The sequence below is a fragment of the Puma concolor genome, chromosome B4, assembly GCF_028749965.1.
Source record: "Puma concolor isolate L17-30 chromosome B4, mPumCon1.1.hap2, whole genome shotgun sequence".
NCBI lineage: Eukaryota > Metazoa > Chordata > Mammalia > Carnivora > Felidae > Puma > Puma concolor.
Window position 1 is genome coordinate 16,901,010 of NC_141673.1, and position 69,707 is coordinate 16,970,716.

A 69,707-nucleotide genomic window follows, 5' to 3' on the forward strand; every position below is an offset into this window, starting at 1 on the left:
ACAGATATATTCAGAACATTTCATCTTAAAGCAGCAGAATATACATTCTTCTCCAGTGCACATGGAACGTTCTCCAGAATAGACCATATACTGGGACACAAATCAGCCCTCAACAAGCACAAAAGGATCGAGATCATATCGTGCATATTTTCAGACCACAATGCTATGAAACTCGAAATCAACCACAAGAAAAAAATTTGGAAAGGTAACAAATACTTGGAGACTGAAGAACATCCTACTAAGGAATGAATGGGCTAACCAAGCAGTTAAAGAGGCAATTCAAAAGTATGTGGAAGTCAATGAAAATGATAACACCACAACCCAAAGCCTCTGGGACGCAGCAAAGGCAGTCATAAGAGGAAAGTATATAGCAATCCAGGCCTTCCCAAAGAAGGAAGAAAGATCTCAGATACACAATCTAACCTTACGCCTTAAGGATCTGGAAAAAGAACAGCAAATAAAACCCAAAACCAGAAGAAGACAAGGACTAATAAAGATTAGAGCACAAATTAATGCTATCAAAACAAACAAACAAGCCAACAAAAACAGTAGAACAGATCAATGAAACCAGAAGCTGGTTTGATCAAAAAGAAAAAGGAAAGGACCCAAATGAATAAAATCAGGAATGAAAGAGGAGAGATCACAACCAACACAGCAGAAGTAAAAACAATAATAAGAGAATATTATGAGCAATTATATGCCAATAAAACGGGAAATCTGGAAGAAATGGAAAAATTCCTAGAAACATATACACCACCAAAACTGAAACAGGAAGAAATAGAAAACTTGAACAGACCCATAACCGGTAAGGAAATCAAATTAGTAATCAAAAATCTCCCAAAAAACAAGAGTCCAGGGCCAGATGGCTTTCCACGGGAATTCTACCAAACATTTAAGGAAGAGTTAACACCTGTTCTCTTGAAGGTGTTCCAAAAAACAGAAATGGAAGGGAAACTTCCAAGCTCTTTCTATGAAGGCAGCATTACTTTGATTTCAAAACCAGACAGAGACCCCACTAAAAAGCAGAACTGTAGACCGATTCTCCTGATGAACACGGATGCAAAAATCCTCAACAACATATTAGCCAACCAGATCCAACAATACATTAAAAAAATATATTCACCAAGACCAAGTGGGATTTATACCTGAGATGCAGGGCTGGTTCAATATCTGCAAAACAATTGACATGACTCATCACATCAATAAAAGAAAGGACAAGAACCATATGATCCTCTCAATAGATGCACAGAGAGCATTTGACAAAATACAGCATCCTTTCTTCATAAAAATGCTTCTTCTATGCTTCTTCATAGAAGGAGCATACCTCGAGATCATAAAAGCCATATATGAGCGACCCAATGCTAATATCATCCTCAATGGGGAAAAACTGAGAGCTTTCCCCCTAAGGTCAGGAACAAGACAGGGATGTCCACTCTCACCACTGTTAATCAACATAGTATTGGAAGTCTTAGCGTCAGCCATCGGAAAACACAAAGAAATAAAAGGCATCCAAATCAGCCAAGAGGAGGTCAAACTTTCACTCTCCACAGATGACATGATACTCTATATGGAAAACCCAAAAGATTCCACCAAAAAACTGCTAGAATTGATTCATGAATTCAGTAAAGTTGCAGTATATAAAATCAATGCACAGAAATCGGTTGCATTCCTATACTCTAACAATGAAGCGACAGAAAGAGAAATCAAGGAATCAATCCCATTTACAGTTGTACAAAAAAACCATAAAATACCTAGGAATAAATACCTAGGAGGTAAAAAAAATCTATACACTGAAAACCTTAGAAAGCTTATGAAAGAAATTGAAGACACAAAAAAATGGAAAAAGATTCCATGCTCATGGATTAGAAGAACAAATATAGTTAAAATGTCAATACTACCCAAAGCAATCTACATATTCAATGCAATCCCTATCAAAATAACACCAGCATTCTTCACAGAGCTAGAACAAATAATCCTAAAATTTGTAAGGAACCAGAAAAGACCCCGAATAGCCAAAGCGATCTTGAAAAAGAAAACCAAAGCAGGAAGCATCACAATCCCAGACTTCAAGCTATACTACAAAGCTGTAATCATCAAGACAGTATGGTACTGGCACAAAAACAGACACTCAGATCAATGGAACAGAATAGAGAACCCAGAAATGGACCCACAAACGTATGGCCAACTAAGCTTTGACAAAGCAGGAAAGAATACCCAATGGAATAAAGACAGTCTCCTCCGCAAGTGCTGCTGGGAAAACTGGACAGCAACATGCAGAAAAATGAACCTGGACCACTTTCTTACATCATACACAAAAATAAACTCAAAATGGATGAAAGACCTCAATGTAAGGCAGGAAACCATCAGAATCCTCGACGAGAAAACAGGCAAAAACTTCTTTGATCTTGGCCGCAGCAACTTCTTACTCAACACGTCTCCAGAGGCAAGGAAAACAAAAGTAAAAATGAACTACTGGGACCTCATCAAAATAAAAACTTCTGCATGGTGAAGGAAACAATCAGCAAAACTAAAAGGCAACCTACAGAATGAGGGAAGATATTTGCAAACGACACATCAGATAAAGGGTTAGTATCCAAAATCTATAAAGAACTTATCAAACTCAACACCCAAAAAACAAATAATCCAGTGAAGAAATGGGCAAAAGACACGAACAGACACTTCTCCAAAGAACACATCCAGATGGCCAACCGACACATAAAAAAATGTTCAACATCACTCATCATCAGGGAAATACAAATCAAAACCACATTGAGATACCACCTTACACCTGTCAGAATGGCTAACGTTAACAACACAGGCAACAAGAGAGATTGGCGAGGATGCAGAGAAAGAGGATCTCTTTTGCATTGTTGGTGGGAATGCAAGCTGGTGCAGCCACTCTGGAAAACAGTATGGAGGTTCCTCAAAAAACTAAGAATAGAACTACCCTACGACCCAGCAATTGCACTACTAGGCATTTATCCAAGGAATATAGGTGTTCTGTTTTGAAGGGACACATGCACCCCCATGTTATAGCAGCACTATCAACAAGAGTCAAAGTATGGAAAGAGCCCAAATGTCCATCAATGGATGAATGGATAAAGAAGAAGTGGTATATATATATACAATGGAGTATTACTCGGCAATCAAAAGAATGAAATCTTGCCATTTGCAACTATGTGGATGGAACTAGAGGGTATTATGCTAAGCCAAATTAGTCAGAGAAAGACAAAAATCATATGACTTCACTCATATGAGGACTTTAAGAGACAAAACAGATGAACATAAGGGAAGGGAAAAGTAATATAAAAACAGGAAGAGGGACAAAACAGAAGAGACTCATAAATATGGACAACAAACTGAGGGTTACTGGAGGGGTTGTGGGGGAGGGATGGGCTAAATGGGTAAGGGGCACTAAGGAATCTACTCCCGAAATCATTGTTGCACTATATGCTAATTTGGATGTAAATTTAAAAAAATATAAATTAAAATTTAAAAAAAAGAGCAACACCCCAGAACAAGACTGGAAATACATTCCACAATACTGCCTTTTGGTAAATTCTGTAAGGAAATAGGCTAGAAACCTGTGCCAAGCTGAGTCATATTGAAGCCCAAGGCAAAAGGAAAAATCAGTCATACTTACCTTGACTTTATCAAATTAAATTAAAATTGTATTTTGTTCATCATATACTTTTATACCTTCATTTTTATTTCTTTTTAAAAGTTGCATTAAAATTTTTTTTTTATCTTGATTACTGAGCTTCTTGGCAGCAATTTAAATTTTGTACATCCTAGCCCCGGCCCTGGCGATAACTAGAAACAGCTCGTCGTTGACTCTAGTTCATCAAAAACCCAAATTCTATCTTCCCCATGAACATAAAGGACAGCTCTGATAATGACAGTTCCTTAATAATAACATCAGCCTGTCCACTGATGTAAGGTCTATATGGTACTTCCATATCATTTCATATCCTCATAGTAAGCTTGGCGAAAACATCAGTAAGACCTCATTTTTTGTAGGGAGAGCATGAGACTTTGTCTTGGTGGGAAACTAACCTTTCCAAGATTATTTTGGACAGGGATGGCGTATAACTAATCTTTCTAGAACTCCCAGTGTCTAGCACAACTTCTTATAATTCAAGAGTCAGACTCCGTGCCTCCAAATCCTGGATCCACCATTTCCTGGATGGCTGTGTGACCTTGAGCAAATTACCGAATTTTCCTAAGCTTCATTTTGTCATCTGCAAAATACAGATAAGAATAATCGATTTGTTGTGAGGATGAAATAAATTTATCTGTGTAATGTTCTTGGCAATGTGTTTGGCCCAGAGTAGGTGCTTAATAAATGTTAACTATTACTGCATGTAGTACAGACTTGAAATCATCACATCACAGAAAGGACCAACTGTCATGATAAACTTTCAGTGGGGGACATCTTTCAGCTGCCATCAAATCACCCTGAGAAGGGAGCTTTCATCAGAATCTATTATCAGAAAAGTTATCTGAATCCTGGAAATAGACAAAAGAGATTTCTGAGTTTTCTTTTGATGCCATTCTGGTCTTGACTTTCTGTTTCCTGAGCTATTTTATAACTCTGTAAGGGCACAGGTTGGCTTGTAGAATTTTGACTGATAGAGATACAAGTAATTTTAATCCAGGGAAGCAGATACTCCATAGATTGCAATGCATGGCCCTGCTGAACTTGAACCCAGCAATGTGTGTGTGTGTGTGTGTGTGTGTGTGTGTGTGTGCGTGTGTGTGTGTTTGTGTATGTGTGTGTATATATATATATATATATATATATATATATGATTGCATGTATGTATATATCCCCAGCTTCTCAAATTATAATCATAATTATATATAATATATATTCATATATAGTAGATACAGTATAATTAAATATAATTGTATATAATGTGTGTATGTATACATATATATTTATTATATGTTTATATATTTATTATATTTATTATTTACATATTTATATAAATTATATATTTATATATTTATTATATGTTATATAATATATATATTTATATGTTTATATATATATATTTATTTATACATTTATTATATTTATTATATATTTATTTATATATATTTATATATGTTTATTATATATATTTATTATATTTATTTATTATATGTTTATTATATTTATTTATGTTTATTATTTATATATTTTTATATATTTATTTATATATTTATTTATATATTTATTATATGTTACATAACATAATTATATGCAGCATATTATATATTATATAATAATTGTAATTATATAACACATTATAACATATAATTATGTTATAGTTATATCATAAAATTATATGTAATATATACATATGTACATCTATAACTATATATGTATATTATACACATATATATTTTATACATACACACGTATGTATATATCCCTGGCTTTTCAGATGCTCTTTGGACAGGTTTCAACATAGTACTGGTTCTTTAATTAATGAGTTGAATAAAATCTTTGACATGTATGCCTTTTGTATTTGCATGAGTCTTTTTTGTTGTTTTTAGAGTCATGCTTTTTTAACCTTTTGAAAATTATATTTTAACACCATGCACAGAGACAAGGCTTTCTCTGGGGACCCAAATGAGGCCCTTAAGGAAGCCACGTGATTCCTGGCTGAACAGAAACATCCCAGCAACACCTTTCAAATTTGAGTTGGCCACTGAGCAGCGCTGGACCTGGCCCCCTGCCTCAGGCACAGACAGTGTGGGAGTGTTAGGACTTCATGCCCCAGCTCCACTGAGTAGCTTTCCTCCCCTGCTTCAAAATGAGGTTCCAGGTCAGAGCAGAGGCTGTACCAGCCCCCTAGAGCTCACCAACTATTTGGCAAAGTGCAGAGATAACATTCTGTGCAAATTTCCTCACATTGTTCTGCCTGCCTCTAAATGCTCCCAGATGGTTTACTCTAGAGATAAGTATCGGGAGAAGGGTGGAGAACTTGGGTCTCCCCCTCCACATGTCCCAGTCATTCCCACTTTTACCTCCCAGTCACTCAAGATGAATGTGACCTTGTCTCACCTTCTCATTCTGCTACTTTCTGGCAAATCTGGAATTAGTCTTTTACCTCCTTCAGAGTCCAAATGAAAATGCCTCCTACCGGGGTCAGAATAAAACTTTAGTGTTGCCCAGTGGGGCTTGTGGTAATGGTCAGCTGTCTCTGAGTACTGCCTTTGTGGGGTCCAGTGGGGGGTGTTATAGGGGGAGCCACATTCCAGTATCCTCTTCCCTCAGCCCAGCCCTCAATCTGCTTCCAACCAGGACCTCTTAGTTTCCTTCCTTTGTTCCCACCCTCTCCCCAAGCCCCTTCCAAATTGCAAGAGAAAACTTTGGATCAAGCCAAGGAGAGAAAAGGAGCCATCTTACCTTAGCTTTAATTTAAAAAAATCATTCCTTCAACAGATATAAATTGATTTTTTCATATTTGTCAGATACTATGCTAGGGGACGGGGTCACAATAGACTCCAGCAATTTTAGGAGTTTACATCCAAGTGGGAAGGGAGGGAGACAGTAAGTCACTAAATAAATGAGTGCATATATAATATCATTATGGATTATCATGAGTGCTATGAACTAAATACAGGGCGGTAGAGTATCTCCTCCAGATATGGTTGTTAGGGAAGAGTCCTCCAAGAAAGAGATACTTAAGCTCAGATATAGAGGATGAGGGAAAAGCCAGGCTGGGGAAAGTGTGTAGGGAGGAGACTAGAGTGGCCAGCAACCACAATGTCATGGTGTGTGAAAGACAGCCCCCAAGATGGCCCCAAGTGAGTCTCACCTCCTGATACTCACACCCTTATGTATCTCCCTCTCGCGCTGAATAGGACTGGTCTATGTAACCAATAAAATGTTGCAAAAGTTAAGGAATGGGACTTTCAAGCCTATGTCACAAAGGACATTGCAGATTCTGTTGTGCTGTCTTGGATCACTCAAGCAGCACTACGGAGTGATCCACATGGCAAGGAACTGAGGCCTCCTGCAAAAAGCAAAGTGAATGAGCCACCTTGTAAGCAGGTCCTCCAGTTAAGCCTCCAGATCAATACAGCCTCACGAGAGACACCTTGAACCGGAACCACCCAGCTAAGTCATTTCTCAGCTCCTGACCCACTGACACTGTGTGAGGCATTAAATGTTGATGGCTATCATTTATGTGAGCCCTGGGTAATTTGGTAGGAGAAGGTCAATGTCCCACTCAAGTACCCAGGCACAGCACAGACTCAACCTTCCTATACTTTTGGTAATATTCGGGCCCTCGGTGGATGGGATGGTGCCCACCCACATTGGGGAGAGCCAGCTACTTCACTCAAGTCAACACCAATTCAAATGCTGATCACTTTTGGAAACACCCTCATAGAAACATCCAGAAATCATGTCTACCAGATGACTTTGTATACTGCAGCCCAGTCAAGTTGACACATAAACTTCACTATCAGAAAGACAACACCTAGGTTTTCAGTTAAAGTAACTGGGTGGAAGGCGGTGCCATTCACTGAGATGGAGAAAACACAGAGAAATAGGTTTGGAGGTAACAGAATCAAAAGAGAAAGAGTAGCTCATCTCCCAGTTTTTATTACATTTGGGAGCCTTTGGTACAACATGGGTATAATCATACAGACACGACATTAGATTCACCTTATCAACCCAGTTTTATTCAGTAGCCCTCTTTCAGCTCCTTGGATCTTGGCACTGTGCAAGATCCACCTGTCCTTTGCTCACCTTGCATGCAGCTGGGTGCCACAGTCCAAAGTTACCACGGGGCCATTTTTGCAATTGTACGGTTAGCACCCATTTCACCAAATTCTCCTCTCAGAATCCTGGTGGTCTGCTCATTAATAAAGGACACAATCTTATGCCTTTAAGCCCAGTGATATCAACCTCTCCAGAGAGCATAGCACTTGCTTCGGCAGCACATAGGAGAAAATTGGAATGAATCAGAGAAGATTCTCATGGCTATCTGCACAAGGATGACACACAACCTCTCCAGAAAGTGTAGTATGATTCTTGGTTTCAATGGGTTTCTCTCATCCCTACTGCCCTGAGTTTCTTTCTTTGTTTGTGCTAAAGGCTGAATTGTTTAAAATTTGCTATCATAGCTGTAAGCCAAAAGCCAAGTCTTAATTGTGCTCTGTGTAATGGATTAATGAGAGCAAGTAAACAGCCATATTATATAGAGTAATTGATGAAGGGCAATGCTTTGTAAGGCTACATTAACACATGAAGAAATTTCATACATTTTAATGGGATTTGGTGGTTGTTCTTATTTGTTTGTTTCTGTCATGTTTTTTAGCAGAATGGAGGTCAATCTGAGGGCTTGCAATGAAAAAATTTCTTTCTCACTAAAAGTTATAGTGCGTTTCAACTTCAGATGATGTGCCCTGTTCTGAGGGATTTTCGGAGTAGAATTGCTCTTATCAAGTGGAGAACTATGTTGGCTGTAAAACAGTCTCAGGAAGGGTGGCCCCCAGGGTCAAGTCCTAGGGTCTGTCCCACCCCTCCTGGCAATTCTCAAACCACCTGCTCCCCCCACATCATATTGAAGATGTCAGGCTAGATCTCAAAACATCAAGCCTCATGACAGCTGTGCCTTGTTAGCCATGACTCTAACTCTGTCCCCAGACTATAAGTTCCCAGGAGCTTAGTGGCAGCAAGTGGGGCTTATTACAATGGATTTTACCAAGCACTCTGCCCAGTGTCAGTAAATGCTGGCTGCTATCACTCAAAAGAAAGACAGGAAAAGTTACATATTATCAAGGCAAATGTAGATATGGATGCCACACCTATTTATGAATGGAAAAAAGACCAAAGGAGGTACAACAAAACATTGGCAAAGGTTACCACTGTGAAATAGGATGGCACTTCATTTTTTTATTTTTTGCCTTTCAATATTTTCTACAATAAATGTTTCTTCATTCAACAAATACTTTTTGCATGATTACTACATATTAGGCATTGTGCTAGGCACTGGGGGATATAAAGATGGAACAGACACAGTCCCAGCTGCAGAGTCAATATCCAGCGTGGGGGACAGATAAGGACAAAGGTGAGAGACAATGCACAGCTTCAAGGCCATCATCATCATATACATCCCAGACCTGAATATTTAGCTGAGTTTTCCTGCAGATGAACATACAGAGTTTTGAAAAAAGGATGTCTTTATGGGGCACCTGGGTGGCTCAGTCAGTTAAGTGCCAGACTCTGGTTCAGGTCATGATCTCAGTTCATGAGTTCAAGCCCCGCATCGTGCTCTGTGCTGACAGCTCAAAGCCTGGAGCCTGCTTCAGATTCTGTGTCTCCCTCTCTCTCTGCCCCTCCCTTGCTCTCCGCCCCTCCCTTGCTCTCCACCCCTCCCCCATTCACACTGTGTTGTTCTCTCAAAAATAAATAAACATTAAAAAATTTTTTAAAAAAAGAAAAAAGGATGTCTTTTTAAAATTCACATAAAACCATCAAATAGGGGCTGCAGGGTGGTGCACGTGGCTGGCTCAGTCGGTAGAGCATGCAACTCTTGATCTCAGAGTTGTGAGTTTGAGCCTCACATTGGGTGTAGAGATTACTTAAAAAATCTTTTTTAAAAAAACCATCAAATGGGGGAGGAGTATCCACGAACAATTGTAATGCAATATACAAGTAGTGACAGAAACACGAAAGATATCATGTAAGCAGGTCTGAAGGTGAGGTCTTTGGGAATGGGAGAAGCTTTCCATAGGAGGTAACATTTCCATCAAACCTGAAAGACAAGAATTGCTGTTATATTTATAGCCAGGATTTAAAAAAGTGCTTAAAAATTAGTATTGGCTGTTATTGGATGAATGGCTATTGAACATTGAATGTGAATGAATGAGTGAATGAATGAATGAAAAAATAAATGTAAGATTTTTAAAAATCAGAAAGATCAAATGACTGGCCCACTTACCACCAATGTGAGGAAAAATCACAAGTGGAAAAACAATTGCCCGACTTTCAGCCCAGAGTTGTTCCTTCAAGCCCTTGCTACTCAAAGTGTGGTCCACAGGCTAGTGACATCAGCATCACCCAGAACTTGTTAGAAATTCAGAACCTCAGGCCCCATCCCAAGCCCACCAAATCAGAATAAGCATTTTAACCAGAACACAGATGATTTGTGTGCACACTGAAGCTTATGAAGGCTAGGCTTGTGATTCACAGTCTCAGCTACACGTTAGAATCACCTGGGAGCTTATACAAATCTAATTGCCCAGGATGGCTTGGTGGTTACAAGCACAAGTCCTAGGCCTCATTTCTGGGTTCTCTGGTTGATTAACTGTGTTACCTTAGGGCAGACCCATTATTTTGGTGCCTTGGTTTCTTCATCTATGTGGTAGGCAGCTACTGACGTGGTTCCCAAAGGTTCCTGTCTCCTGGTATTCTGTAATCCCCTCCCCTGGAGTGTGGGCTAGGGCTTCATGACTTGTTTCTATGGACAGAATACAGCAAGAGCAATAGGACATCATCACCAAGTTTAGGTAACAAAAGCCTATGACTCCCATCTTTCTCAGTCTCTGACTCTTCTCATGCACTCACTTTGGTGAAGCAAGTTGCCATATTGTGAGCTTTCCTATGAAGAGCCCCACATGGCAAAGAACTGGGTTTCTCCATAGGAAAGTTCACAATATGGCAACTTGCTTCATGGCAAGGAACTCTGGTCAACAGCCAACAAGGAACTGGGGCCCTGAGTCTACTCTGCCAACAGCCACATGACGTAGCTTGGAAGTAAGTTCTTCTCTAGTCAAGCCTCAAGGTCACTGCAGCCTGGCCAACACCTTGATCACAGACTTACAAGAGACACTGAGCCCAAAGACCAGCTAAGCCACACCTGGCTGCTTGATCCACAAAAACTGTGAGAAAATAAATGTTTGTTGTATTAAGCCACTAAATTTTGGCTGCACAATTAATTAGATGACTAAGATAACCCGTAAAGTGGTAATGACATTAGCATTCATTGATAGAGTTATTGCAAGGTTAAATAATTCGCATGAAGTGCTTAGAACAGGGCCTGGCATATAATAAATATCATATATGTTTTGCTATCAGATATTATTAGAAACCAGTGATGCCCTTGGTACCCTTGGTACCTACTGAAGAATGAAAATCCTTTGGGCATCCTTTTTGATCCCCAAAGGCCCTCATTGTTCCAGTTTCTCAAGTGTGCTGTAGACTGGAAGGCTACTCGATGTAGGAGACACCCCCACATGTCTACCGTGAGATGAGAACATTCTACATCAACTGTGTTACTCATTGTGTCTGTGATTTTAGTCATGCCTAAGCTCACTTCCTCTTAGCCCTGCCCAGGGTTTGTTGATTTCAGCCAAACAATATCATTTGTTTCAGCCAAACTATACCATATTAATTCTTCAGTTTAACTAAATTTAGTTTCTGTCATTTGCTGTCAAGAGTCCTAACTTATGCACAGGGATTAAGGGAGATGTGCTAGAAAAGATCCAACTGAGATCTGGAGAGTAAGGCAGATGTAAATGTGCGTAGGAGAGAGAGGGTTGGAAGACGGTGTAAGGCCAAAGGAACAACTTGCACAATAGCTCGGATTTCTCGAGATGAGAGAAAGTAAGACACGTCTGAGGGCCAGAAACAAAACAATGTGGCTGGAGTGCAGTGCAGGGAGCAGAAAGTACATGACACATGAGAGGGACCAAAGTATGCCCCTTGCACACCAGGTAGGAGTTGGGATTCAATTTGAGGGCACAGGCGCAACGCTGACGGGTTTTAAGTTAGAGGCTGACAAACCACAGCTCTGAGTCAAATCTGCCTTCTGCCCATTTTGGTAAACACGTCTTTATTGGAACATAGCCAGAGCCACTCACGTACACAGAGGGCTCCTTTTACGATGCAAATGCAGAGCTGAGCAGTTGTAACAGAGACAGCATAGCCTGTGAAGACTAAGACATTGACCATCTGACTCTTTACAGAAGAAGTTGCCAGTCTCTGTTTTAAGTGAATGGGTTCTATGCTCACACCTGCTCTACACAGATTCTGGATGCAGATTGAGAATGTGCTGACACAGGGGCAGAGAGGCGGCCACCTTTCCCTTCCTTATACTCCATCTGGGGCCAACACTCAGCTGTCCTTACGTAAGAGATATTACGAGGAGAGGGAGGAGCGGGGCTGATGGTTTGGGTGGTCCATGGACAAGTAAATCAGATTCTACGGGAGTTGGCTACATTTTCAATAAATATTTTGGAGAATAAGAGAGACAAAATAGAAATACGTTATTTTCCTTCTGTTGTTAATACATCAGACAATATGGTGTCAAGTTAAATACAAAAAAAAACCCTGGAGTTAGGGGCATGTGGGTGGCTCAGTCAGTTAAGCATCTGACTCTTGATCTTGGCTCAGATCATGATCTCACAGTTGGTGGGTTCCAGCCCCACCTTGGGCTCTGCACTGACAGTGCAGAGCCTGCTTGGGATTCTCTCTCTCCCACTCTCTGTCCCTCCCCGACTCAAGCTTATTCTCTCTCACAAAATAAACAAACTTAAAATCTAGAGTCGGTTAGTAGTTTAAAACAAAACAAAAACCAAAATGCCATCCCCCAGGCCTGACGTCTACTTGTGCAATGACCCTCTCCTCACCGACAGTCTCTGCAGCAGTACAAATCTGGGGGCGGTGTTCTTCTGCCATCAAAGGAAAGAAAGTCACAAAGAGGTGAAAAAGACTCTGCTGGTCCCAAAAGCACCAATGCTCGGGTCCTTCTTGGGTTTACTTAGGAGTAGTGCTTGCTAAGAAAACAATTGTTATTCTCTAACTTTGGTTAGGAGTGGGGAGGGCGAGATAGAAAATGTGAAGCCAAGGGGAGTTGTTTCTTCAGGACAGCTGGCAGAGACCCAAAGTACAAAGTTGTCTACAAACTCTCGAATCAGTGTGAGACTTGCAAGAGAACTATGTGCTGGCAACGTGGGCTGGCCCGCCTTGCCAGAGCAGAATTGAAACCATACCTCTACCTCTTGCAGACATCACCCAGTGGAAGGATGTTCTTATAAATCCCAGCCTGGAGGCCATCTCATCTACAGCCCCCTCCCTGTTCCCCTTCTCTTTCACTCCTCAAACCAGAAGAACTTAATAAAAACAGAAGGAACACATCTCTCCAGAGCTTCTCTGAACTGAAAGAGGTAGGGAAATAAAAATAACACAGAGGATGAATATGACCCCTCTGGTCACTTCTGATTGACTTCCAGGGGCCTCCACCATCGTGGCCCATGTGATCTGAGCCACACCGTGTGATGTGAAGCCCATGGGTGTGAGGGTTGGGGGGTCACAGTGCCTGCAGCATCACGAGACCTCAGAACCAGCTGCCTTTACCTGAACCACTCTCCTCTGTTCCTAGCATAGGAATCCCATGTTGATCTATGAAAATCTGACCTCAGTCTGGAGAAACTCTCAACTTAGCCCAGAGAGAATACAAATAATTACACCCTGGATTACTACACTTGCACTGAAAACCCACAATGCATCACAACTATAGAAGTGGAGAAAGGATTCTTCTGCTCTGGGACAGACCCCACTGTTTCCACTGGGAGGTCCTGAACTTGGCTTGGCATCCAAGGTTCTCCATAATTTGACATGATTCTCTCAACTTCTTCCCTGTCACTCCCTACACAAACACTGCCAAACAGATTTTGTCCTTCATGCATGCCTATGGAGACCCCAGCTCCCATCTTTGCTCCTTAACCCTCATCGGGTCCCTCCACATCCAGGAGGAAGCTTCAGTAAAAAGCAGGAAGCACCAATATACCTGTAAAGAGATAGTGTTCCCCCACAAAGCTAGACCCAGTTTTCCATCCACCCAGTAACCAGGAATTTCATTTGGTAAATACAGTGGGGTATTTTTTGCCAAAGCATTTTTGCTTCATGCACTATCTCAAAAGAAACATGATGTTAAGTCTTATTAAGAGCTCAATGATATTGCTAGAAATTGGTGGAGAGAGAGAGAACAGAGACAGAGAGAGAGGGAGAAAGAGAATCCCAAACAGACTCCATGCCCAGAGTGGAAACTGACACACAGCTTGATCTCATAACCCTGAGATCATGACCTGAGCTGAAATCAAGAGTTGGACACTCAATTGACTGAGCCACCCAGGCACTCCCCTATATATTTTGAAACGCATCTTCTTCCTGGTAAAATCATTCTACAACAAAGGCACTAAAAGAAGGTGACAAAAATGTCACTGCAAGCAAGATTCAGGGCTATACTGTAGTGCACTCCAAAGTTGAAGGATAAAGTTGACTTACTACATAAAAATTAAATCTTAGTCAGGAAGATTCAGGTGATGAGCTATTTGGAACGTCTCTACCAAAAAGAAAAACAAAGAGTACAGAAAATTTCTGTATGAACGTATATGTGTTTGTCTGACTAAACTTGTTATAAAGTTAACATTCTATTTAGTGTTCTGGTTAAAGTTCAAGCAAACAAAAATAACCTAGAACAAATGTATAACATTAGCTCTTAAAAGATTAGCAACATCAAAGGCCAATGATGAATATTACGTTAAGCCCAGTACCTAGCACTTCTTTGGTGACCATTTGTAGGCATTGTTCCCTCCCTCCTTCTTGAAATGCACTCTTCTGCCTTCTGCCTCCTGGTGTTCCTTCTACTCCTCTGGCCCCTTCCTTTTATTCTACTTTGTAGGCTCATCCGTTTCTACCCACCCATTATATAATGGAGATCTTTAAGCCTCTGCTTTGGACCCTCTTTTCTTCTTCCTGTGTAATTCTCCCTTGAAGCGATGGCATGCGTGCTCCAAGGTATGAATAACATCTCTAAATTGATAGCACTTATAGTGGATTGAAAAGGAGTCCAAAGAGATATGTCCAATCCTAACCAGTATCTATGAATGTAGCCTTATTTGGAAATAGACTCTTGGCAAATGTAATCAAGTTAAAGATTTCAAGATGAGATCATCTTGTATTTAGTTTGGATCCTAAATCCAGTGATAGGTGACCTTATAAGTGACAGAGAAGGAGAAGATACAGAGACATCTGGAGGGGAAAGCCATTTGAAGACAGAGATTGTAGTTATGCAGCCCTAAGCCAAGGATCACCAGCAGTCACCAGAAGCTAGAAGAGAGCCATGGAATAGATTCTGCCTCGGAGCCTCCAGAGGGAACCAACTCTGCCGACCCCTTGACTCTGGACTTCTGGCCTCCAGAACTATGAGCGAATACGTTTCTGTTGTTTAAGCAGCCAAGTGTGTAGTAATTTGTTACAGCAGGCCTAAAAACGAATATAGCGCCCAAATGTGCGGTTTAGCTCTCTGGCCTTGCCCTGAGTTCCAGACAAATACCTGTAACTGCCAATTTTATGTCTCAGAGGAACCTGAACTCAACATGTCCCTGATGTAATCCAACATCTTATCTACCTGTATTAGTCAGGGCTCTCCAGAGAAATAGAACCAACAGGATATACAGTTGATCCTTGAACAACATGGGTTTGAACTGCACGGGTCCACTTATACGTGGATTTTTCTTTTACAAATACCTACTGTATTGTAAATGAATTTTCTCTTCCTTATGATTTTCTTAATAACATCTGCTTTCCTCTAGCTTACTTTATTGTAAGAATGCAGTATATCTATAACATACAAAATATGTGTTAATTGACAGTTTATGTTATCTGTAAGGCTTCCAGTCAACAGTAAGCTATCAGTAGTTAAGTTTTTGAGAGTCAAAAGTTATACATGGATTTTTGACTGCATGAGAGGTCAGCGCCCCTGACTCCTAAGTTTTTCAAGGGTCAACCATATATAGATATATATGAGGAGGTTTATTATAGGAATTGGCTCCCATGGTTATGGAGGCCAAGAAGTTCTACAATCTGCTGTCTCAAGCTAGAGAACGAGGAAAGCTGGTGAAATAATTCAGTCTGAGTCCAAAGGCCTAAGAACTGGAGTTGTGGGGGAGGACAATGGGTAAACTGGTATAAGTGCCCAAGGCTGAAGGCCTGAGAACCAGAAGCTTCAAAGCTCAAGGTCAGGAGAAGATGGACATCCCACCCAGTTCAAGAAGAGAGAGAGAGGAATTGCCCTTCCCTTGCCTCTTTAATCCATTCAGGCCCCAAACAGCTCTCACCCACCTTGGGGAAAACAGATCTCTTTACTCAGTTTACTGAATCAAATGCTAATCTCTTTCAGAAACACCTTCACAGACACACTTAGAAATAATTCTTTACCTCAGCCCAGTCAAGTTGGCACACAAAATTAACCATTGCAACCCCTTGTCAACGTAACCCCTATATGCATCTGCTTAAACCATTTTTAAGCTCCAAACAAAGACATTAACAAAGTCATAATTCTGCCTAACATGATGCAAATATCCTGTGGACAGCCAAAAATGCACTAACCCCTTCCCCAGAAGAGAAGGTAAATCCTTGAGTGACATTTACTGCTTTTTTGTTGTTGTTGTTGGTACCCTACAAACTTAAAATAGTATGGCATAAGTTAACACTTAAATACTATGATATAAAGTCAGTATATCTTAAGTTACATGATAAGGGAACAAGAAAGGAAAGAGATCAAAGACATTTACTTAATATATGTATATAGACACAAAATAAGGAGGAATTATTCATGACAATTACAGTCCTCGTATTTATAACTATCTTCTTCTACTATCCATACTATATCCCCTTTGTTTTCAGCAAGTACCTCAGCTAGTTGTGGTTCTTTACCTGGCTGGATGACCCAAACCTTTACTCTTGGAGAATCTGGGCCACTACTAGGTCTGCCTGGATTGGGTTGTAGTTTTCCATGGACCTTAATCATGGGACACAGTGATACCAAGAGATCCCTTAAGGGATTTCCTATAATCCAAACATACTCTTCCTTAGCTTCACTGTGGAATAGTAACCCAATCTTCCCTTGGTAGTTGGGATCAATCACCAAGTCAGCACATAATTCTCTTCCTGGCCTGTAGATTCAGAGGCACTAGGAGTCCAAAGCAGCCAAGTGGCAATTATAACTTCCAGTTCAATGGAATCATTGTTGTGTCTCCCTGTGGAAGCATTCCTCTCTCTGGAACTAAGTCCTCTAAGCCAGCAGAGCATAAAGTCATAGGAAAAAGGAAGAAAAAATTTGGCTGATTTTAGCCCTCCTGCAAGAGATCAGGCTCTCCCTCAAGGCAAACCTACAGGCTCTCAGGGAATTCAAATCCCTGAGATCATCCTTTCTTATCACTACTTTGACAGCAACATTAGGAGCAACCAACCAACAGCATTATATTCCTTAGTTTCCCGGAAATGTTTGAAAGTATCATATACAAAGGCCTCACTGACTACTAATACCATCACTTTTGGAGGTGAGGATTTCAACATATGAATTTGGGTAGGGGGGAACACATATCAGGCAAGCCATAGCACCACCACAACTTAGTCTCCTTTTGTGGCCCCAACTCAGTAGACAGTGCCAATATCAATCCAGTTCCATAAGCCAGATACCAATGACCCTGCCCTCTATCTTCTCCCCCTAATCAATCTCCAAACCCAGGCAATTTTATACCTTATTTATCTATTTTATACACCCATTTATGGCTGCTTTTACTGCCATCACTTCAGTTCAGTGAGCCATCAGCTCTCACCTGGACCACTGAAGCAGCCTCCCAACACATCTCCCTGCTTCAAGTACTGCCCGCTACAATTCGTTCTCAGCCCACCAGCTAGAGTAATCTTCTCAAAAAATAAATCAACTCACATCATGGTCTTGCTAAAACCTCTCAAAGTCTTCATATGGCCCAATTCTCACCTCAGCCTATAAGGTCCTCCACTGCCCGGCCCCCAACTACTTTTCCAGCCATATCTCATACTATTTTCTCTTAGCTCCCTGAGCTTCAGCCATGGTAGCAATTTTCTTTCCAGAAACTTCTGTATGCAGCAGTTAAGAGATTGTGTAGTGAACTCCCTGAATTCAAATCCCAGTTTGGCCTGTTCTAGTGGTGTGGCTTAGAGCAACTTACCTAATCTTTCTGTGTGTGTGGTGAGACAGGAGGAGAAGTTCAGGGGGTGGTCCATTTCTTCATCTGAATATGGTGATAACACAATTCGGAATTTACAAAACTGCTATAAATATGAAGTGACCAAACTCACTTAAGTCATTTGCATAGCATCAGGTACATTCTAAAATATGAACATTATCTTCTAAAACTTTGCTCTCTCTCAATTTAAGGAATTTACTACATCCACTAATCTCTGCACTCTTGGTTCATTCCCCTTCATCCTTCAAACATTACCTCCAGTTTCTACAAGAAGCCTTCCTCAACCACCAAACCAGTGTGCAGTGCTCTGTTGGAGAACTGCATGGCCCCGTGTTCTCATCCCTACACTTTACTGCCGTCAGTCTTGAGTTTACCACTCATGACCCCTACCTTACCAAAGCAATTCCTTATTCAATGCCAAAATCACGCAAACCTGGAATTTTTTCTCATAAAATTTTTTATGACCATCCATTTTTTTGATGGTATGATAAATACATTGAGAAAAATCTGTGAAGTGAATGACAACAGAGTGATCCATCCATCTGACAACAGAGTGGATGGCTGGTAGCCTCCACTATGATGTTGCACCACAGATGATGTCATAGCAGCTCGCTGTTTACCACATAAACAGACGGTGTGTGTCACAATGTACAGATCAGAAATAACTCTCTGAAGTATTTCTCTGCAACAATCTCCTAATGGACTACCTGTGACTTACTAATGGTCAAGAGACAGTAGAGACATACTAAGTGAGAAAGAAATTTGAAAATACAAGGCAAATGCAAATATGGGATATGAATAGATTGTATACAAGAGCTTTAAACACCCATCATCTCCATCAAGTTCTCCAGAGACTCCCATCAGCAGATTTTCCTCCAAATTATACTCTCAGCAGATGTGTAATGACCAAGGACCCTGACGATAATATAATAATGTTACACTCTCCCGGCCAGCAATGACTATTTTTATTTCTGTAACCCCAACATCTAGTTTAGAGCCAGTAAATAGAGTAAATGTTCAATAAGTGTTTATTGGTAGAATGACTGGATATTTTAGATACCAGTTAACATAGCTGTTCCACAGTCAGAGCCCACGAGAAGTATTGCCACTTGACAAGCATTTTAACCTGAGGACATCAGTCAACATGTAATAATATTCCTGTGTTGGTGTTTTGGGCTCCCAGTAGCCAAATTCCCTGACTTTCCTCTAGGATGTCTCTCCTACTCCACTCTCACTCTTTGTGCTCCCCTGGAATATGGAGGTGGGTGTCCACTGGTGGCTACAACACTGGACATGTGACCCCAACCTAGCCAATCAAAACATCACACCCTCTTAGGCATGCTCATTGGTTCAGAGATGGGCGTATGACCCAAGCTGTGGCAATCGGTCCAATCAGTGATCGTCCTGACACTTTGGTTTGAACAACCAAGAAAGAACTACTGAGAGCTGGACTCTTTTCCATTGGTTTTGGGGAAGTGAAGTTGTAAGACAGGAATGGTCTGAGGCCATCAGAAGGAAGGGTTTCTGACAGTTGAAGTGAACCCAGAGGAAGAAGAAGCAAAAGAAGGAGAAAGACCAGGTTTTGGTAACATTTTTGGACCCCTAGATCTATCTAACTGTACCTGAACTCACCTTGCACCAGGACTTTTGCCATGTGACCCAACAGTGTATTTGGGGTTTTTTGGTGTTGAAGTGGTTCTTTTTTGGTGGGGGGGGGGGGTTGTTTGCTTGTTGGGGGGTGAGGGTTTTCTTGTTTTTCTGTTTTTTGTTTTTTGCTTAAAGTAGCTTGAATTGGGTTTTCTGTCACTTATAGCAAAGAGGGCCATGACTAAAACTCTTTCTTCTGAACACATGCTTGGAAGCTGAGAACTCCAATTTTCATACATTATTCTGAGTAATGAATGATGCACCATAGCAGGAGTTTACAAGTTTACAAAGTTCACAAACAAGTTAACAAAGGTGACATGTGAAAATCCAGACAACTTTACAACCCAAGGTTCTAGTGATGTCTGCAAAAGTTTCCAAGGACTCAAACAGTTAAATGTATCTGAAATTCTAACATCCTTGGAGTGAACTCACATTTACTGGAATTAGAATGCATTCAGTTGCCCCTGTTTCCATTGTAACACCAAATTAGTCCTTATTAATTGGCCCCTATTTATTTTCACTCACTTGCTACCATTAGATATTTGTCCTGGCATCCTAGTCAGGAAGACATTAGCTAGGCCTAATTGCTCAGACTGTATTTAACGGACAGCCTGTGCTATCAGATAGCTCTAGAAAGAAAACAACAGAAGGCTTAACATGCAACTCTAGGAATGCCAGGTATGTAGTCATAAAATCGAATAATTTCAGAGCAAGGAGAGCCTCAGATGAGCCGCTAATCATCTCCATGGCCTGAAACAGTAAGTACCCCCAAAGCCAACTAATGAAAGGCTAAACTCATTTCAAACTGCTAACAGGCATTTTTGAAGAGATAAAAATCATGACTCTCACACATATATAAAATGAACCCATGTCAAAGATTCTATGTTATTCATCATTTAATGAGGGAAGCCTAAGTTCTTACGCTGGTTCAAAGGAGAAGTCAAAGAGCAGACACATATGTAGGCAATCAGAAGTGCTGACTACATTTCAGAAATGCTGAAATGCATTTGCTAATAGATGCAGTGGTGGCTTCCTCTGCCAAACATTCATTTGCGCTGAATGTGGACAAGAATCATTGACATTACTATGAGGTTTTTTTCAACTCACAGAGTTATGAAATAGCTCAAAGACAATGAAAGGTGCAGACCACTATAAAATTAAGGGACTCAAGTTCGAGAACTGGATAGTACCCAGCATCTCATAGGATACTCAGGAATCCCTCTCTCTCTCTCTCCACCATTCAAAGATTCGTGCAAGATTTCCTCTCTGCATATGACGTTTTCACTAACCAAATATCTATTGCACATGTTATTTGAGCATTTTGTGGTTTTTGAAAAACTTCACTGAGCCTTAGTTTCCTCAGTAGAAAAGAGGAAACTGTAATATTCGATTTTGTAGGGTGTGGTAAAGATGAAACGCAATAATGTCTGGGAAATGTCCTAGAACCTCACTAGATACCTGGCACCTAGTAGGTTAGGGAAGAACTTGTGCTTTAGTAGAGCACTGTGCATTGTCTACAGCACATCCTTCCAGGTCATCTGATTCTGATTCTATGAGGGCTCTGTAGCTTTCATTGCCTTTGAGTTCTTTTTTTTTTTTTTAATGGCTCTGTAAATTGTACATAACTGATAGCAATGCAAGTAATTTTTGTCTATAGACATGCAAATAAATTCTGTCTGGTGGAGGGATAACCAGCCCTTCCCTTTAAAAAGACAGTTTTGCGGTCATTTGCAAATTCATTTCATTATTTCTAATCTGTAAAAGTGTCTGCATTTTGACGTCGCCTTTAAAGCAATTGTAACATCCATCAGAAGCTGCCTCCCCATATTTCACCGACACACACAACCTCTTGATAAGACAAAGTTGAGTTTATTGCTTGCTGCAGTAAAGGAGAATACCACCTGGCAAATCTGTGGCAGTGTCTCTGGGGAAGGAGGGGAAAAGTCAGCATTTATTAAGAATTAGAGTTTTATGTAAAGCAGCTTTTCAAAGCACGGGTTTGATTAGTATTGGGTAAAGATTGTGGTACAAAAGTCCAGGATTGGTGGGCACAGAAAGGTGAGGACCTCAAGGCAAAAGATTCAAAGATTCTCTAGGAAGCTCTGGGAATGGACAATCACACTATTTGGCTGGGCAGCAAACTCCTGGAAGAATTACCTCCAAATTACCTAATGATCTGACTTCTTTATTTATTTCCAAGATTTTCTGTAGTAACATTAAAGATCTAAGAGAAGTCTGCAGAGATCTAAGTATGATATTCTTCCTCTAAAACAGAAGATATCCCTCCTCGAGGTAGCTTTGTTTTGAACAACCACGTGTCCACTTTCATAATCCTCTTGGATGAGATCTATGATGTAGGTGAAACAAACCCTTTTTTTCTACTCTCTCAGGTTTAGCATCTGGGGCCTGCTCATTAAACTGACAAAAGACAAATTAAGAAGAGAAAAAGCATACAATGTGATTTGATGTTAATATGTCTATTTTTCCATGCATGGAGGTCTTCATAGAAAAGAAAATGAAGACCTCAAAAAAATGCTATCATAGAAAAGAAATGAAGACCTCAAAAAAGTGGTTAGACCTGGGAGCTTATATATCCTCTTAACAAAAGGTGATAGAGTATGGAGAAGTGACAGAACAAAGGGAAGGGGGTTTGGGCTCTAGAGAGTGGTAAGTTGTGAAAATGTAACTAAGAAATGCATGGTAAATAAGACTTCCTTAGTAAGGTATGCAGATAAGAGTCAGTCTCCTCTTCTTGGCACGGAAGAAGGAACACTTTCACAAATGAAAATTTGTGTCCCCTTCACAACAAGAAATATATGCACTGCTTTTAGGCAGAATGAGAAAGGGCAGAGAGTTCTTCCTGTGTCTGCTATTTCTCAATTGCCTTCAGCTCAAAATTATTCTTGTGCCAAAGTGGCATATTTTGGGGTAGCATATTCCGAACCCTTTAAGTGGCATTAGTGGCATTGTCTAAATTGTCTGCAGTTCTCTCAACCACAGCATGCAGGATTTCCCCCAACTTTCCAAGCTTCTCATGAAGCATGAAATGAAGAGGCCTAAGGCAAGTCAAATTCAGAATTCCCCTGGAGTAGAGAGAGATCTACTGATCTCTTTCTCCTAAAGGACAAGCCAATGGGCCAATAAATAAATAAGCCTTTATATTGTAAGTAAAAGCAATAAACAGTAAAACAAGGAAAGAAAATTGAGCAAATTTTGTTAGGATTTTAACATATCTTAAAACTTTTCAGACTCATTTGCACAGATTATATCCTTTTTCCCTTAACAAAATCACACCTCATTATCTTGCTTACAGATGTGGACCTCTCTGCCAAGAGTGCTGCAGTAAGGACACATCAGGTATATTTAATTACAACTTTTAATCAAAGAAATTTCTATTTCACAGAGAAAACTGGTGAGAGCAGAAAGAGGACTGTGGATAATTGCTGATAACCCCAAATCAGCATTTTAGCAGACCAGAAGAGCCCATGAATACACACAACACAACTTTCTACAGCCACACATATCCCTTATACAACTTCTCAACATGGCAAAAATGAGCACATTAATGAACAGGCCCAAAGATAGTATATAAAAATAAGAAGCAGGGGCGCCTGGGTGGCGCAGTCGGTTAAGCGTCCGACTTCAGCCAGGTCACGATCTCGCGGTCCGTGAGTTCGAGCCCCGCGTCAGGCTCTGGGCTGATGGCTCAGAGCCTGGAGCCTGTTTCCGATTCTGTGTCTCCCTCTCTCTCTGCCCCTCCCCCGTTCATGCTCTGTCTCTCTCTGTCCCAAAAATAAATAAACGTTGAAAAAAAAAATTTAAATTTAATAAAAATAAGAAGCAAAAGTATATAAATTTGAAATTATGCTTAGTAATCAGTTTCACTGTTCTTTCTTACTTAGATATATGATCTAGGATACAAAAATGCTAATTCAAAGGGGCACATGCACCCCAATGTTTATAGAAGCACTATCAACAATAGCTAAAGTATGGAAAGAGCCTAAATGTCTATCAGATAATTAATGGATAAAGAAGATGTGGCATATATATGCAATGGAATATTATTCAGCAATCAAAAAGAGTGAAATCTTGCCATTTGCAACAACATGGATGGAACTAGAGTATATTATGCTAAGCAAAGTAAGTCAGTCAGAGAAAGACAAATATCATATGATTTCACTCGTATGCAGAATTTTAGAAAAAAACCAGATGAACATAGAGGAAGGGAAGCAAAAATAAGATAAAAACAGAGAGGGAGACAAACAATAAGAGACTCTAAATACAGAGAACTGAGGGTTCTTGGCGGAGTGTTGGGTGGGGGCATGGGCTAAATGGGTGATGGGCATTAAGGAAGGCATTTGTTGGGATGAGCACTGGGTGTTATATGTAAGTGACGAATCGCTGACTTCTATTCCTGAAATCATTATTACACTATATGGTAAATAACTTGGATTTAAATTTGAAAGAAAGAAAGAAAGAAAGAAAGAAAGAAAGAAAGAAAGAAAGAAAGAAAGAAAGAAAGAAATGATCTAGCCATTCAATGAATACCCATTAATTAACTCAATTTAATATCAGTACTAAAGTTCTTGAAAATGAATCTTCCAGCTGATGTATTACAAACTATAATCTCTGTTGAAATTAAATTTTCAGAATAAATCAACACAAATTTTTATTTTTCATAACTATAAGCATTAGTAGAAATAATGCTAGTTTATTTGATTAGTACAGTAAACCCTGTATAAATTTAAGAACATACCCAAGTAGAATAAAATCATAAACTCCTATTATGTTTACCATGGTAAATCAGGGAAGACAATTATTTGTATTAAGCCAAAAATAATAAACTCATTTCATTTCCAAAAGCTGACTTAATATATTTGAACTTGGCCTCTTAAACCACTTTTGAGTTAAATTTCCATAAGACTACTCTGTTTAACATTTTGAAAGTTATCAGTTCGATTTCCTTAATTTCTGGGATTTTTTTAATATTCCATTGATACAGCGCTTATTTGATGTAAAGCAATCAGAAGAACTCATTTAATCTTTAGAGAAATTTCTGTTCAGCAGATCCTTCTGAGCCCCTCATCAGTCAGTCATCTCATCTGTTACATATTTTCTCTGTTTTCTTACCAGAGACATGGCAATTCTTTTCCCAGAGTTGTTTCTGTTTACAATATCTATAACTATCTTTATCAAGAGACTCCTTCCATTGGAGCTGAATGACTGAGATGGGAGCATCTAGATATTTTATCTGTAAGGCTATAAATTTATTCCAGTTTCTACTTTGTTTTCATTCTAAACTATTTTCAAAGTCCTCCACAAGTGTTGGAGTTCTGGCAGTAGGGTTATTTCCTTTCTAGACCATGCTTATGTATTTGCTACTCAATTTCTGGCTTAATACCAATTTACAAAAAATGAGGAAGGAGTGGGGGATCACATCTGCTTCTAGATCTTCTGCTGAATACTGCCTAAAGGTGGAACAGGCCTATCCCGGGGTTCTCCACAATCCTCATCCTTTCTCTACTTGAGACTAGCATCTGATCCACTTTCATAGGGAAGATTTGTGGGATAGACTCCAAAAGACTTTATCCAGCACGTAGAGTTTTTCTGAACCTCTCTGATTCCCTATGAAATTCAGGGTCCTTTAAATCATTATTGAGAGCTTCCAATCCCGCTTTCTCCATCCATTTCTCAGCATCTGAGACTCCCACTAACACTCATTGATATAGATAGACCAGTGAGTCCTGCATTACATATTCATAAACTTATTCTAAGTTCTTCTGCAAATTTCTCCTATCCTGACTGGGCTCTCAGCTCAGACTTGAGACCAGGGCTTGAAATCAACAGAAAGGGATTTTGCCTGTTCTGGGGAGGCTTAACTTCAAGAGACCATTGAAGTTTAAGAGGTTGTGGTAGACCAGTGGGGAAGAGGAGCAAATCAGAGGGAGGCCAGAAGCTGAGACAGATGTCAGAGTATAGAACTGGGGAAGGTTCACACTGTGATTCAAGAGGATCTGAAAGAGAGACAGCTTTCAGTTTTTCTTTTGCTTTGGCCAAAAGAAAGGAAGAGATTTTTAAATCTGAATGTCTTGGAATGCTTCTTGATGCCAGTTGAGAAATGGGGGCAGTTGGAAGTTTGCTCCTCATTTGAACTAAACTTCTCAGTCCCCAGGACCAGCTTGAGGAAAGAGCTTAACTTCAGGGCCTGCACCCATCCTCTTCCTGATGGGTTTCCTCTTACTGATGCACAACAAAAATGACAAAAACAGAGAGACAGACAGATTTCCACCAAAAAAATTATATGTGCTTTTTCAAATATTGGCACCTAAGGACGGTTTCTTAATCCTAGGAGAAGAAATAAACTCAGCATCTCAGAGTTGAATGAAAGAGATAAAAGTTTCTAACCAATGCGAGGTCTATTTGCCTACCCCGTCATCACAGTCAGAAAGTCTCCAAACAGAAGGCTCAAAGGACCTCAGAGGGACATTCTGTTTCCCATTCCAGGGCATTGGCCATGACGGTAAGATCTTGGTCCCAACTGGATCTCAGTGAGACCTCCAAATCTGTCAAAAGCTGTCTCCCCATATATCACCAACACAACTTCTTGATATGTCAAAGTTGAGCTTGCAATTACTGCACTAAGAGGGACTGCCATGTCACAAAGTTTAGCAGTGTCGTGGAGAAGAAAATGTGATGTCAGAATTTATTGAGATTTGAAAGTTTGATTTAAGACAGATCTTTCAAAGTGTTGGTTAGGACTGAGTAAGGATCATGAAACAACAGTCCAGGATTGGTAGAAGCAGCAAGATGAGAATTTAAATACAAGGAATTCAAAGAATCTTAGGATGGTTTTTTAAGGAAGTTCGTGCAATGAATCAAACCATTTGCTTGGGCAACAGACTCCTGGGGGAATAGATCATGCTAATGAAGGCAGGAAAATAACACAAAGTCATGTTAATGCAGACAGTGACCTGTGGCTTTGGTTTTCAGTGTCCAATGTAATTATAAGGGTAGAAGGTCTCAGTTCTCCCATTGCTTCTGTCACTCTTATTAATTTGTGAGTTAAATAAAATATTTTTCATGCATTATTTCATATCTACATGAGAGTCATGATTTTACCTTCTTTGAAAATCATCTTTAACAGTAGATACTCACCAATGGCAGTTGGAATTCTCATTATTTATATAAAACTCAAAGGAATGAGTGGACACAAATCACTGTGTACATTGCAGGGACAAGTCTAATCAGTGCTCCCATCATGTGATGTGTTCTTATCCTTTATCAACCTCTCAAACTGGCTGGGTATTAAAAACTTCGTTTTGTTCCACATTCCACATCTCTTTTGGCTTCCAAGTAAAATATTACATCCTCAGTCTGTCATATCTCTATAGCAAGGGTTCTTAACTGTTTTTGTGCCATGGATTCCTTCAACAACTGGTAAGGTCTATGGGTCTCTTCTCAAAATCCTGTTTTTAAATGTTTGGAAAAAAATAATAACTTTGGATAATTTCTTTAAAACAATTGTATTGAAACGTCTTCAAAAAGATTGTATTTAAAATTTTGCAATGGAGTAATGTAAATGCATCTTTAGTAACCCATTAAATAACCCACTAGATAAACCATTAGATCTACTACAATCCAGTAGTATATCCGGTAATTATTTTAATATAAAGCATATAGGATATTCTGAGATATCTGCAAAACCGTGATGTGATATAAAAATACCTGAGGTTCTTGAAAATGTAACTATGCTTTGTTGTCTATATTCCTAATTAAAAGATGCACTAAATTTCAGTGAGAGGTGAGTGATAATCAAGATGCATTTTTTCTTCCCAGTCATGTTCACAGACCTCGTGAATTCTATCCACAGACTTTTATAAGTCCCAAACTCCAGCTGGGAACACTTGTTCAATAGTCATAGACGCCCAGGGGAAATTTCGACAGGATTTTTAAAAATCAGTTTAATGTTAGTCAAATAGAAGGCAGTTGCAAAGTAGTAAATACAATGTAACATCACTGCTGTAAAAAAACAAAAATACAGTGTGCCATGTGTTTGCACCAGGAAGGGAAAGATGTGAGAAATACATACCAACTGGTCACCTGGCTGGTCGGGCAAAAATGAGAGAAGACAGTTGACATTTTCTTGTTATGGTTCAACATTGTTCAATGGTTTACAATATGTGTATATCCTTTTGTACTTATTGTGGACTAAAAACTGTGTCCCCCCAAATTCATATGTTGAACCCCTAAACCCCAATGTGACTCTATTTGGAGATAGGGCCTTTAGGGAGATAATTAAGGTGAAATTAGGTTATAAAGGTGAGCACCTAATCCAACAGGACTGCTGTCCTTAAAAGAAGAGGAAGAAGCCCCATAGATATCTCGCTCTTGCTCTCTCCCTTTTTTTCTCTCTCTCTGCCCAAAGAAGGAGCCATGTTAGGACACAACAAGAAAATGGTCCATCAAGCCAGGGAAATAGGTCTCACCAGACACCAACCCTGTTGGCTCTTCCAACTTGGACTTCCAACCTCCAGAACGGTAAGAAATGAAATTTCTGTTGTTTAAGCCACCAGCCTACGGTATTTTGTTATAGCAGCCTGAGAAAACCTATACAGTAGTTTTGGGGAAGGGAGGCCCAATTTTTTAAATAGCTTATTTGAAATCCAAATCCAGAGTACTGATTTGCAATGAAAACAGTCGTGCCCTGGGGTGCCTGGGTGGCTTGGTCACTTACGCATCTGGCTCATGGTTTTCAGCTCAGGTCATGATCTCACCGTTCGTGAGTTCAAGCCTCACATTGGGCTCTGTGCTGACAGCTCAGAGCCTGCTTGGGGTTCTCTCTCTCTCACTCTCTCTCTGCCCCTCCCCTACTCACATTCTCTCCCATCTCTTTCTCTCTCAAAATAAGTAAACAAACATTAAAAACAAAACAAAGCAAAAAAAAAAAAAAAAAAAGTTATGCCCCGTGGTCAGGAGAGCTCCGGGATCATAAGAGGAAGCTCTCAAAAGCTAGTCTTAGAAGAGCCATTGCCGCCTAACACCCCAACCCCATACCTCATGTCAAAATCAGAATCTTACAAAGCTGTGTGACACCCCCCAACAACTGAGGTTCCCAGCAGGCTTCTGATGTATTTTCCAGCTCATCTTCCATCAAGAGCTCGTGAGCCTTACTGACGGCATCCTAGTCATTTCAAAAACAGTAGCTTATTTTTCCCACCAAAGAGAAAAGTGCAAAAACTATTCCCAGCAAAGGGAAGAGTTGGGGGGGGGGAGTGGGGGGAGAGAGATTTGCCAAAGAATTTCAAAAAGCCAAGAATCTATTGTGTGGTATCATCTAATCGTTTTGGGTGGTCTTCCCCTCCCCACCAAACTCCTGGCTTTCTGGTCCTAAATACTCCTGGCTTAAGATATCTTGAAGATCACCAGAAACAGAGCCCTGTAGATCATGCATGAAGCCTTATCTTTGCTGGTTATGCTTTTATTTCAGAGGTCACCCATCCACAGCACTCTAAGAGGCTCCTGGCATTAATGAATCCCTTGCTGAATTTACAGTAGCAGCTCTCAGCCCACACATTAGTGCCACTTAGACAGAGATCAGATTTCCTTTTTAAGCAAAAGCTTCAACAGCTCACAGATCAGCCAGCTGAACTCGCTCTCTTTCTCTCTCTCTCTCTTACAATATGAACAGTGGGGGGTGGGGGTCCTTATGGGGCAAAAAATAAAAGCCAAATTCCACCACAACACTTTTTGCATTTTAAATCTTCCCTAAGCTCATCTGCAAAATCATTTCTGTTTGCTTTATGAAGAAATGGAAGGTCATTGCTCTAGGTTAAACAGAGAATGCTTCTTGGGATAGTTGCAAAAGTGTTCGATCAGTTATTTGCCATTAAATTGTCACTTTACTAGCGAAGAGATCTGAAGAGTCCGTTCCTCTGAACATCAGTTTTTCATCTATTAAAAGAGAATGAAAGTACATGGTCTGGCCACCTCCCAGGATTGTTATAAGGATCAAATGAGATCATAATCTATGTGAAAGTACTGTTGGTGCCGGTGATGTTATTTAACACTCAGCTGGACTATTTTGTTGGTAAGTGCAGTAACAGTTTTAATACATTGGGGTAATTTGGAGAATTATGTCAAGTTAGTAATGGTTGAATATGAACTCAAAACACCTAACTGCATTTCTAATAAGACTAGAATTGGGATTCTTTAAAAACCAGATCTTTGTGGTGGTGAATGGACACAAACATGTAGCTGAGAAATGAACCCAGTCAGATTTTCTTTCCATAAAGAGAGGATTGGAAAATAGCCCCTAAGAAGATAAGTGGGCCCAAAGTTTCCTGGATCTTTGTGCAATTCAGGGATAGGCATATTTCATATTCCCAGTAAGCTGGAGGGGGCATGATTTGAAAGCAAGTTGAGAGAGGTGGACAGGAATGCCATCTTGAGAGAGATGTTTTGCAATCATGTGTGTTTTGACTATACTATTGTTGAGAATCCACATTGGTCCTTGGGAAGGGTGTGTGTGTGTGTGTGTGTGTGTGTGTGTGTTTGGATCTGTATATAGTGTTTGGAGGCAGAAGGAGGTCCCAACAATTAGTAGCTGGCCAGTCAGCGGGAGGAAAGACTCAAGGCTACAACTCACTTCCAACAATACTTCCCTTCAGGTGCCCAGGGTTCATCAAGGACTTCACCATGAGGCTTAGAGTATTCAGACTCAGCCAACCCTACAACCCCACTCTTACCCAGACTGTACCAAAAACACAATAGCAAAGGACAACTGTGGATTGACCACAGCAGCAACACTTCAGGCCAATTTATCTCAATAAGTCAGACTTAGGAAATGACTCAGTTGGAGAGGACAGATCAATGCCATGGGTAGAAAGAGGTTTTCTGAAAGTCGAACAGAGAGCACACAGCAGAGGAAGAAGGTACTCACAGAGAGGCCCTGACCTGGGACAAAGGATTGATGTTAGGAAATAGGGATGCCCACAAGAGATCAACAGCATGTAAAGAGTTTGAACTCCCTGGGGGACTTTTCCTTAGGACAGGAACATTAAAATCAGCACATAATTTCAAGAATTTTCTTCTTAGTTTCCCTCAGTCCTGCACTGCAGTCTGATGCCCAGATAGAGCTTTGAATGGTCAGGCTTCTATAAAATAAAGCAGAAGACAGGGGTAGGATACATGGCCTGCCCACTTTCGCCCTTCAGCTGCCATTGCAAGAACACAGCAGCATCCTCGCTAAGGCTCTGGATCCTGTTGCTCAGGCAGGGACCAGCATGACTGGAATCAGCAGAAGAATACAGTTACTAGTAGACAATTCCAGAGCAGATAAGGGACAGCCTAGCCCAATTTCACCCTCTCTTCTTTCCCCAAAACCTTAACGGAGATGATCCTTTCAGGCAGAGAGAAAACTAAAACTTGGTTTTCAAGTTATTTGGAAAATATTTAAGAAGTTGAACACCTTTGGTGTTAAATTCTTCAGTTTCTTCATGAAAGGTTATCTACACAGTCATAGGGTAAAAGGACTGTGTGAACTGCAACTCAGTTAGACTCCAAGCCTGAGTCCTGAGACAGGTGCATCTCTCCCTTGCTAATGCACATGCATGCATGCACACATACATCTCACACACATGTACACACAAACACACACCAGACAGCAGATCCAGGATCTATATTTTCTGTCTTTAGCTTTATGCCTGGAGAGCTCAACTGAGGGACTCATTGCAAGGATCCTCACCTTTTGCGAGGTCAAATGCTCAGTTTATCAGGCTGTGTGATTTAATAATTAAACTCCCTGAAATGGGTTTGCTGGAAGCAGTTGGTATTTAGCTTGGGAACTGGGTTAGGGTTACACCTATATATTGGGTAGGTGGTATTGGTAGGTAAGTTGCTAGCATCCATATCCATGACAGGCATACAATTATATTTGTTGACAATGTTGTTAATGCTGGAGACCTTGATCACAATAGTTCTGATCTCGAGTTTAACCCCAAGATATATACATAGGATAAGCCAGAAGCCCACCAGCATCACCAGGCAGCCAGAATATGGGTCTGGGGAAGCCTCCATGCACCAATTCTTAGGACTACACAGACAAACTAATTTGAAATTTGGCTTTAATATTTGGAAACTGAATACTTTCAAAATAATTTATTGCTTAACTAAATTAAGCCAAATGGTTTTATTTTTTTTTTTTTAATTTTTTTTTTTCAACGTTTATTTATTTTGGGGACAGAGAGAGACAGAGCATGAACGGGGGAGGGGCAGAGAGAGAGGGAGACACAGAATCGGAAACAGGCTCCAGGCTCTGAGCCATCAGCCCAGAGCCTGACGCGGGGCTCGAACTCCCGGACCGTGAGATCGTGACCTGGCTGAAGTCGGACGCTTAACCGACTGCGCCACCCAGGCGCCCCAAGCCAAATGGTTTTAAACCACTCTGTGCATGGAGGTACAGCATTTTATCCCCACTTAGAGGACAATGATAATTTGGTAATTTCTAACTTGAGCCAAGGAATTCACCAGGTAAACATAGATCATAATGTTGATAAAGCCAATGGTCACAAAATGGTGGCACCGAATGGGTATTTTTACAATGGATGAACAAATCTCTGAGACTCCCAGTAGCAAAAGGAAACAAATGCCTTTGTTGGGCCAGAAGGAATTGATTTTGTAATTTCCTGTAATTATTGCCCTAGTGTAGACTTGAGTAGCCCTCTTTCTTCCCATCCAAGTGGACTCTTTTTTCAGCCCTTACATTCTCCAGCCCTCATCACCAGATTCAATTTTATTCCATTTTTTACTGAGGTTATGCTAAGTATGGTATTCATACCTGAGGCTACAAGGATAATGATGATACTAATAAATGTCATCTTATCATATTCATTTTACAGATAAGGAGGCTGAAATTCAGGGAGGCGACCTCAGCTGCAGCAAAGAAATAAACGGCAGAAGTGGGATTTACAGAAGGGCCGTGTGACGCTCAGAGTCCATGGTCATGCCAGCGCTGCGACACAGTCCTAGCCCTGGAGGATGAGCAGTCCTCTTCTCGATCTACACAAGACATTACTACAGCGTCTTCATGCACCCCAAGCCATGAACACCACCACCCCCAAAGTTAGGTCTGTCCTGTGCCATAACTTTGCCCTGCCTCTTCTTCTCTGCCTTATTCTCTTGGACAGCAGGAAGGCTGGCCCCAACCCCAATCTGAGCTTGCTTGATCCTAGCCGGCTTCCTGCCAAGAGCTCAGCCCCCTGCTCCCCCAGAGCTCGGGTCTCTCCTGCCTGACTTGGAGGCAGCATGGAGCAGTACAGAAGGGCTTATACACAGGCTCTCTTCTATGTGGCCCAGTTTCCTTATCTATGAAATGGAGGTAATACTATCTCCTCCTAAGGTTGAATGAAATCATCTATGTCAAGTGCTCAGCACAGGGCATGTCTCGTGAGGTGGGGGAGGGGGAAGCTCCCATCTGCCTGTATCCCTCAAGACTGCACTTAGACCACCCTCCCTGCAGAGCCTTGGAGAGTCACTTGGATTTGTAAGCTCCTTGGATGCTGTACACTGCCAGGTCCAGGGCCACGTCTGAAACCAAGCCAGTTTCTTCAGTCCACATCCTATCAGCCAAGGGGGCAGGGTTCTACTTTTCCTCCTGAAAACCTTGGCTGAGATCCCAGCATGCCCACTCCTGTTGCCACACTTCAGAACAGGACCACTCAACAGAATTTTCTGGGGTGATGGAACTGTTCTAGATCTGTGCTGCCCAAAATGGAAGCCAGTGGCCACGAGTGGCTATTGAGAAGTTGAAATGTGGTAAGTATGACTAAGGAATAGAAATTTACAACCATTTTTTCATTGTTTCTTTATTTATTTTGACAGAGAGAGAGCATGAGCAGGGGTGGGGCAGAGAGAGAAGGAGAGAGAAAATCCCAAGCAGGCTCCCTACCATCAGTGCAGAGCTCAACGCAGGGCTAGAACCCATGAACCATGAGATCATGACCTGAGCTGAAACCAAGAATTGGACGCTTAACTGACTGAGCCACCCAGGCGCCCATAACTATTTTTAATTAATTTTAATTTAAATCGCCACATGTGGCTGTGGCTAATGACTATCATATTGGACGGTGCAGGTGTAATGCACGTACAACCAGGTGCTCTCCCTGTGTCTCTGCTGCCAGACAGCACTTCGCCTCACGTGGCGTTGCTTAGCCACTCACGGTCAAGTCCAGCCCCACAAGTAACTCACCACACACCCACTGGTTCCTATAGATGAGCCTGTATTTGCGTCTAGTGCATCTGCCTCTGCCTGGAGAAACCCACCTCCCAGGTACAACCCTTTCAGGGGTCACTGGAAGGTGAAGAGGAAACAGACAAGCAATCCAGCAGTGGGACTGCAGCAGCCAGAGCTGGGAAGGGGTGTATATAATTACATATCCCAGAGCCGGAGAGGATTAGAAGTGCTACAGAAGTGAATGTCAGGCAACATGATATTCCACAGGTGTGAAAGTAGCATTTCTATAGGGTTGGCCAACACTCTCTAAATCAAAAATATCTGCTGCCGAAGGAAAAAAAAATAATAAAGGTGAAGTGAATCATAAACTAGAATAAAATGGGATAGGAAAGTTCATATAGGGTAGTCAAGCCAGTAGACCATACCTACAAACCTGACTGCCCATACACTGCCCTAAAAGTTAGATCCATTATCAAAGAAACATGTGATTTAAGTCAAAAAGACACTGGAAAAAAGCAAAATAGATTTTACAGGTGAGGAAACTGAGGCTTCAAAAGTTTATTTACTCAAGTTCAGGCAGTTTATAAGACTTTAAGCCAAATAATGATACCAGGCAGTTGTGTATCACTTCATCTTCAGTGACCCGGGATTCACAAGAGGGGTGAGCAAGCACATAGCAGAAGAGGTTGTTTTAATGACCCAGACATCAAGCAAACACGGAAAGGAACAAAAATCAAAGCAGTTTCAGTACCTACCTAATGCATGTATGGAACCCAAGAGCAGAAATGGGAATGGGGATCTGATTTAAGGATCAAGAAGATGGGTTGAGTGTTAACTGTATGCTGCAGTGAGATAACCAAGTGAAAATGATCAAAAGTCAACTGGAGGGAGGCCTGGGTGGCTCAGTCACTTAAGGATCCCAATCTTGATTTGATCTCACCGTTTATGAGTTCAAGCCCCACATCAGGCTCTGTGCTGATGATACCCAGCTCGCTTGGGATCGTCTCTCTCTTTATCTCTCTCTCGGCCCCTCCCCTGCCCATACGTGTGTGCTCTCTCTCTCTCTCAAAGTAAATAAATAAATTTTTATAAAAAGTCAACTAGAGATACAGGATTAAAACTGTGGAGAGTTTAAGGCTGGGGATAAAAATATAAATTGGGGGATTGTTGCAAAGTGAAGAAAATCTCAAAAGAATAGAACGTTAAGAGAAAGCAGCAATACCCAAAGTATCACCAGACAGAAGACATGGACAGAATACAGACATTAATTGTACAGCAGGTGTCACTTTGCCAGGAGTTGCGCCAGTCATCGTTACACCTAACCACCCACACAACAAACTTGTTGGAGAAGAGATATGAGCGCAAACATTTGTCGTTTGCCTCCCAACATCTATTTTCTCTTTCTCTAACAACACCCAACAGCTCCACTATGGGGTGTGCTCCTCCCAAGTTCAGTCGAAGGCATCCAGGGCAGCTCCGTTTCCGCAAGTGTGGATCATGTGATCTAGCCTAAGCCAATCAGCGCCTCTCACTCCCTTACACTTAGTGATTGGTTCAGGCACAGGTGCAAGACCCAATCAGCTTCAGAGAGACCCAGTGAGGCTGCGGGGAATGCTGGGACAGAGGCGGACAGGCTTTCCTTGGGAGGACAAAGCCGAGGTGTGTAAGGTATGGACCACCTACAGGCAGCTCGCTACCACCTGAAGTCTGAGGATGGAGTCAAAACTGGAGAATCAAAAGGGGGCAAAAGAAATCGGGTCCTGGGATGGCCTTTTAGTCACTAATAGAAATATGCCTAAAAGGGGAATCTGCAGCCTTTCCACTTACTGTGAGCCACTAAATTCTGTTTGGGATGAATTCCCTCACCTTTGCAACAGAAGGATTCCGACCTGATGCAGAAATGATCCCTATTTTCTAGCTGAGGTAAACAAGGCTCCAAAAGATCAGCTAAGTTGTACAAGTTTACAGGTTTATTAATAACCAACCCAAGATCCGAAGTCACTTCTTCACTTCAGCTTGCTAAAAGGAGCTGCTGGGGGAACACAAACTGGGTTTGTAACTGACTACAACGTGACAAACGTGAAAAGACAAAGACACACCAGAAAGACAGGCATGAAGCAAAAGAGTGGAGAACACTGGAAATGGCTCAAGATTCAGTGTAACAAGATTCAGTGATTTACATACATTAACTCATTTCATGGTCACAACCACCCATGATTTAGGTACAATGTATAGTCCCATTTACCCTGGAGAAACCAGATCGTAAGAGGTTAAGTGACTTGCCAAATTCACATAAATTTTGTGAGGTAGAATTAAGATTCGAATGCAGTACCTGGCACTTGACCACCAGGCTTTACTTCCACTCAAGTCCATCCGTGTTTGACTTAGAACCTACCTGTCGTATGTGGGCTATAATAAAAAACGTGTTAGAGACAAGAATGTAAATAGGTATGGCCTTTGGAGGCAACTCAGCAGTATCTGTCAAAATTTTAAACACTCGCCCCCTGTAATCTGGCAATTCCATTTTTTGGCATCCATCCTAGCGGAGAACTTGCAGATATGGACGACAAGACACACACAGAACACTCGAGCAGCACTGCTTTTGAAAGAGGGAAACTGAAAAGAGTCTAAATGTCCATCGACACTAGACTTCTTAAAATAATTCTGGCATATCCACGCAATGGATTACCGTCAAGTCATTATAAAGAACAAGGTCAATTTCTACGTGTGGTATGGGAAATTCTCTAAGGTACAGGGTTACGCAAAAAAGGGCAAATTGCAGAATGCTATGTACAGAATGAGGCAGGTATTTAAACATTTAGGTTTCAAACAACATAAAACAAAACAGTACTTTTGTACATGAAGCAAGCCTCCATGGCAATTAGCTGTGGGGATTTCTGGGTTTAATGATGGTTAATGATGGTCCCAAGAGACTCCTAAGAGGCCAGGTAGTAGATGCTACAATTAGTCACCAGGAGCAGAGAGTCACTGGCATGCTTGGAGCATAGGAAAATGCCCCCCTGTATCCAAGATGCTAGAGATACTAGAAGAATGTCCTGCAAGATAACATGGAGGCAAATCAAGAAGGACTTCTGGAGAGGTGGCATGGAATACGAAATAATGATAACCCCCACCCTGGCCTTTTCTCCTGACTATTCAAAAGGTTGTCCTCATCCTACAGAGAGCTGCCCCAATGGTCATTTAAAGTCACCCAGCCAGTTAGGAACTGAGGTGGCCCCAGACACTGGATGGATGTCCTGGGTTAAGTCCAGAGATGTTCCATTCCCAATGTGGTCAACTCTGGATCGTTGAGCTTTCAGTTGCTTTCCAAGTGTTTTCAAAGAGTGTCTTGATCTCCAGGCACAAACTGTACAAACAAACTAGGGACAGGTCACCAGACTCCAGAGCTCCCCCAAGACAGGCCCAAAGAGAGCACATGTGTTGTTCTGCATGCTCACCTCAAGTTCTTCATGGGCTTTTTATTTAAATTCTGGGTCTTTTTCTCCATTCTGTCTCATTGCACCTGCCCACTTATAAATATACGTATTTTTTTAATTCTGCCCTTTCTCCCACGCCATCGCGTCACTCTCATACATTCTGTCATTTGGTCAGTCTGCTGCGTTTTGTATACCTTGCTTTTGCCTGCCCTAAACTTGAATGGCCCAAGGACGTTAGCCCAGAGGAGAGCCTGATTACTGTGGGGATGCTGCCCTCTGCAGGCCACTGCCATGCATGGCCCTTTAAGAGGGAAGCCTGACCAGAATTCAGGCAGGTAACAACAGCTACTATGTTTTGACTCTTTTACATGGATTATCTCATTTAATTCTCACAACAGCCCCATGAGATTAAGAACTACTATGACTTCTGTTTATCAGAGGAGAATACTGAATTCCAAAGAACGGTAACTCGTCCAAGACCACACAGCTAACAAGCAGCAGAAATGAGATTCGAACCCAAGTGCCCTGTGCCCGGGATCTGTCCTGCTCGCCCCTATTTTATACTGACTCCAAAAAAGGGATGTTAACTCACTTTTTAAGGAACTGAACCATGGCAGCCATCTTATATCCGTTACCTCATTTAATCCAGCTGTCAGCCAGAGGTAACTGAAGTAATCCAAAAAACCTCATTTAGTTACCTGTGGTCATGTGACCAGTCAGTCGGATCTTTCCGGATCCAAAGCACTGGCTTCTCGGTGCCATGCATGCAGGTGGGCTGTTCCCCTTTCCCTTCAGGAGACCGTTGCCGGAGGGCACAGGTGCCTGACAGCCTTCGGTTGCTACATCTTCAGGATCGGGCAGCATTTGCACAGAGGCTACAACTCTCTCCCGGGAGGGTGAAGGCAGTCAGGTGTGGGGACCAGCAATGCACGAAAGTGCAAGGCCCTGTTGGGTGAGAACAAGAGAATCAGAGAAAGGAAGCCAGTGAGAGGAATGTGTGGAGACAGGAGAGGCACCTCCAATATCTCAGGCCTTGGGCAGCCTGAGAGGGAGTTTATAGCCACACCGGGAAACAAGGCACATAGCACAGGCACAAGCCACATAACATCCGTGACACTGCGAAAAGGGAGAGAGAGCCACAGTGTGGCTACCAGAGCTCCAAAATCACTTGCCAGGGGAAGGAGAAGCAGATTCCGTTACACAAGAGAGAGAAGGGAGGGTGACGCAGACAGAGGCAGCCAAAGGCCGGGAGGCAGGCACAGTCACACCAGACAGCTCTTTAGATTTGTACCGCCCTTTCCAACAGACATTCACAGACATCTGCCTGACCCCCATGCCCTGAGGTGGGACTGGAAAGATGGCGACTGGCCCCAGCCCACCCCTTCCCTGCCAGCCTGGGTGGGGCCAATGTGGGCCGTGCAGCTGGGATGGAATTTAAGAGTAACACATTCCGAGACACTGGTGTTCCTACTTGGGAGCTATGGGGAAGGGCTGTTTCATGCTGAGCCCACGGTCAGCATTTTTTTTGCACCTCCCTGCCCAGCTCCACATTCCTGACGATGCCACGTACAAACGCCCAGAACCACTTCACGCCCTGTGTGGCGGGCCCCGGTAACTCTCTCCCTAGGGAACAAATTTTGCACTTGGGATGTATTCACGTGCGGGGTAAATGAAAAAAATAAGCCAGTGAAGAAGTAAATGAAAAGCATCACTACTTCTAGTCGATCAGTTAAGTTATAGGCAGACGCTGTGCTCCAGTGTCCTGGGTTTCTGAGAGGGACACAGTACAAAGTAAAGGAATAAAAAGCCCCTCGTGTATTAGCTGTGCGGCCACGGTCAGGACACACAACAAAGTAGGGCTAATATTGTCTACCTCACAAGCCTTCAGGACTAACATAGAAACCCTGTCTGAGTTTCAAGCATGCCAGCCTGCCCTACAGACTTTGAATTTGCCAAGCTCCGTGATCACGTGAACACATTCTTTAAAATAAATCTCTTAGTGTATAATACACTCATTCTATTGCTTCTGTTTCTCTGGAGAACCCTGTCTAATACACAGGGCAATTGTGAGCATTTCAGGTATGAGGGAGAGGAATGGCAGGTCTCAGATAAAGCTGTAAAGCCTAGAAGACCATGATCACACACAGGTGCCCTTGGGAGGTAAGCTGGGGCTGGAATGAGCCCCATTTTACAGATGAGGAAACTGGCACTTGTGAGCAGTCTGTCCCAATCTCACGTCTTATGAATGGTAGAGCAGAAACCTCGAGTTAGGTCCACTCTGTCCTTCCAGAGTGTGCCTTCGAGCCTCACTCGAAGTCACTTTCGTGTTAGAGAGTCAGCCTTGAAAACATCCCACATATCTGCCCTTTTCGTTCCTTCCCACCAAGGCCACTCGTGCTCCTGCCCTCTGTCCTTCTGATCTGTGGGCTGGGCACCGAAAACAGATTTTGAGAACAACTGAGTTCCGGTAGGATGAAAGAAACTCTAGGTGATTTTTTTTTTTTTTTTTTTTTACCAAGATCTTGGACTCCTTGGATACTTTCAAATTCCTTTGCTCCAACAATTCTCGCTTGTATTATCTCAGCCACCAAAATCACCCATCTACATGTTCAAGACACTAGGTGAGCGTGACAAAGCATTTCTAAACGAGGGCCATATCTCACTCCCTAGGGAGCGTTTAGGATTTGGAGGGGCATTTTTGGCTATCATGTTGGGGAGAACTTTGCTGCTGGAAATTGCTAGGTGAGGCAAAGAATAGTTCTTTACAATAAAACCATCCCCATCCCATACGACTTCTAAATGTCCTACTGGAAAGGCATGTAGATGAAAAAGCCTTTTTATAATTTTCTGATTATAATTTTGTTTCACATATACACACCAAGGCACTGTTTGCACATTTTTAATATACATTCAATATATATTGTACACAAAGAATGTAACAAGTCAAATGCAGGTGGCAGTGGTTTTCACTTGTTCATTGTTTTTGGAAAACCACTAACCGCAATGCACTCCAGGAATGGCACGGGCTGCATCACACCTGTACACTGGTCTGCATTTATGGCAGACGGGCACTCATGCAGATGTGCAATTGCTGTGTTGTGTCTCTATGCGCCCCAGCCCAGCGAGGACACGCTGAAACACTAATGCTATTTAAGTACATCTTTCTTTCCTCTTTTTGTCCTTCATAAAACAGTTATGCCGGTGGGAATGTAAAATGGTGCATCCGCTATGGAAAACAGTATGGCGGCACCTGGGTGTCTAGGTCGGTTGGGCGTCTGACTCTTGATCTCGGCTCAGGTCATGATCTCACAGTTCGTGAATTCGAGCCCCACGTCAGGCTCCACGCTGACAGTGTGGAGCCTGCTTGGGATTCTGTCTCTCCTTCTCTCTGTCCCTCCCCTGCTCGCTTTCTGTCTCTCTTTCTCTCTCTCTCTCTCAAAAAATGAATGAATAAACTTAAAAAAAAAAATGGTATGGAGGTTCCTCAGAAAATCAAACATAGAATTACCAATTCCACTCTGGGTATATACCCAAAAGAGTTGCAAGTGGGGACCCAAACAGATATTTGTACATCCAAGTTCATAGCAGCGTTATTCACAATAGCTAAAAAGTGGAACCACCCAAGTGTCCATCAACAGATGAATGGATAAACAAAACATGGTATATACATTCACTGGAATATTATTTAGCCTTAAAGAGGAAGGAAATTTTGACACCTGCTACATGATAGATGAACCTTGAAGACTTATGCTAAGAGAAATAAGCCAGTCCCAAAAGGACAAATACTATATGATGCCACTTGTGTACGGGACCTAGTAGTCAAATTCACAAAGCAGGTACAAAGGGACAAAGTAGAATGGTGAGTTCCCGGGGCTGGACAAGAAAGGAGTGGGGAGTTAGTGTTATTAATGAGTGCAGAGTTTCAGTTTGGGGACATGGAAAAGTTCTAGAAATGGACAGTGGCGGTGGTTGCACCACAATGTACTTAATGTCACTGAACTGTATTTTAAAATGGTTAAAACAGTAAATTTTATGTTATGTATATTTTACTACAATTTTTTAAAAAAGAGTTATGTGTTTTACTGGTTTTTATGTGTGTATCAGCAGGATAGTAAAGAGGGCATTTCCAAATATTTGTTTTTAAAAGGAAACATTACATGGAGAACAAGGTGTCTAGAGTTTTATGCTCTTAGTGTTTTACAGCACATTTTATTTTGTCTGGAGACTTTCTGGCACCCTTTGAAATATGTGGAGACACCTAGGCATCACTAATGAAGGGCTGGGGGTGGTGAGGGCACAGAATGGAAGACCCTGAGGGACTAAGAAAATATATATTTGAGGTTGTGGGAATCGGGACCGAGGGAAGAGCTACCCAGGGTCAATTTAACTTGGATCTGAGCTAGTACATCTGGGACTACAAACATTTTATATTTATGGAGCTTCTCACACTTTATGATGCAAAAGTACTCTGCATGCATAGTCTGTTACACCGAGTGGAAGGAGAACAAATTGGGAGTCAGATCTGACTTGGCCCCTAAAAAACTATCTGTGAGATTCACCGCAAGTGTCTCAACCTCTTTGCACATGCTATTTGCCCCAGCCCATAATACACCGATAATATTTACCCACCTTATTAGGAGTACCTCCTATTTACCAGATACCTACGATGGGCCAGGCATTTGGCAGACATTCAATTGTTTTATCATTAATCATTTCATTTTCCCAGCTGCCCTGTGAGATAGGCAACATCTCCATCATACAAATTAGGACAACAAAGCATATGCCATGGGTCTCCAAGCCATCTCTTGGCTCATTAGAAGGCATCTACATGGCTTCTTGTATGTCTCTGGCTGCTTGAGTCTTCTCTATCTACAAACAGGCAGCCTGGAAGGGAGGTAGAGCCCGAGGAGTGACTCTCGGGCACTGAAGGATGTGAGTTGGAGGATAAACACCCCAGCACCCGCCCTCTGCAGTAGAACAATCCAAGGATGTGTATCCTACACACGCTCCCAGAATCCCCTGTGGGACCAAGACCCCCCTATGGGCTTTCCTCCCTTCCCTGCCTCACCCCTCATTCCCCTATATTGTTTCCTGGAATCAGTTCCCAAATAAAGTACTTGAACTCAAACACTTGTCTCAGGATCTGTTTTGGGGGGTGGGGAAACCCACCATAAAAGAGCAGCCAAGACCCAGAGAGTTTGGTCACCTGCCTGTAATGTCACAGTTAGAAAGCTCAGTCAAGCCGCCTTTGACAACCCACCCCTGAACCCAGCTTCCCTCTGCCTTTGGAAGGTTGGAAATAATGCAGATGAAAAGGGTAGCACGCTACAAAGTAAATGATCACAGTGCTTCATTTGACCATCACGATAGTCCTGTAAGATGGATAAACAGGTTCATTTAATGCCTACTTAATAGGAAACTGAAGCTCAGAGCCCGGCACAAAATGACTGGCGAATAAGTGACAAATGACAAGATAATTCTCTGCTCCTCCAGGTCCATTCTCCATGTTTCTCTGCCTGTCTCTGCACCTAGAAGACACCACTACTGGACTTCATCACTCAGGCCCCTCATGCTGTGGCTTTGGTTGCAGTCAGTCAATGGAAGGCATGGGAAGGAAGACAGAAAAGTGGTATTAGGCCCCTACTCTCTCTTTCTCTCTCTCTCTCTCTCTCTCTCTCTCGCTCTCTCTGGTGGATCTACTGTTAGCAGTGGCTGCATTCTTCCAGCTAAGCCATGGCCCCTATCCAAGAACAGAAAGAAAGAAATAAAGAAAGAAAGAAAGAAAAAAAGAAAGAAAAAGAAAGAAAGAAAAGGGAAGGGAAGGGAAGGGAAGGGGAGAGAGGGAGGGAGGGAGTAAAAGAGAGAAAAGGAAGGGAAGGAGGAAAGAAGGGAGGAGGGAGGAAACACTTGGTTTGTCTAGGTTTTATTAGAAATCTAAAATCCTGGGAAATAGGGGTGGATATGATCTAAGTTTGCAAGACCCCAGACCACTTTCCAAGCTTCAGTCTTCCCTGACCCTGTCCCATGGCTTCCGCTCTCACCAGGCAGGGACGGCCCAGACTCTTGCCTTGCTCTTCAGTGTGTGCTGTGGCTTCTGGCTCTAGCGTCCCAGGGTGTTTCTCATTCCCTACCCACACCTCCATAAATCCATAAATAACCCCTTCCTTATACTTTCTTCAATTAATCCCTTCAGGGTGCCATTCTCTTTCTTGCTGGGACTCTTGCTGACTGAAGAGCTTAGCAACCAATACAAGGGAGAGAAAATAAAAGACTTAGGAGCAAATATCATTTTCCACTGTGCAAAGCCCTCTGCATTCACGATCCTCGCAATAATGTGATAAGGTGAGGATGATTCTGTTTCCCATTTCACAGACAAACAAACTGAGGCTCAGTGCGGTACCTGGACCAACACACAGGTCAGTTAGAATCAACAGTTCATGTTCTATCCTCTTTGCCACAAAGACCACACTGTTCTCCAGACTGACTCGCCATTACTGGAAATAACTATTGGGGTCTGAGCCCTCCAACTTTGCCCTGGGCACATCAGGAAACCCAGAACACCCTGACTGTGGCCAGGGTGTCGCGTCTTTGTGGCGCAGGAGCATTCCATGAATGGAAACTGCCAGCCTTTCCTTCTGTGAGGAGAGGCAGGATTTCATGTGAACGTGTGATGCCTGGCAGGGAGCCAAGAATAAGAGCAGGAAACAGGAGCCCAAGGGAGATAACTGCCATGAACACGGAGGGGAGGGGGCAGGACAAACAGAGGACTTTCAATTTAGCAAAGCATTCGAGAGCCCGCTGGATTAAGGACAGCCCTCAGGGAGAGCCAGGGATATTAGGACAAGGGGGAGACAGCCGTGGCAGGCGGGGAGACTAAGTGCTGGTGGAGCGATTAAAGGGTGGAGCAAATGAGTAGGAAACCACAGAATCATACAAAACCCAAAAGCAGGCATCTGAAATGTTCAAAAGAAAGAAAGAAAGAAAGAAAGAAAGAAAGAAAGAAAGAAATTATAAGGCAAAACATAGGTGACCAGAGTTTATGCTTAGTAGCTGAAAGTATTTGAAACAACATTTTGGAATGAGAAACATATGAAATAAAAGGCAGCTGTCATTTGACTTAGCAGCTTGAGAAATGTGACTTGTCCCCAGGGGGATTTGGAGGAAGGAATAGTCAGAAAGAACAAGTTCAGAATTCTAAATGAAGATGAGGAGCTGAATGGGCCCAGAAGGGCTTTCCCCCATGTTTAACAGTTATGAACAAAATCAGAAATACCAGATTTCATAAGGCCCATTAGAATATACAAATTGTATTCTCCCTGCTCTACGCCCACCTACACCCATTATAAATAAATTCCAGCCATTTGGTACCCACACTCCAGGAACTTCACATCTATTACCCCAGATTCTCCCAACAACCCTGCAAGTACTATTACTATTATTGTCCCACTCTACAGGTTAGGAAAGTGAGGCAGAAAGTTTGCATAACTTACCCAAGGTCCCACACACAGCTGGCAAAAGGCCAAGTAAGGGAATAAACCCAAATCGCTCTTTCTCCAGGCAAATTCTACTACCCCGTGGAGAATCCCAAACAGAGGCTTTCGAGATGGTCCGATCCTGTTTTCAGAAGGGGAAGGGGAGCAAAGAAGAGGGGCTCAACATACATCGGAAGTGATGGAATTTGAGTGGAGTTCTACGGGGCCTGGGAAGAGAAATCTTTAAGATGACTCTATCCAGATCCTCCATTTTAATGTCAGAGGATCCTTCCAATCTTGAGGCTTGGGCAGCAAGGTAGCACATTTTTCTAGCACAGTAGCATATATTGCTACCATTTGTGTACTCATTTGCTCACTCAACGAACATCTTTCAAGGGCCAAGAACTGTGTACTATGAAAATATTTTTCCAATAAGCAACCAGAAGGTGCTTGATTTGCATTTCCTTTTGGTTTGACCTTTCTTGTTCATTTTAGTGCATTTCCACTTAATTCACTGAATCAGGTCCTCAAATGCTCCTTCAAAACCTCAGTGCAACTAATAATCAGCATACAGCTACCTTTAGAACATTTATGATCAAATAACAGTCCTTGGCTTTTTCCAGTTGTAATTGTGTTTTCTGTTCAGTAACACGGGAAGGTCTGGAAGCATGTATTTTCTTTAGCAAATATGAATAGTGAAGGCCTCTTAGATTCCTGTTTCTGAGCTGAGGAGAGTAATTGAAAGGCTGCTTTGTAAAGGCTCTGAAAAAGCATGAGTTCGACTTGAGTTTTATTAGAAATCTAGAAACCTGGGCAGGGGCAGTGGGGAGGCAAGGAAAAGAATAAAACCACATACGTTTGCCAAATCCTAAAACATTATCCCCCATTTGGTCAGACTAAGCGCCAGGTTCATGCTGGTCTACTCATCAATAAACTTTTGCTGTGTAACAAATGACCCGAAAACATAGTGGCTGAAAATAATAAATACATCATTTCCCACAATCCTGATCCTGTGTCTGCTGGGTGGTTGTATGGGCCTCTTTGGCCAGGCCTGCCTTGTCTAGGATGCCACCCACATTCATATGTCTGGGACTCACCTATGCTGAATGGGGCCTGTCTCTTCTCAGGGGACAGCTGGGCCTCATCACATACATATGAAGGGTTCTCAATAGCAAGGGAGGGCCAGTCCCAAAGGACAAGCACTTTTCAAGACTCTTCTTTCACTCTACTGTCCCGTTGCCCAAAGCCAAGTCAAATCCAAGGGGTGCAAAAATAGACTCTACTTCTTCTTTCTTTTTTTTTAACCTTTTATTTATTTTTGACACAGGGAGAGACAGAGCATGAACAGGGGAGGGTCAGAGAGAGGGAGACACAGAATCTGAAACAGGCTCCAGGCTCCGAGCTGTCAGCACAGAGCCCGACGCGGGGCCGAACTCACGGACCACGAGATCATGACCTGAGCCAAAGTCGGCTGCTTAACCGACTGAGCCACCCAGGCGCCCCTAGACTCTACTTCTTAATGGGTGGGTCTACAAAATATTGCCACCATTTTTTTTTCTTATTCCCTCGGATGCTGGGAGCTTTGCAGGCTGAGGACCCTCAACTGTCAGCCTTCCCCAGAAATTGTTCCTTTTTCCCCAAAGAAAGCCACCTCTCTCAAGGACATTCCCCTTTCTTCCCAGAAGCAGTCTGCAGTGGTAACTGGTCAATGCAGAGACATAACAGCGTAGCTCCTTGCCCAAAGATGAGACGAGTCTGAGGAGTCAGGTCAGCCTCGGAGCTCCCCAACAGTTTGGCTTTTGTTGAACCCAAATTGCAACCTAACTCCATTTTCTGCCCAATCCTGCTTCCCTCCCCTTCCACCACAGGTGTCCGTCCTGAGCACACTCCCCAGTAGACCTATTGCCATCTAATCTCTGTCCCAGCAGCTGCAAAGAGGGAAATCTAGGGTTGTGTCACCTGCTGGCTGACAGGTGATGAGAACCCTCTTTCTGTTGACATGAGCAGTGTGTTTCGCCCCTGACGCAAGTTGGCAGTGGAACTGGTAAAATTGCCACGGGTGGTGATCCTGGTGGAGGAAAAGGCACTAATGGGTGCCACTTAACAGGCTTTTGAAAAATACGGAGGAAACTGTCATTATAAAGTTAATGGAAGTGAAGGACTATTGCCGGAGAACAATGTATGCTTTGAAAGAAGACAACGAATGTCTGAGAGTAAGTAAAAGTCAACTAAAATCTATGCACAAAAGCACAAGGACCTCTTTAGCACCATAGAAAAAAATGCTCATCTACTGCAGACAAAGATTGGAACCCAAAACCGGAAGGAGTTTGGGCTCCTAATGCCTCTGTGAAGCAGAGCCACCATGTCAGCTTAGACTTTTTCCATGAGAAAAGAAATAAATGTCTACCTAATTTAACGTATCATTATTTGGGTTCTATTTCATGTCTAGTCCAAGTCATACCCTGCTTAGACTGAATGTCTGTGTTTCCCCAAATTCACGTATTAAACCCTAATCCCCAGTGTGATGGTGTCAGAAGGTGGGACTTTGGAGGGGTGCTTAGCTACTAAGGATGGGACCCTCAGGAATGGAAGCAGTGTCTTTATAAAAGAGAGCCAAAGAGCTCCCCCACTCCTTCCATCATGCAGGGACACAGGGAAGGTGGCAGTCTGGAACCCAGAAGAGGGCCCTCACCAGAGCTCAACCATGACCTTGATCTTGGTCAGCCAGGTTCCAGAACTATCAAAAATAAATTTCTGCTGTTGACAAGCCACCCAGTTTATGGTATTTTGTCAGAGAAGCCCAAACGGACTAAGTCATACTCTAACCATCAGAACTGAGCTTACTTCAAATCAACCGAAAAGGAACAGAACTGGGACTTCCAGTATGGCAAGGATGTGGCACCAGCAACCTCAGCCTCCATGTGCACACCCAATTGCACCCACAGGCAAGGCTGACCGGAAAGCTCTATAGAAGCTGCACAAAGTCTTCTGTACCCCAAATGTCTAAAAGGTTTACAAATGGAAAGTCTCTCTCTGCTCCTTACTAAAACACTTGCCTTAGCCACACCTGTTTAAGAAATGTGCCAGATGACGTGTTTATTCAGCTTACTACATACAGCCAATCTTCCAGGTGACATCTGCACTTTTACAAAAGCCTTCTGTGTTACCTTGGGCAAAGTTTGCCAGGAGGAGGGACAGGACCCCACCAGCCATTGGCTGGTGGAGAAAGGAAGGCAGTGGGTGGCATTTCCAAGGTGCTGATTTAGCACACTTCTTTTTTCTTTGGATGACAAGCCATTTGTGAAGTAGAAAGGAGAGTCTGATAAGGACCAATGTTATCGGCTTTCTGGCTGCTGTAGCTGGATTAGAGACCAGCAGAGGCATGAAGCCAAAAGCAATACTTCACTCCTTCCCTCCTGAATTCAGTTTACACACCCAGTCTCAGGTATAACTGTGAATTTCCTTGCACCCCCCTGCCTCAACACCACCAGATGCAGGCAACCCCTCCCAGATGCCAGACCTGTCCTGAGCTGCTCACTCAAGGAGAAGGCAGGTGCAAACAGAACACACACACATTTTGGACAAAGCCCACCTCTGAGAAAGAGAGTTCAGGAAGGGCTATATTGTATATGTTCACTTTCCCTGGTCTCAGTCTCACCAGTGAGATATGTCCCTTCTCCCCCTGGGGGAGGGATTAGTAAAAAAAAAAAAAAAAGAAAAAAAAATGGAGATCTGGGACATAGATGTATCAAAAGAGACGGAAATAGAGCTCCCTTCTCTGCCGGAAGTTAGGGATGGGTGAAGCAGGTATTCAAGAAACCCAGTCATAGTACTGGTCCTGGATGGGGAGATTAAGATAACGTTCATATCTACCATTTGTTGACCACTCACTATGTGCCAGACATTGTGCTAAACAAACAAATAGCCTCAAAAACTTGGGCTCAACCTGGGCTCCTGTCAACATGCCAAGGGGATAGAGGATGTTAAATGGACCCAGGAGCCAATTCGAAGAGGCTTCCTCTGCCCAAAGATGGAACTGTTTGAGCATAAAGAAATACAATAACTGAAATGGATTGAAACCTATATTTAATCTGTGAGTTTCAGTGATACTTCTCAGAAAACCCTAATTGCTCACTGTTGGAGGATGCCAACGAACAAACTCCATGTTCATAAAGCTGGTAAATACAGAAAAAGTATCAAGCATTTATTCTAGTTTTTCTATATGGACTATGCCACTGGGGAACCAAATAGTAGATGAGGCAAAACCTCTTTTTTTAAAAAAGTATCCCACCTAATAAATGAAGAAGGGATTATAGGATTCAAAACCTCATCATTTTGCAAGCCCTGAAATTATATAAACTTCTTCATGAAGCCTCAACAGCTGCGACAGCCACAAAAAAAAGACAACCAGACATATACCTCTGGTAGAAGAACACAACACTACCTATGAAGAAGTCTTGACAAGAGAGATCAAATCTAACATGATCAAGACATTTTATCCAAAAACTAATTCCTAATATCCCATTAGGGAGGCCCAACTGGGAAACTCAACAGGACAAACAAACCAATTTCTTTAAGAAATAAGTTCCAGGGAGAAGAAATAAAGATGGAGACAAAATTCTAGAGATTTCATCAACAAATCACAATATGTGGACTTTATTTGGATTCTGACACAAATGAACAGTTAATGAAAAAAACCTGTAAAACATTTATGAGACAAATTGAAACATAAACATTGGCTGTATTATTTGATGATATTAAGGAATCGTTGTCAACATATTTAGGTGTGATAGTAGGATTGTGTAAACTATCTGTTAACTGTGTTAAGTGTTTTTTAAAAAACAAACATGGGGGGGCGCCTGGGTGGCGCAGTCGGTTAAGCGTCCGACTTCAGCCGGGTCACGATCTCGCGGTCCGTGAGTTCGAGCCCCGCGTCAGGCTCTGGGCTGATGGCTCAGAGCCTGGAGCCTGTTTCCGATTCTGTGTCTCCCTCTCTCTCTGCCCCTCCCCCGTTCATGCTCTGTCTCTCTCTGTCCCAAAAATAAATAAACATTGAAAAAAAAAAATTTAAAAAAAAAAAATAAAATAAAAAACAAACATGGGGCGCCTGGGTGGCGCAGTCGGTTAAGCGTCCGACTTCAGCCAGGTCACGATCTCGCGGTCCGTGAGTTCGAGCCCCGCGTCGGGCTCTGGGCTGATGGCTCAGAGCCTGGAGCCTGTTTCCGATTCTGTGTCTCCCTCTCTCTCTGCCCCTCGCCCATTCATGCTCTGTCTCTCTCTGTCCCAAAAATAAATAAACGTTGAAAAAAAAATTTTTTTTAAAAATAAAAAAATAAAAAACAAACAGTTCTAATATTTTAGAGGTGGACACTGAAATATTTACAGATGTAAGGATATGATCTGGAATTTGCTTTGAAATAATATTGGGGGAGATTAAGTAGAAGTATAGACAAAACCAGCTTGGCCATAACTTGATCATCATTGAAACCAGGTGATGGTATCTGAAGATTTATTATATGAATCTGAGTATTTTTGCGAATGTTTATAAATTTCCACAATAAAAGTTAAAAGAAAAATATTGAAAGGGAACTGATTTGGTGGGTGGGTAAGCTGTGGCAAGAAAGAGTTTGTGCTTCACAGCCTTATATTTGGATTGGGGCAGGACCTCAGCTAGTGGTTGGAACTCCAGAAAGTGGGAAGGAAGCACTAGGTAAATGGTCAGGCTCACTGAGGGGCTCTAACAACAACATTAAAACTGGAGTACAGCCCCAAGCACCAGGCAGGAACATCATCAGAAAGACCTAGAGAGAGGTGGGGGTCGATCAGCATGGTAGACACATAGACACTTGCTGCTTATGGCTGCCAGACTAATTTCCAGACCCCACCCGCTGGCAGACACAGGGCACTCAATGTACTGCCAACACTGTGTAGATTGATTCCAGAACTGGGCGGGACTGAGCTTGCCAGCAAAGGTCCCCCATGCCTACAGTTGAGCTTGGCAGGAAAAAGGCAGACGGTAGTACCTGCTGTGCCTCAACCCACTGAGACAATTTTAGGATTGAATGGGGAAGTACATAACAGAAAGGTTTGGTTGCCTACCTTCTCTTTCTGGGAAAAGTTCTCAGCCTCTATGTGGTTGAGACCGCCATGTTGGAACCACATGACCCCACCCCTCTGGCCACAGCTGACTGTTCCAAGAATGCACACCTAACCCAAAGGGGAAAAAATTCATGGACTGAGTTTAGTCCACCACATTCCTACTCAAGTATTGGAACAAGTAAACTAAGAAACCAAGATTAATAACTGCGAACCACACCATCACACAATAGAGGCATCGAACTTATAAGGTCATTGCAATGGACTGAATTTTTCTGTCCCCTGAAAACTCATGCTCAAACCAAATCCCCAACATGACAGTGTTTAAAGGTCAGCCTTTAGGACATAATTAGGTCATTCATGAAGGCGGAGCCCTCATGAATGGAATTTGAGCCTTTAAAAGAGACCCCAGAGAGTTCCCTCACCTCCTTCTGCCATGTGAGGGCACAAAGAGGAGTTGACAGTCTGCAGCCTGGAAGGGAGTCCTCACCAGGACCTGACCGTGCCGGCACCGTGATCACGGACTTCTAGCCTCCAGAAACTTCTGTTGTTTATAAGCTTCTCTGTCCGTGGTATTCTATTAAAGCAGCCTGAACAGACTCAGACAGTATGTATGTAGGTTTGCCTCCAGTTTACCTGTGTGACTTTGGTGTCCTTGAACCCCTGTCCTCCTATCGATAATGTGGGAGTAATAAAGGTAACTATTTCAATGTGCATTTCACAAGGATAGAGTGCAAATGTTTATAAAAATACTTCTATAGTAAAAGTTCAATAACTATGAGCTATCATGAATATTACTAGCAGGGTTAATACTACCCTTGGCTATGACCATGCTTGGCCACATGAGAGCAAAGGAAGCCAGTCACAAGAGACAACAATTCTAGCGCAGGTTGAACACTTCCCAGCACCAGGCACTGTGCACTCTGCTTGACAAGTAGCAACCGACTAAAACCTCACGACAACCCCTGAGTCTGGCAGGACTTCACCAATGAGGAAACTGAGGCATAAACTGATTTGCCAAAGGTTTAGGAAGTGGCGACAGCAGGAATGAAGATTAGCATTGTGCTTCAGAGCCTATATCCTTCACCATTCTGTGACTACTTCATTAGGCAGGTAAGCAAACTGAGGCCCAGGGAAGATCCTGCAGCTCCAAGAAATTGGGTAGGGGGATAGGGGGAGGGGCCCAAAAGCCAGAGAGTGTGACTTGTGACCCTGATGTCCAACTCCAGGCCCTGGGAGGCCCAAGTGAAATAACCTGGTGAAGTCCTTGAATGATCCCCCTTCATCTGAGTGAAGTTTTCTGTTCTGAGTTCTGACTAAAACAACGAGAATTCTGATGAGCTTCAGTCACCCACATTAGATCCAGTGCACCAAACCTCTGCCTAAGGGCTCTGGTGCCAGGAAAAACATCATGACATGGGTATTACAGCTCAAATGTCTGGTTATTCTAGTGGAAGCTCATCCCATCTAGTGGAAGCCCCATCTAACTGCTGCTTCTATATGGCAAATCCCCGTTAACCAGAATAAACCCTCCATTCCCCTGCACAAAGAAGGCCTTGTCCGAGAGAATGGTCAGCACGTGACCAGAACAAGATGTAGTGTGGATAATTCTCTTTTGAGAAAACATCCCTTCAGGCACAAGTCACAAAATAAACAGAGACAGGGCAAAACCACTAACAAGAGAGAAATTGGAAAGCCAAAATGTTAAGGACAGAGCAAAAAGAGCTTTTTAAATGAGACCAGACTAAAAAATAAAGACCTTCTCCTTCCCCTTGCCTGTTTTTCCACCCATCACCTCCAGCCCTCAATTTTTTTTTTCAAAAGCCATTTAAAAAAAACTATAAATTTTTCCATCTGAGACAAAAGTTGTTAAATGGAAAGAGAAAATGGAGCAAAGAATACCAATTGTCAACTCTCTGAAGCTAACTGGTAGACCTTAACCATCTCCAGTTTTATCCTGAGAAACCCACAGCCCTACACCCATACCCAAGAATCAACAGCTAGGAAACTATATAATGGCACATAGAACTTGAAAAGCCAACATGGGTTTAAAAAGATAAAAGAGGATGATCCTCTTTAAATAAGGCAACAGCTAAGTGTAGCAAAGGCATTCCATTTGAGTTTACAGAGAGAAGCACCATAACTCCAAAATCAGGTAGCTCTGGGACCACATCTTGGCCCTGCCAGTCAGCAGCTAATGACCTTGAGCAAGTTACTTAGCTTTTCTGGGCTTCAGTTTCTTCATCTATATAATGAGAGTGATTAAAAATAGCACCTACCTCAGAGGATTGCTGTGAAGATTCATGCACAGCGGCGAACTGGACACGCTCCATAGGTGTCCATTATCATTTTTATAATGTAATTATCTAATTACTTTGTGATTATTATGACATGATTATAAAAGTAAGGAAAACCAAAGTTGTATCAAGAGCTTAAGCAGCATATGTGACTGTGGGTTCTATGGGAACCTTCAAAACAAAATGGAAGCACACACACAGCTAACACACCTCTAGAGGATGGAGCGCATCAGGCCTCCTTTATACGGACTTCCCTGAAGAAAAGTAGTATTTGTGGAATGCCCTGTGTTGTTGTTGTCAATGGAGCCATGCTTGCAGTGATTGGTGTCTACGTTCTTCAAAGTGGAAAAGCAATGCTTGGTGTTGGGTGGCCTGCTAAAACAGGAGCCCCAGAAACCCTTGGTGGAGGGTTGAGCCAACAGGTAGCCTCTGTTCCATAACTCTCAACTTTCCAGAAGGGCTCCTGGCATAGCAGGAGTGGCCTCCTAGTGTTGTGGTTAAACAAATCAGCAGTGGAATCCCACCAGCCTTGGGTCAATTCTCTCTAATGCACTGGCTAGATGCACAGCCTTAGACATATCGCTTCACATGTCAGAGCCTGAGCTGCTCCATCTACATCATGGCAGTAGGGAACCTCACTGCATAGGTTTGTGGAGAATTCGATGAGATAATATACCACTTGGCATGGGGCCTGACCCAGAATAGCCACCACATAAAGGGTGGCTCTTATTTTCATTGGAAGACACAAGAGCATTCTAGCACAGGAAACTATCAAGCTCATCACAGCCCAAGAAATAAGAACATCAAAAGCAGAGATTTCAAGATGAGTTGGAGATTAGAACCTGCACTGTCCTCACATAAAAAACATCCAGATGTTGAGGCTAGGGTGGACCGAAATGCTGATCGTAAAGAACATAATATTCCCAATCATCAAAAGTGAACAACTTAGGCAAACATTTCTAGGTGTTCATTAGAACTCAACACGGTACTGCTGAAATTCCGGGAGGAAGGACACAAGTTCATCAGAGTGTCCACTAGTCTGCCAAATGCCTTTTCCAACAGCCTGACTCTCAACCACACATCTTCAGTTGAAAGAACTCCATTCAAAAAGCCATCTGAGAAGGCCCTGGCCAAGAAAGGAAAGTCACTTTCCATTGATCAACAAAGAAGAATCTCCTCTCTGCAGCCAAAGCCTCCCACTACTCCTTTCACCAATTAGTGAAAATACAACCTTGGTCTCAAAGCCAAAATCAACGGCTTCACTTCATGTGACTTTCACCGATGACTGAGGAAAACCAACACCTGAGTCCCCTTCAGGTGTACTCCCCAGGGATGGGCTCCAAGACTACATTTAATACTGCAAATTAAAGTCCTGATACTGCATCTTGGAAAAATGAACCAGTATTAAAGAAGGATCTTTCCATACTGAATCTTCCTCTGAAACAGAGAATGGCAAAAACAAGACAAAGGCTCAATATATGCACAGCCTAGGAGCCATGGTGAGGACTCGGTTACACAGAAGCACATTTGAGAGCCATTTGAAGGAGAAAGGGGAAAGAATTCAAGAATTCAAACAAGGAAACAGGACAGTATATTCATAGCCATTGCAGATAACCCCCAAAATTTAGCAGCTTAAAAGAGTATCAAATACTTATTATCTCAATCAGTTCCTATGGGTCCAGAACTCTGGAGCACCCTAGCTAGCTAATTCTAACTTACCTGAGCCTATCGCTCTTTGCCCCAGGCTGTAGCCATCTCATCCCCCAACCACCCCAGCCCCAACATATAGTTCAAAACAGGGGTCTATCTCCCAAGAGCAGAACTTGGTTGCCTCTATGTTTGGTTGGTTAGTTGCTATTGGTTTGTTTGGGGTTTCATTTTGTATTTCTTATATTCCATGCTTTCCTCTATAATTTGTCCAGAATTGTTTGAAGCTTGGTTTTCACAAGAAGAGACTGAAGCCTGTGCTAATTCACCATCTTGGAAGGATCTGGAGATCTCTTATTAAACTTTATATATACAATAGAGACCCTATTGCCTGAATGATTCCAGAGACTGTCAATCAGAAAAGATGGTTAGGGGCGCCTGGGTGGCTCAGTCGGTTAAGTGTCCAACTTCAGCTCAGGTCATGGTCTCGCGGTGCGTGAGTTCGAGCCCCGCCTTGGGCTCTGTGCTGACAGAGTCTGGGGCCTGTTTCGGATTCTGTGTCTCCCTCTCTCTCTGACCCTCCCCCGTTCATGCTCTGTCTGTCTCTGTCTCAAAAATAAATAAACGTTAAAAAATTTTTAAAAAAAGATGGTTAAAGTAGGGAGTCATTTTTTTAAAATGATGCATGCATACCTTGAGTATTTTAACTTAAAAAACAAAAAACACACAAAAATTCCTGAGACAATCTGCTATTGCTACTCAAAGGAAAACAGTTCATTTCTTTTTATTGTTAAAAAAGGAGAAGGAAAGAAAACTAACCCAATGTTGCCATGTTTGAGCCAAGGGTTTTTCCTTGAATATTGATCTGCTGGTCAAAGTTCCATTTTTTCTTTCTGGCAAAAATCATAGCCATTTAACATTATCTAAACTATCCTATTTCTGTTTCTTTAAAATGGAATAAGAAGTCAAAGATGCTTGTAAGAAATCTGATTGCAGAATTTTAAAGTTTTTCTATACCACAACTATTTTAATGCAGTTATTTTTAAGCATCTCATTACTCTTTTTTTTTCTTGAAACATTCATCCTCATTTTCATAAAAACAACCCCTCACCTGCAGTCCTGTTTCATCACTTTTTAACATTTGTGAAAATATTTATTGGCAATCAAGTGCATTAAGTATTATCAGCTGGATAGGTTTGGAAACAAACATTATTCCCTCTTGGTAAAAAAACAATGACGGGAGAAAAAGAATCTCATTCTATAAAGGAGGCAATAGCCATGATTATTTAGTGTACCTGCAGGGCTAACTAGAGAAAAAAAGAGTGCAGATATAGACACATCATCCAGCCCTTCTGGAAAAACTGTTAAATGGACATCAGGTAGGAGAAGGTCTACATTACCTCTACTAAGATATGATTTGGTAATCAGCTAATAAGATATCTCAACTCAAGACAGCCACTCCTCCAATTTAAATACTTGTCTCCAACGATTCAAGTACTTTGGGGGGAAATGATATATTAGGTGACTGTCTTCCAGAAACAACTTAAGTCAACCATCAGAGTCTACCCATGCATGAGTATTGAAAGCCAACTTCTCCTTCACGATGATGCCAGTCTAGTCTTTCCCCTCCAGTCCTACAGGTTCTCATCAACTGGTGCAAGATTCTCACCCTGGTTACTCAAATAACACAACATTGCTGCTAAGCTACACTGGGCACATTGCTTCCCTGCCTAAAGCAGGCATCACACAGGAAGCCTGGAAAGCAGGCTTCCCTCCTGAGAGGCAAAGTGATAAGAACACAGGTCCCAACACAGGCCACATGGCTTGCTAGATGTGCAATCTTCAGCAAAATACTTAACCTCTCTGAGCTTTAATTTGTCCATATTGAATGAGGATTCATTTATTCAGAAAATGTTTTTGAAGTGCCTGCTACATGTCAGGCATTGTGTTAGGTCTGGGCATCCATAATTAATGGGCAGAGGTCCTGACATTGTTAAGTTGACATTCCCATGGGGGAGACACAGAATTCCAAACTGAGGTATGTGCTCTGAGGGAAAATTACAGAGCATTATACGAGGGTATGGGAGAGACTAATTTAGCCTGGAGAGGTCATGGATAATAATCATCTTTACCTCATAGATTCTTCTGAGGAATAAATGAGATTGGGAGCCTGAATAGTGCCTGGCACATGGCCAGAGCTCTGTAAATGGTCATTACTTCTGTTATTCAGCACAGTCAGATGTCAGCCTTGGGGGGGGTTGACAAGTGTACAAATGCCACGTTTCCTGCTCAACATGCCATTCCTGCCTGCATTTCTGTGGCTCATTCTACCTCAGAGCTAACTGGCAGTGGGAAACCAAGTCTTCTTGGAGAAAGAGCAAATGGAAGGGACAGCAAAAAGGTCTCCTGGCATTTAAATGGAGCCAAAAAGGTTTCAGAAATATCTCGCTATTGCTAATGAGAGGAAGCCAGTTCCTTTCTCTTTATTGTTTAAAAAAAGAAAGAAAAGAAAACTAGTAGTGAATGAATGAACATGACTGTCCTTAACCAAAGAACTCTTGGTGAGAAGGGTTCTTTGAGCAACTTGGGTAAGAAATAATACAAATAGTAGGATCTCAATCATCTCCATTTAGCCTTTCAAGAGTTATTCTGGCCATTTTCCCTGAGGGATCCATCCCTGCCTTGGGTTCCAATGAATCCATGCATTCTCCTGAATGGCACCTCTTCCCTGGCTTCACAGCCCAGCAGAGGGCCAACAGAGTCTGGTTAATCAAGAATGAATGAATGAATGAATGAATGAATGAATAAGACTAACTTTTCCTTCTCCGTGATATTTTTCCTAATCTTTCTTCCATTCAACCTGGAGAAGTATATTTGAATCTCAAAATGTCAAGGCTAGTGAGCTGTGAGAGCTCGTCCAACACAGTCATTTTCAAATAAGTGTTGACACAGGACACTTTTGTCAGATGAAACTTTTACCCAAAACCCTACTGCAGAAAATGAGGAAACAAAGCAGTATTTTCCATGTGATGAATTCAAGTTATTTGTCAATGATTTTGACTGAGGTTCTCTGACGGATCCAACAAGTTATACTGTGGAATTCTGCATAATACAGATAGTTCCGTCCTATGCTAGCTTCAGCATCTAATTTTTTTCTTTGTATTTTTGTTGTTGTTGTTGTTGCTGTTGTTGTTGTTGTTGTTAGTGCCGCACAGGTGCCAGATCCTGATTTCCACAATCAGGCAATTACAATTTGTCAGTAATCTTTACGTGGTAAATGAGAAAAACTCCATTCAACTTAGATCAAAGGGGATAAAAGTGGAGGGGAGCATTTCTTTCAGCTCACATAAAGAAGAGTCAAGGGCTTTAGGTGATTCAGCCGTGAGAGTCTCTTCACCTCTCAGCCCTGCTCTGCCTCGGGTAGACTTTATCATCAGAGAACTCTCTGAGCTGGAGGGAAACATGGTCCCAGTAGCTCTAGGGTTACACTATAGTTAAAGCTCATGATCCTAGAAGAAAACAATGTTTTTCGCCCTAAAGTTCTGGAGAAAATTCAAGGACAGGCCCTGATCAGGCAGTCTTGGGTCACACGCCCTTTTCAGAAGGGATAACTACAGGTCAGGGAAATGGGGAACTCTTATTGGCCAGGTTAGGGCCATGTTGACATGTTGGTGGTGAGCTAGGATCTGAGGTCAGCCCCTCCCATGCATGAAGAATGGGTTTCCCACAGGGAAGAGGGTTTCTGTTAGCAGAACAAGAAGTGAAAGGGAAATGTGCTAGGTAGACAAAACCCATAGCTACCAGAGCTCACTTAACATGCATGAATAGTTGCATACATAAGAGTTTTGATAGCTCATCTTCCTATCTCAGTGTAATGGAACAGACTCAGAGCTTGAGGGATAGAGGAGTTTTTGGTCTGACAATGAATCACTAACAGTTATTCAGATTCCTTAATCACGAAGTGTTACCTTAGGAGGGATTTGATGAACACTATCTTCAGCCAATTTAAATCTTTCTTGTTTTGCAAAACCAGAATACTTTTCAAATATATCTTGAAACATTCAACAACATTTTTAATAATTAGAAATCTCAGTTCCTGTTGTGGAGGCTATTCACAAGATACTTCAAAACTACCTATTTTGTACTGAATGTTCAGCACAAATGTAACCTTTCTGTTGCTTTAATGAACCTTTAGCTGTTGCTGGAGGCACAGCCTTTTGTGAGCCCTACATTGCCATATTGAAGCCATTCTGCTTAGTAAAGTCAGAACTGTAACAAAAACTTAAATATGGAAATGATCTATGACATTATATAGTCACACTCAGCATGTTCTATGTTCTGCTGTTCTACCCAGCTGATCTATTAAGCTAAGACTACGCCTCACCCAATCTGTACTTGACAATGGCCTACACATGTGTTATAAGAATGTATTCACTCGCACAATTTTAGACAAGTAGATGAGTGCTGGCTTAAATTGTTTCTAAATATTAGTGTAACATCCCAGCCCTGCAAATCAGTGAGACTTCCACAAGAATTTTAAATATCTGCAGAGCTCTGGTCCACAGTCTGCATAAACCATACAATAAACGTTAAAAAGCACAATGGTGGTGGTTTTCATTTGCTACATTGTGATATATAATACATTCTGGTGTATGTTGTCTACAGTCCTTTTTAATCAACTTTATTGAGGAACAATCAGCATGCAATAAAATGAACCCATTTCAAGAGTATATTTCAATGAGTTTTCTAAACAATTAAAATTAATTTTTAAAATGATATTCTAGGGATGCCTGGACGGCTCCCTTGGTTAGGCGTCTGACTCTTGATCTCAGCTCAGGTCATGATCTCACAGTTTATGGAATCGAGCCCCATATCGGGCTCTGCACTGACAGCATGGAGGCTGCCTGGGATTCTCTCTCTCTCCCTCTCTCTCTGCCCCTCCCCTGCTCTCTCTCTCTCTCTCTCTCTCTCTCTCTCTCAAAATAAATAAACTTAAAAAAAATAAAATAAAATGATATTCTAGATTATAATCTTCAGCATTTACATTGGATCTAATCATTCCCATCTTAAAAATACCCTCCCAGGGAGATGGTTTTTGAAGCTGTCCCTGAATTCACAGCTGAGAGAACACGGCAACCCAGAAAACCAGGAGTGGAGATTGATCCTGCGAGAGAAAGGGGTTCATCATGGTGGATGACCTGAAGCGATTCCTGTAGAAAAAATTACCAAGTATTGAAGGGCTCCATGCTATCATTGTGTCAGATAGAGATGGAGAGCCTATTATTAAAGTGGCCAATGATAATACTCCAGAACATGCCTTGAGACCTGGTTTCTTATCTACTTTTGCCCTGGCAACAGACCAAGGAAGCAAACTTGGACTTTCAAAAAATAAAAGTATTATTATCTGTTACTATAACACCTACCGGGTGGTTCAATTCAATCGTTTGCCTTTGGTGGTGAGTTTCATAGCCAGCAGCAACACCAATACAGGACTCATCGTCAGCCTAGAAAAGGAACTTGCTCCATTAGTCAAAGAATTGAGACACATTGTGGAAGTTTCTTAATCTGGCAGTGGTTTTGACGTACACCTTATTTTCATTATAACAGACACAATATCAATCCAACAATCTTTAGACACAGCAATGCTTGTATCCATATACTCAAGAAAGGGCTCCTTCCCCACCTTCCACTGAAGAAAGAGCTCATAGATATAATTTCTGGACAGATTGTTATCTTTTCTTGTGTAGGGTCTTTTCTTAATTTAGTGAGATCTGGGGATACCACAGAAATGGTTCAGTACATCACAGCTCCCATGGAGTTAGTCCAGTCACCAGATATGCATGAGTTTCTATTCAGAGGGTCAGAATCAAAATGGTACTTAGATCCACTTGAGCCGTTAAGTGCTCCCCATTATATAAAATGCCCAGGCCTGCAGAATTTTTTATTGTGGATAATAATGAGGACGTATTTTTCTTTATATTGTTTTATTTCTTTGCATTGAGTGTGAGGAAGGTAAAATGGCTTAGTAAAAGTAATAAAATCAGTACAACCACTACCTTTTCTATATTATTTTGCAATACAGATGAATATTGCTAATTGATTTGATTCTTCTCAGAGAGTGCTGCTCTTTAATGAAAATGAAAATGATAGCTAGTGCTTTTTTCTCCACTCTGCTTTCTATAACCAATCAGTGTTTTAATGTTTGTGTGTTCTTTATAAAATTTAAAAGTGATTCATTATTGAATTCTGCTTCCAATATTGGTGTGTATGTAAACATGATAGTATGGCCAATTTTTTTCATACATGAGTAGAACTAAAATAGTATTTTTTTAAGTTAAAAAAATATATATCCTCCCAGGGATTAACAAGACCAGGTACTTTTTAAATATTATAAAGCTATAATAATTAAACAGTTGGGTACTAGAGTATTATATTGGATATTCGTTTGCTAGGGCTGCCGTAACAACATACCACGAACTGGGAAAAATGTATTGTCTCCAGTCCTGGAGACTATTAGTCTAAAATCAAAGCGTGGGCAGGGCCATGCTCCTTTGAACACTGTTGGGAAAAGGATCCTTCCTTGCCTTTTCCTGACTTCTGGTGATTTGCAGGCAATCTTTGTCACCCTGGCTTAGAAATGCATCATTCCAGTCCTCCTTTTTCATATAGCTATCTTCCTGCACATTTGTGTGCAGATATCTTCATGCACATTTGTCCTGTGTCCAAATGTCTCCTTTTAAATGGACACCAGTTATATTGGATTAGGGGCCCCTCATGACCGAATTTTAATTTGATGTCCTCTGTAAAGACCCTATCTTCTTTTTTTTTAAGTTATTTATTTATTTTTAAGAGAGAGAGAGAGAGAGAGAGAGAGAGGGAGAGAGAGAGAGAATCCCAAGCAGGCTCCGCACTGTCAGCACAGAGCCCGACTCGGGGTGCAAACTCGCAAACTGTGAAATCATGACCCGAGCCAAAATCAAGAATTGGACGCTTAACCGATTGAGCCACCCAGGAGCCCAAGACCCTATTTTCAAATAAAGTCACATTCTGAGTACTGGCGGTAAGGACTTTAACGTGTCTCTTTCGTGGGACACAATTCAACCCGTAACAATCATGAATAGCAAATGGAGTAGAATTTTACCAGAAACTGACCCAAACACACACTGAAAATTTATCACATTCTACTGTGATAAATGTGGCAGTTCAAACCCGCTGAGAAAAGATAGATTACTCTATACTTGATGTTTGAATAACCAGGTAACCGTCTATTATGTCAACAGCTAAGTTGTATCAATACTTCACACCTGGCACCTGATCACTTCCCAGTTCCCGGTTCTAGTCTGCAGGGAGGTCCTGCTGCCCCTCGGTTCTAGGGAATACTTCAATAGCCTTCCAAAGAAATTCACCTTTTTGCAAGGACTGGTTTGAGTTGGTTTATGTAGCATGCAATCATTTCAGAGCTTGATGGCCGCCCAGTTGGGCACTCCTTTACACAAGGAGAAGTTTATACATTCTTCATTTAAAAAAAAAAAATCTTTTAATTCCTGTCATCCTGACTCCTTCCCAATTCCATCTGGTGTCTTGCCTCTACCCGGAAGTAGACTATTTGAAGTCAATTGGTTCCTTCTGCATCTTCCATCATTCTGGGCCGCCAAGAAGAAGTGATCAGTCAAAGCAAAAGCTGTCCTTTGAGGGCCACTAGGAAGTCTGCAAAGCCAGCTAAGATCGCAGCTATTTTAAAACCCAGACATCTAAGTATTTGGCTAGGATCCAGAGTTTCCTGCCTCCCTGCAATCTCCTTCCAGAGGAGAATCAAACTGTGAGGAGGAGGGAAACCATCTTAATTGGACCTCTAATTCCCAAAACTATTGGACTCCTTACTACAGAGAGGGGGTTCCTTGGAAGCTGGCTTATTAAAATATTTTTTCTGAAACTTGGTGTGATGGAGGGCAGCACTAAAACCAGACCAAGCTTACTTGGTTAGAGGCTCTTTCTCTTCCAGGATTCCTCTTACAGCTTTTTTCAAATAGTAACAATAACACCTAACTATTGGGCACTTACATGCCTTGCATGTATATGAAAAGACTCCCATGATTACATTATAGGATTCTCACAACAGCCCAATAAGGTAGGTTCTATTATTATTTCCATTTTACAAGTGGGGGAAACTGAGGCTCGGGGAGGTTAAGCAAATTGCCCGAGACCACACATTTAGGAAGTGACTGAGCTCGAATCTGAACCCAGGACTTGTCTGACTTCAGAGTCTCTGCTCTTAACCACCACTCTGGGAATCTTAAACTAAAATGTCAACAGGCATCAGGGAGGCACAGAAAAGAGTAGTGCAGACCAGGGGGAAGACGTGGGGTGTGAGGAGCAGAATGGTGAGGTAGAAAGCCTGCACCCCATCTGGAGAGGATGCCCGATTGCAGCAACAGCCAGTCAGAGCCTTCAGGGAATGTGGTCCAGTGTGGCCACAGTTTCCAGTTTCAAAGAGAAGCTTGTAATCTTGGACTTTATACTAAATGTCCCAACTTTTAAATGTTGGGCACTGATTCAAACTCCTTTTGAAATACATTGTGCAGGCCGAAAAACTGGCATCTGCGGTCCCCCATTAGGCCGGAACTCTGATTCTGCACTATTGTGTTTCCCGAGGGAGGAACTTTAGCCAGACCACCCCCAACCTCCCGCCCATTTCCTCTGATTGGTGAGCTTTGGCACAGGAAGTGGGCATGCCCAGGAATCTCCATCCTGGGAGCCAGCGTGGCTTCCGGGAGTGCACAGCCTGTGCCCTTCAGGCTGGGTGGGAAAGCCCAACTATTCAAGGATGGGGCGCCCACAAACCCACTTCCTTGAGAACAGAAAACCAAGTTCTCCAAACTGCTTTATCAGAGCATGAGCTTCCTGTGACTGCAATACCAAAGTGCCACCAAATGGGTAGTTTAAAACGACAGATACCCTCTCACAAATCCGGAAGCCGGAAATCCAAAATCAAAGGGTCAGCAGGACCGTACTTCCTCCTAAGGTTTTTGGGAAGAATCTTTCCTTACCTCTTCCAGCTTCTGGTGCCTCCCCGCCATCCTTGGCGTTTCCCGGCTTGCAACTCATCACTCCAGCGTCCCCCTCTTCTTCACTTGCCCTTCTCCTTGTGCGTCTCTGTGTCTGTTTTCTCTTTTTATAAGAACACCAGTCATGTTGGATGAGGGCCCACTTCATCCAGTATGGCCTCATCCTAACTAATTACATCTGCAAAGATGCTTTTTCCAAATAAGGTCACATTCTGAGTGGACATGAATTTGGGGGACGGCAGGGAGGAAAGGAACACTCTTCAACACAACAGAATAGGTTCTTTTTTAAAAAGAGTTACATGTTAATCTCCACCTGATTCCGGCATCTGTCTCCAAAAAGGTTCCATTTGAGAGAGAAAACAAGGGCTGCTGTTTCTTTTTATTCTCCCCCCAAGAAGTTTTTTGTTTTTTGTTTTTTGTTTTTTAATTTAAATCCAAGTTAGTTAACATATAGTGTAGGGTTGGTTTCAGGAGTAGAACCCAGTGATTCATCACTTACATACAACACCCAGTGTTCATCCCAACAAGTGCCCTCTTTAATGCTCATCGCCCACTTAGCCCATCACCCCCACCCATGACCTCTCCAGCAAATCAAATATTGTTTCTTTATCTCAAACTCCAACAGCCATATTCAACATTCATGGATGTTAGCAGTGTGCAACCTTTTTTTTTAGAGAGAGAGAGAGAGAGAGAGAGAGAGAGAGAGACCATGCATGCACAGCAGGGAGAGGGGCAAAGAGAGGGAGACAGAGGATCCAAAGCAGGATCTCCACTGACAGCAGCGAGCCCGATGTGGGGCTCGAACTCACAAACCGCGAGATTATGAGATGAGCCAAAGTTGGACACCCAATCAACTGAGCCACCCAGGTGCCCTGTCCATGAGCAATCTTTAAACTGCACCATAATTAGGTGCATTTCTCCCCTCCATCCTTTTTTTCTCTTCTTCCCTGCCATTTCCTCTTATCATTTCTCTATCTTTGTGCTCCTTAACCACTCTTGTGTTGGTTAGGTCTCTGACAGATGTTGCCATGCTGTAGTGGAAAGGCTTTAGGGTTGTACAAACCTGGATTCCCATCCCACCCTGCCACCTACCAGCCCTTAGGACCTGACTCTTTATGAGTGTTCAGTAAATATGTGGACTGAATCTGCTGTTAGATGAGAGGCCTTGAGATGGGTGCATTGCTCTCCTGTATCTCAGTTTCCTCATCAGAAATGTGGAAGTAATAATAAACATCACAGCTGGAACACCCCTATGCTTGATGAAAGAGACAAGTCATCATGAAATAACAGTTCCATAAGGGCAAGACCAAGGAAGCAGGAATGTCACTTGGTGAATGGTTCTAGAAATAAAGAGAACCCACAATAGCATTACCATAATAAATGGGGCAGCCCTGAAGACCTTTCAGGCTAGGCACAACACCAGGAGCTACTCCTGTAGTAGGCTCATGCTATCTCTTGCCCTCTCCCTCTCCTCTCTCTCTCTCTTCCCCCTCTCCTTTTCCATTGCCTGAGTGCCTGTTTCACAGCACCCTCTACACTCCCACACACAGGCCCTAGCCTCCTGCTTTTCCGGCCATGAAGTTTCTAGGTGCTATTGTCTTGAGCACTTGGAGCACTCCTGAGAAACACTTTGACTCTTCACCAAAGCCGCTGACGTAGGAATTGGTTGGTATGTGTTGCTCCCAAATGAAGTTGTGTATTATTTTTTAAAGTGATCCTTCTCCATTAAGGCATAAGCAAGAAGAAAATGGATGTAATTGCAACATCAGAGCCTGAGAGAAGAGCAAAGCAACAGTGTGAGGGAGAACCTGGGGAAGCTTCCACAGGAGGAGCACCGTGTCTGTAGAGACCCATCATGATGATGCATGCCACATAAACACTTAAACACAGCTTCCAGGGAAGGCAGGAAGGTGGGGTGGGGGACAATATGCATCTAGGCCTTTGTGAGGCTAGGGAAGCCTTCCCAGAAGAGGTGATAATGGACACTGAAGGCCACCTCAGGGTAACGCAGATGAAGGAGCAGTGATGAGGTGAGCCAAGCATCTCAGGCAACGGGAGAAGCTGGTTTGGGAACTTGGTGACAAGGAAACCCATGACGGGCAGCACAGGCAGGGTCTGGGGTGTCCAGCCACAATCAACACCAGTGTCTGTGCTGAGCAGCAGGAGCATGGTGGGATCTTCACTGGGGCAGCCCCTGTGAGACGGTGTGTGTGTTCCCTCTGGCCAAAATGGCCTCCAAGCCCGACACTCTCTGCCTTCCATCTCCTCCCAGAGTCGTGCGCTCTTAACAGCCTCTAGTAAATGCACTTGCTGCTAAAATTAGTTAAAGCCAATTCTGTTTCCACAGGAGTCCTGCCTGTTACAGTGATTAGTATCAGGATGGTCCCAGGCAGCAGACACTCAAGGACGCGGGACTCAAGAATGGATTCTCTGGCCTGGTTCGGTCTGAAGTCAAGAGAAAATAGCTGAAATTGGAGGATGGGACTCTGGCAGCACAGGGCATTTCATGGGTAAATCCAGCAATTAAATTATTACCTGTTATCTCTTAAAACAAAATGTCCTTGTAAAGTAAAGCTGGGGGAGGCGGGGCACATGGCCACGGTCTTGAACAGCGTAATGGACCATGAATTGAAGGACTATGGATGAGAGAATGGATCCTGGTCTCCACTTCATTCCTACCTACCTAAAAGGATTAAGCATTCTCACAGCAGTTAAGAAAAAAAATAAATAAAAAGGATTACACATCCACCATTTGTAAGTGCCTAGTGCCTTCCAGTAGGGTAAGCAGTTCAATCACTGGCACCTCATTGATGGGTTGGCCTAAAGGAAAGTTCCAGAAGACAAAGAGTGTAGGCACCTCTGAAGAGTTTCCTATAAAGGGGAATGGCGAAGCAGCACCAGCTGGAGGCGTGGTTCTCAAGCCTGCTGCAGTTCGGAACCTTTGAGATCAATTGAACTCTACTTAACCTCCTGATATTCCTTCCATGTGGGAGGCATCCACTAGTGTGACACTCCCAGCCTTTCTCTAGCCTCCTCACTCTCCTGGTTGCTGAGGAAGATGAGACACCTCGGATTGGAAAAACTGGGGAGCAGGCAGTGGTGTGCTGGTAAATGTTTAACAACTGGCTCTGTGGGGCCCAAGCCCTGGTGTGTCGCATTTGACGATCCCCATGGCGTAAAGATTCCCATCTCGCCTTGGCCGGTTCTGAGCCACCAGCATGAAGTCAGGAAGAGATGTACACAAGCCCAGCCGGCCAACTCCGGCACATCGTGAGAGCAGGAACACCGACCCTTGTGCCCCTTTCTTGTTGGGATGTGACTGCCCACCGGAAATCTACCTTCTGGTCCCCTTTCCACACTGGAGGCTCTGCAGGGGCCTGCGTGAGTGGAGGCCCCTCGTGGCCCGGCACTGCCTGTGGCCGGGTGAGTGAGCATCTCTAATTCTAGGTGGGGTTCAGAATTAAGAAAACTACGAGCGCCGAGATACAAGCCACAATCCCTAAAGCCAGCTTTGTCACTAACAGGGGTGACAGCTTACTCTTCCTCACCCTTTGCCTAGAAGGCTCACCGTGCTGCGTTATGACAACCTCTACAACTTTGATAAGTCCGTGGCTTCAAGGATTAAATGAGATAGTACGTGGAAGGATCTAACACAGGCCTGACCCACAGAGTAAGTGCTCAGTAGAGGTTTGCTGGCCTTTCATCACACTCTTGCATGAAAGGACCCACTGTTCTTTTTCAAGTCGTGGAGGAGAAATTAAGCAGCAGTTCCCTTTCTTTTCCAGTTGACATTTCGTGGTGTAGCGCCCCTGAACAAGCTGGCGATCCTACGCGTTTGGGCATTGCTCTCAAGACACTATGGAAACAAAAATGGTATCTGGAACTTAGGTTCTGAAACGCTCAGGTAAATGAAATGAGCAAGGATGAAATTATAGTCTGTGCTGGGGAGAATGCTGGATGGCAACGACTTGCCCCCTACTGCACGCAGTGTGCACGTTCACGGCATCATCGGCGAAGACTGGTGCTCTCAGGTAAAAGGCACCGTGGGACAGCTGCCGGTGCCACCCGCACACCACTAATCTTGGCACTGAAATTGGCACCACGCCCATCTTTCCACGGAACACCCTGTGTCCTGGCCGTTCCCTGGCGCCCATCATCTAATACTTCCTCAGCTTTCCATGCCCTGTTTTGTGTTTTAGATACATTTTCTTTTTTTTAGATCTAGTGCTCGATTTTTTTTAGATCGATTTCCAAACTGGACTCCCTCCCACCCCCAATAATCTGCCCCCATCAATATTGGACTTGATTGTTCAAATTTAATTCATTAGAAGTTCAATAATTTTGCACGATTAACCCTCTGATCAAGAATCAAATTTCTTGCCAGACCTTGAGAATTCAAACTGTTCACACTATTGAATCACTTGACACAATACCTGTTTTTTTCTTTCTGAAATGCCATGGAAAAAAATCTATGAGAAAATCCATATATGACCTGTATTCCCAAATTAATCTGGTTCTTTTATTTCTGTTGGAGCCACAAGCATGATGTCAAAAAGTAGAAGTGAGAGAGAGGCTGGTGCTTAGAACAGTGTAGAACTCTGTAGAACACACAGAGGCTCGGTACATGTTTTTTGAGTAGATGAAGAAGTGGACACCCTAAGGAGCTACGTGAATAGCTTTGGGCACCCTCTTTTTCCTCTCATCCCCACTCCCCTGGGGAAATATGTGTGGATCCACTTACTTCCAGACAACTGCAAACTAGTAAATACTAAATCTGCCCCTTTCTTCTTATTTCCCTTCTCCAGTGATTCTTCTGTGCAGTCAAGAGTGAAACAGGGGCACCTGGGTGACTCAGTTGGTTAAACGTCCTACTTTGGCTCAGGTCACGATCTCATGGTTTGTGGATTCGAGCCCCACATCGGGCTCTGTGATGACAGCTCACAGCCTGGAGCCCGCTTCGGATTCTGTGTCTCCCTCTCTCTCTGTCCTTCCCCCACTCATGCTGCCTCTCTCAAAAATGAATAAACATTAAAAAGTGTTTTTAAAGTTGTTAAAAAAAAAAGAATGAAATAGACTGATTTCATATCAGAAATGGAGAAATGAGAAGGAATTATGTCTTCTTGGCTTAAGAAAAATATCTAGAGGGGCACCTGGGTGGCTCAGTCAGTTAAGCCTCTGACTTGGGCTCAGGTCAAGATCTCACAGTTTGTGAGTTTGAGCTCCATGTCGGGCTCTGGGCTGACAGTGCAGAGCCTGCAGCCTGCTTCTGATTCTGTGTCTCCTGCTCTCTCTGCCCCTCCCCCACTCGTGCTCCACCTCTCAGTCTCTCAAAAATAAATAAATGTTAAAAAAAAAAGTTTAAAAAAGAAAAAGAAAAATGTCTAGAAAAATATGTGTAAATAACATAGCTTGCCATGTGATATAGTATATGTTTCATTATGCAAGTAACTGCCATGCATTATGAGAGCAACCCAAATGCAAATAAGGGTCCGTGTGGTCCACAGCAGTGTCCTTGTCACAGACAGAATCTTGTGATACTAATGATGATGTGACTGAGCTCTTACTCCACCTACAACCCTCTTATAATCACTTTACATGTATTAACTACTTTAATTTTCACATCTCTCTGAGAGGTAGGAACTATTTCTCTCTGGGCTCTTGGTTTCCTTGTTTGTAAAGTGGAAATAACATTTGTTCCTATGGATGGAGCTAGAGTGTATTATGCTAAGGGAAATAAGTCAGAGAAAGACAAATACCACATGATTTCACTCATATGTGGAGTTAACAAAACA

General features: G+C 42.5%; 1 long non-coding RNA gene, 1 other non-coding gene and 1 pseudogene across 2 annotated transcripts; all 3 read left to right on the forward strand.

Annotated features, from left to right (window-relative positions):
* The first annotated feature begins 7,925 nt into the window (after positions 1-7,925).
* Positions 7,926-8,036, forward strand: LOC112864016 (U6 spliceosomal RNA). The gene has a single exon (XR_003223944.2). It is a non-coding gene; the product is annotated as a U6 spliceosomal RNA (small nuclear RNA).
* A 12,213-nt stretch (positions 8,037-20,249) lies between these two features.
* On the forward strand, positions 20,250-33,519 carry LOC147578936 (uncharacterized). Its single transcript, XR_015253379.1, has 4 exons — positions 20,250-20,429; positions 28,097-28,209; positions 29,578-29,758; positions 32,568-33,519. It is a non-coding gene; the product is annotated as an uncharacterized LOC147578936 (long non-coding RNA).
* A 26,421-nt stretch (positions 33,520-59,940) lies between these two features.
* On the forward strand, positions 59,941-60,508 carry LOC112863838 (ragulator complex protein LAMTOR3 pseudogene; annotated as a pseudogene).
* Positions 60,509-69,707: the final 9,199 nt, after the last annotated feature.